The sequence below is a fragment of the Mesoplodon bidens genome (assembly GCF_964165515.1).
Source record: "Mesoplodon bidens genome assembly, chromosome: 11".
Taxonomy (NCBI): domain Eukaryota; kingdom Metazoa; phylum Chordata; class Mammalia; order Artiodactyla; family Ziphiidae; genus Mesoplodon; species Mesoplodon bidens.
The window spans coordinates 81,700,008-81,772,096 of record NC_138167.1 but is presented as its reverse complement, the minus strand read 5'-3'; positions in this window follow the sequence as shown (position 1 = coordinate 81,772,096).

Genomic DNA, 72,089 nt, shown 5'->3' with positions numbered 1-72,089 from the left:
TTATCACCCTGGAGTCAAGCCCTTCACATTCTGTCATTAACTTCTGTCATAAAGCTGGCTCTCACTTCCTCACCCTCTCACCCTAAAGGAAAGCCTGTGAGTCGACAAATTCTGCTCCTAGTCAGCTTTATGTTTCAGAAGGTTCACAACATGGAAGAGAAAGTGAAAGATAATCATAAAAAACTGACCCCTGAAGAAACAGAGAATTCAGGGAAACAAAGATAATTTAAAAGCAATGACAACTCTACTATCCTCAGATTTGAGAAGATGGGGGTTGCTATTGTCTCCATAAAAGGGTAATAAGATGCTTGGAAAATGAAAATGAGGCCATTGGTGATCCTGCCAAAAATAGTTTCAGGGGAGCAATAGAATGAATACAACATAAATATCTAAATAATGTGGTTCTGTTTGGCTTAAGAATATTGGTTCAGTGATTCAAAGTTAGTGGAAAAGAATACTGTTTCTCATCCCAAATATAAGATCCTAACTCATCCATATAGTTCAATGAATAATGACTTCACAGTCCTGAATTCTTACCCCGAAACTACCTTGTACTACATACCACATTATTTGTCAGTTCTGGTTCCAGGTGGGTGGCAGTGACCTCAGGTCAGAAACGAGCTGGGCCAAGGTTGTCCAGATTATTAATTTGTTTTTTCAGGAACCTAGATTGTATAACATTAAGGATCTTAATGGTATTGATAGTATTTGGTTGTAAATTGGTGATCTCTACTAGGAGAAGGACTTGTGAGTCATTTGATTAGCTTATCCATGACCGTATCATAATTTGGTACTTAATTTCTTATATAAGCAATTAGAGAATTTTCTGGGGGGTAAGCATTTTGGTTTTCTGCGCATAAATAATAAAAACTCAGGTAAATATTAGAAGAAACAAATGAAGATGAAGTGTCAGGAAAAATGAAGCTTAAACTACGTTTTTCAAAGATTTCCATGAAGTATTCCTTGACCTGAAAGTAATACATCACCAGTCTCAGCATCCTAAGAGAAGTAGTAGCTTGCTATATGATATTATTAGATGTTAAGAGGGGAAAACGTTGCCTTCTGGGTAAGAACTGTCTTGGAGCTCATTGTTTAACTAGAAACAAAACATTTCCAGCTCTGCATGCTCCTTAACTTTGTACCATTGGCAGGAGGCAAAGTGAAAATGGGGAATTGCTAAAAAAAAGTCACTTTTTATATAGCAAGAGAGCTTGAGACTTCCAGCCCTGTGAATTAAGTTAAAATGAATGGCTTCTAAACAGCACATGGGGTGACAGGAAGTTTATCCATGTTATGTCTCCTGAGGTGTTCCAGTAGTAGTAAGTTTGGGCAGAATAAGCTTTTTCTCTAACAGTCTCCTTGGAAAGACCAGCAGCCTCCAGAGAGATTGGTTAACAAGTCAGTTACCTGAGTGTTGAAAATGAACTAGAAGAGGTAGGGGAATAAAAAAGACTTTGAAGGAGAAAAATGTTAATTTAGCCAGTTCAGTGCTTCTCCTACCAGAATGATCTTCAAGGCTGGCTAACCCACTGTCTGTGGTTTTACCCTGATTTCACTTTGCATGATGGCCTCCATGAACACAGGATCTTTTTTTTTTTTTTTTAACATCTTTATTGGAGTATAATTGCTTTACAATGGTGTGTTAGTTTCTGCTTTATAACAAAGTGAATCGGTTATACATATACATCTGTCCCCATATCTCTTCCCTCTTGTGTCTCCCTCCTCCCACCCTCCCTATCCCACCCCTCCAGGCGGTCACAAAGCACCGAGCTGATCTCCCTGTGCTCTGCGGCTGCTTCCCACTAGCTATCTACCTTACGTTTGGTAGTGTATATATGTCCATGCCTCTCTCTCGCTTTGTCACAGCTTACCCTTCCCCCTCCCCTTATCCTCAAGTCCATTCTCAAGTAGGTCTGTGTCTTTATTCCTGTTTTACCCCTAGGTTCTTCATGACATTTTTTTTTTCTTAAATTCCATATATATGTGAACACAGGATCTTGTGTTTTGGTCATGCAGAGCTGTTACGGAGAAGACGGTGGATGTGAGACTCAGGTTTGGTGCTGGGAGAAGGCTGGAAATGTCCTTAGGAGGACCACTGAGGTGGGGATGCTGTCTGATTGGACACAGCTCAGTGTGTGGGGTGAGTTGTTGTCGGCAGGAACTACCCTTGTTCTGCTGTTGCTTTTGCAGACCTCAGTGGGAATCGAGGTAATGGTAAGTGGTATACCTGTGTGTTGCGATCTGACGGTCATCCCTAAAAAAGCATTTTAACTTTCTCCCGTGAAGGTACTCTCAGAAGAAGCACAATTAATTGCCTTCGGAAATGCCTTGACACTTTGAGATATTGGGCAAATGGTGCTATATAAGTTCGTGAACAGTGTGTGCTTGCATGTGTACAGGAAAGAGCATCTCCTTGAAAGAGGCAGGGTTGTTCGCCTAAAGTTTTATTTTTTTCTTGTCCTTGGGATGCCGGAAAGTTCTGAAGCAATGCTCAGCAAGAGAGGATTGAGGTCTCTTTAAGTTTCACAGGCCACCGACCCAGCAACTCTCATGGTTTCATTTTACACACGTAACCCTACATGTGTTTACACATAGTTTCTGGTAGCCCAGAAGTTAATAGTGTTGTTGTTAAATAAATGAATATATTAATTTTAATGTGAAATGATTTTTGAAAAAGCAGTAATGCTTTCTCAGGAAAGCTTCATGAAGTATTCATTTTTCTATCACCACACTGTAAATCTATTTACCAGTTATAATCATTGTAAGATTTAGTTTGTTTGCTCTTTGGTTATTATTTTGACCGAGAGGGCAGGGAGGAGAACAGGACATCATTTTATCAGCTCTCTCCTACCTTCTGCTGTAATGCCTTTTGCCCTGGGTCAGGCTTGCATTTCTTGCCCCTCCTCTCACCCTTGCCTGGACTCTTGCAGTAGTCTCCTCCTAACTGGGCTTTTTACTCCGGCTTTGCCTCTCTGCAGATTCTCCAAACAAAAGAGATAGGTCTCAGGGTCATATCTGATCATGTCATTTCCTTCCATGATTTCCAGTGCTTAGAAGAAAATATCCAAATCCCATGCAAAACCATCATAAACCATTTTTACCTCTCCAATGTAGTGATTTTCAGCCAGGGTCAATTTATCAGTTTTGCCTCATAGAGGACATTTGACAATGCCTGTAGACATTTTTGATTGTCACTATGGGTGTGTGTGTGTGTGTGTGTGTGTGTGTACTGGCATCTCGTAGGTAGAGGCCAGAGATACTATTAAACACTCTACAATGCACAGGACAGCTTCCACAACAAAGAGATGAACAGTCCAAAATGTCCATAGTGCTGAGTTTAAGAAGCTCTGCTCTTATCTAATCTGCCCATTTCTCCTGTGCTTCCAGGACTCCAATCACAGGGAACTACTTGCCCCTCATGAATATGCCTTGCTGTTTCTCTTGTCCTTGTCTTTGCCCATGCTGTTCCTTCTGATTGGAGCGCCTCCTTCCCCTTTTACCATCTGGACATTCTCGGGCTCTCATAGTACCTTGGGTATCTTTCTCTTTGTGCTTATGTTGCACTGTAATGTTGGTTTAAACATTTTTTCCCCTTGTTCCCTACTGGGCAGAGCTATTCATGTCAGGCATTATATCTAACATCTTTCTGTTCCCACCATCTGGTACAGATCTTGGTGTATAATACGTGTCCGGCATGCTTTTTGGATACTTGGCTAGATGCATGGATGCCTAAAATCTGTATTTAGATCAGATGATAGAGTCCAAATTCGTTTATAACCCAAGGCTACTAATATTCCAGCTTGGAAATTAATTCTTCTTTTAGTACATCCCTTTTAGCGTCAACTTCTTGATAATTTTCTTTTGATTCTTTTGATGCTTTGACTGCTGGTGGCTTCAATGTGGTAGGTGATTAGTAACTATTTATTGAAGGAATGTTGGTCATAAGTCTGAGTTTAAACGAAGTATTGCGTTAGGTAACCTTAGATTCCTTCTCTTTAGAAAGGCAGGAAAGAGATTTTTTTTTTCTTCAAAATTGATCTCCCTGGGCTATCTTGTTCCTACTCTGTTTCTCTCCACCTCGGTGATCCTCCGTACACCCCACTTCACCCACCATGGCTCAGCCCACCCTGGAAGCTTGGGTGCAGAACTGAAGACTGCAGGAGTGAGAAGGCCTAGGGGCCTCCCACGGATAGAGCTGCCTTAATTCAGTTCACTCCACTCAAGTTTAGAACGTTAAACCCCATCCTTACTGTGCTGGGAATGGCAGAGATTTACCTCCCTTTTCTGCCACAACCTCTTCTCTAGGTGCTGTCCCCTTCAATTATGAATGTTGGTTCATTCACCTTGCTTCTACTCTTAAATCCCAAGTGGAGCTGTTTCTATCTTTAGCCTCCCTTTTGTCATCTGGAAGAGAGTGGTCTGTCCAATTGCTTCTGAACGTCCTTTCTTCCTCTGGCTGGAGACATAGATCATTAAGGAGAAGTACCGTATTTCACATTTGTATTTGGGTGATTTTCCATTCACTTGTCCAGCCTCCCCATTCTTACCTTTTTCTTTCAATATAGTCAGTCAGCTGTTGATAGTCCCTGGTTTTAGACCAATTTTCTTGTTCCCTGGCTTTTTCGTTTTCGTTATAGATTCTGGTCCTCCTCTGTCTGCAACATAATTACTTTCTTGCTTGTGAATTCTTTAGTTATTCTCCTGGACTCTTGTTCTTTGCCCGCATTCCCCTGTAGGTACCCATTAGCACTTACATCTCTTCCCTCTGAATTTACCATATTCTTCTTAGGTGTTGGCATTTTCTCACAGGCCTTTAACTTGAGTCTCTATATACTGTACCTCTTGAGTATCAGATGCTTGGTGGTCTTAGCCTTCAAGTTTTATTGTGTCTAGGAAATGGGGTTGGATGGGGGAGAAAGGGAGTATTTAAGGAAGAAAGAGGCAAGAGATCTTCATTTCACTCTTATCAGAAAAGGGCAAGGATCACAGCGAGAAGGATTCTTTTCTATTAACCTCAGTTTGGGGTTTTGTAGAATTTCCTTTTCTTTCTCAGAGCCTTGATCTCTACTTTTACCCATAAGCAAAGTTTCAGTAATTTGTCTGTGGGATTTGAAAAAAGCAAAGCCATCCTCAGATCGCTTGCTATTGGAGTTTGTTCTGTACTGGGGATGGCATGATGAGAAACATACACTTCCCCACAGGGGCAGCCAGAGGGGAGATGCATGTATTCAAGACTCATGGCATTGGATCAGAAACAGGCTAAGGAAGAAACAAGTCAGTTTTCAGCAATCAGGAAGTTGCCCTTCCCACAAATATAAAATAAAACTGAAAATAAAAACAAATAAACCCTTCTCTTACCTTTGCTACAGGCAGATGAAAAATGCAGAACAGCCCATCAAGAGCTCAGAAAGTAGACAGGCAATAAGTCACAACACGTCATAAACTGAGAGACAAACAGTGTATGCCAGAGGTTAATACAGCAGGTCGGCAGCCAGCATGTTATAGAGGCTATTGGCAGGCAGCAGATTATCCTCAGCAAAGTGACTGATAAGGAGAATGCATAAAGTGAACTCTGAAGTGCATTAAGAGAAATTTAACAAAAGGGCATTTATGAGAAATGTAGTTACTCCATCGTGGACCAGGGTGGAGTAAGAATAGGATGGCGAGAATGGAGGAAAAAAAGCAATTCAGATTGTACCAGAAGCACTGTTCCCTCCCCTCATTGGCTAAGGGTTTTCAGCAATTTCTTCCATAAGAAAGAACAAGGTGTTTCTTTTAGAGCCCTACTTTCTTTCCTTTATATTTGTGTGTGAATAAAGTTCGGTTGTTCTCAGTGTGCTAGTTATCTTCATGAAGTTACAAGTTAACCTCACCTACAGACAGCTTTTATTACGTACAGTCGATCCTATTTCAGTCGAGTCTGGCACGCAGAATGGGAAGAGTGGGTAACAGCACCTTTGCAGAAGATCGTCTTTACCAAGCCTCCCCATCCTCTGCTGTAAGTTCATTTATATAAAGTAAACCAACTGTAACCAGAACCCAATTAACCAGTATGTTTGAACAGCCCCAGCTCTCACCGCTACTCACTGTGGTTTTGAATATTTTTAAAAATTTTCTTCAGAAAAAGGTCAAATATCAAGAAAGTAGATGGTAGCAATACTTAGTACATGAAAGATCCTGCAAACTATTTGGGATCAGTGAATAAATATCCTGGGATTAATGTAGATTAAGTGCCATCTCCTTTACATGATTTAAATCAGTAACTCTGGAAACGCGTACTTGAAGTTTATTGTATTAAGCCTGAAGTGATGACCTCAGTCATCAAAGGAAAACTTAACTATGTTCTGGATTGTGAATGTACTTAGGCTGGAAAGGGAACTAATGCATCTTAGAAGGATTTGAAACGAAGGTCGAAGCAAAGGTTCCAAGAACATCCTCAATACCTGGTTTTTAAAACTTTTTAAATGAAAAATTTCAAACATACACAAAAGTAGAGAGGATGATGTAATGAGCTAGAGGTTCAGTTAGATTCAGGTTCAGTTTTTAGCCGAGACTCTTTCCTGGGTGTTGCTCTGTACTTCCTGTCGCTTCATGTCATGAAGCCAGAAGGTCTGGTTTGTCTCACTTGAAGTGATGCTCAGATGGATGCGTGGGGGCAGGTGTGTCAGCCTCGTCCCTCCATTAGCACGTTTTGGTTTCTTGACGACTGTTGTCTAGATCCATGATTTCACTGAAGAGCTTGCAAAATGTGATTGATTAGTTTTATCATATCTTCTTCATTTTCTAATAGAGAGTTTTCCCATAAAGAAGAAATTTCCCTCATTAACTATTTGATTACCCTGAAACACAAGAAGTGTCATCATGAAGCAGGATAAATCCTGATTCATTCCTTTCATTTATCAGTCTTCAGAGTCATGTGTTGGGGCTCCAGCAATCAGATTTGTGGCCACTTAACAAATGTGACCCAGGGAGTTTTTTTTAAACTCTATTTGCTAAGGTCTTTGGTGAAATGCTTTTTCCCCCCTGTAATAGAATTATACTATTTTTCTTGGCTAAATGTAACCCTCTTACCTTCCATATATACCCTGACTTTGTCAATAACTGCTAAAAATTCTCCAACAGAAGTGAAAGAGGCATTGGGTTGAAGGCAGAGTTACGGTTTTCAGGTTCATTCTTCAAGTATTTTATGATTTGTGTTTAATACAAGGACCTCCCAGACCTGCCATTGTGAGGGTAGCTTTAAATGTAAATTCTAGATGTTGAGAGGTGATGTATGGCCTCCTCCTTCCTTTGTGGCAGGCCTATTGTAAGGATGTGCACGTGCACCTGCTTATGATGTATGGACAAGGAACTGCTGGGGCAGGAGCATTTCTCTGTACTGGGCCTCATGCATCCTGGCAAGGGTGCCTTTGGTGTTGTCAGCATGCTCCGTCGGTATTGTAGGAAGTAACAATAGCACGCTTCCATAGGAGATTTCTACAGTACTGTAAACTGTCTGAAATAGGCCTAACTCAAGGAATCATTAGCAATACTGTAAGTGCTTTATTTCGGGGGTGGATTTGTACCAGGGGAAAGGAATTATTAGAAAAAGAAAATAAATTTATTTATTTATTGCTTTCCCTCTTTTCTTTTATACCTTGGCTCTTCTCTGAATTCAGAGTTTGGTGACTACAAAATGGAGGAAGTAAAAAACATAGGGTTTGGGTGAAAAGCTGGTTGAAATTTAATTCTTTGAACCTTTCTGGAAAAGGGCTAAAGGCAATACCAAAGATAACTTGGAGGATTGGGTTGCCAAATAAAATACAGGGTGCCTAGCTAAAGTTGAATTTCAGATAGCAGTTAATTTTTTGGTAGAAGTGTATCTCAAATATTGTTTGGGACATAATTGTACTGAAAAAATTACTCGTTTATCTGAAATTCAACTTTAACTGGATGTTTCATACGTTTATTTGCTAAATCTGGCAACTGTCCTTGGAGGGCGCAGGGAACAATCTGAGAGTTGTTTGTGGTGCTGTGTGCTGAGCCTCCAGCCCTTTTATTATCTCAGGAAAACTCGGGGGAGTCCTAGTAATGACCATGAATATTCCTATCAGAGCAAAGCCTGCTGTTCCCTAATAGGTATACCTTTAATGGCCCTCTTACTGTATAAAAGCGAACATCAGTAGGCATAGAGCTTTCCGATTGAGGGTGGTCTGAAGACCCCCAGCTAATCAGTCTTTCCCACTGAGTGTCTTAGTTGTATGAGGTCATAGCTTGGGAACAGTGATACTCTAGAAGCCACGGCAGTTTTCCTGAGATTTAACCAGGTGAAACAGATGTTAAATAAAATTTTGTTTAACTTGTTCAGACATCCAGTGAAGAGGCCAGTGTGAGACTTGCTTTATTCATAGCCTGGTTACAGAACGGGAGAAATTAAAGGAGGTGTTGAATATCTGTTTTTAATGTCATCTCATGAAATAGATCAATCATAGCCTATATTTTTGGTGGTCTCTGAGAAATTTGTATCCAAGATTTCTCTGTATTCCCAGGATTATTAGCAATGCCTAGAGGTATGCCTTTTTCTCCTTATGGTACATGTTATTCCGTTGATTTTTGTAGTCTGTGTTTACAGCCGAAATAGAAGCAGGTAGATGGCTGCCCAGCTATCTTTATGTGATATTGAATAATTCTCAGAGAGAAGTCTTTCTTGTATGTTGAAGAACTAAGATTTTACATAATTGAGCATGCAAGGCTTTATGGGTTTATCTCTCCTTTTGTAAACCTTATTTCCTTTATTTCAACGTTGTGGGTCTCTAGGAGCTGCCATTTTTGTAAAACATGTCCACGTGCTCAGCTTCTGGTCCAGGGATGGCTACTTAATAAAAGCTGGGCCAATCATTATAGAGCTCTGGCCTTCACTCTTCCTGATCACCTGAGGTATCTCCAGTATTATTCTAAAAAATAAATAAATTCCTTTTTTCCCTTAAGCTAAAAAGTTCAAGTTGGATTTCTAAGGTTTGCAAGTCCCAACTAATAGAACCCAGAACTAAATTTTTACAAAACATAGTGAATAAGCCTTTAGGTTACTTAAAAAAAAAAGCAACAAATTAAAACCCAGCCTCCCTACAGCCTCCCCTTGAAATGTTTCTGTTTATGTGTATTTTAATATTGCCCCCCAATGATGCTTTTTAAAAAAATTTTTTTATTGGAATATAGTTGATTTACAAGGTGGTGGTAGTTTCAGGTGTACAGCAAAGTGAATCAGTTATACATATACATATATCCACTCTTTTTTAGATTTCTTTTTCCCATGTCAGCCATTACGGAGTATTGAGTAGAGTTCACTGTGCTGTAGAGTACGTCCTTATTAGTTATCTATTTTATATATAATACTTTTTTGATTATTCTTTTGAAATTCTTTTTTTCCTTTAATGAACTATCATATTTCATTATTTGTACCACTTTTATTACACGTAATTCATACACTGTTGTATCACAATTATTTTTGCTCACTCCTTTCTCCTATACTTGAGAGCAGGGACCAAACGTTTATTCATTTTAGTAGCTCTTGCAATATCTATCTTGTAAGTCAAAAATAATATTTGTTAAGTTGATGAATAAAAATACTCATGGTTATTTTTAATGGGGTATAATAGAAGTTTAAGTTGTTCTATATCCCAGAGAAGCTATTAACAATAAAAAATTATTTTTGATTATTTAGATATGTACATATATGCATGTGAATGGTGTATTTCACACAAAACAGAAAAACTCAGTTTTGAAACTCTAACTCAAAAGACAGTGGAAAGATGTGGCTGGCTTGCAGAGAAAGGGAATATCCGTCCACTGAGGTTCTCTGTGTGCTCTGAGAAGACCAGTGTCTGTTGGTGACAGACATTGAGGGAGCTTCTTAATTGTCATGGACGATTGGAGACGATGAAAAAGATTCCCAGTTATATTCTTGAGTTGCCTCTGGGAGGAAAGCAGAAGGAGGCCCATCAATAAAGTTAGGCTGTGGAATGGACTGGATTCCTAGAGGAAGACACATATGAAGGACTCGAGTAAACTCACCCCAAAGGAAGACATCTGGGGGTTGACCAGAGTGTGCTGGTGGAGGTGGCAGAGAGAGTATGGCTCCAGGTACAGTGCCTTGATGGGTCATTAACCTGAGCCTCTCAAGCACCTGTGTGTTCTTGTGTCTAAGGAGGAATGGTGTCTCTGGGGGCCCAGGAACTCTGACTGTGCTTCATGCCATTTGGCTCCCCCACCAAGAAAATGCAATTATTTAAGCTTAACTTTTTATTTTTAACTCATGTAATGCTTACCACAGTCCTCTTATACACAACTGCCTGATCTGTAGGCTCCTATTTTTAATTCATCTTTGTTCATGGGAATGTATCTTCTAGCATATTTTTAGAATTCTTACGTATCTGAGAATGTCTTTATCGTTACTTCATATGTGGATAACAAGTTGGTGAAGTAGAAATATTTAGATAGTAAGTTTTTCCCTTCAAACCCTGTAGTTGTTGATCTATTTTTCTGAAGCCTTTACTGTAAAGAGGAGAAGTCTGAGACCAGCCCGATTTTTTCCCTTGTGGATCACATTTTTTTTTTCTACATGGAGTCTAATACGATTTTTTCATCTTTAACCTTGTAATTCAATTTTTTTTAGCATGTAATCTTAGTTCTTAATTTTGCCTAGAACATAATAAGCCCATTCTGTCTACTCAAATCATTTTTTTCTAGCTTTGGAAAGTAATTTTTAATCATGTCTGGTTGTTGCTTCTGTTTCATGTATATGGGTTTCTTTTCCAGAAACATTTATAATTCTTAGATTAAAATCCATGTCAATTATGATTTTTTAAATGTCTGAGGGCTGCTTTTGTACAGAGAAAAAGGCTATGCTGTTATTCAAGGTTTTAATTTGGTATTCACTTTATTAAAGGCACAGTTTTTTAGAAATCCAGTTTCTCTCAAACCTTTAAGTTCACCTTACACACTTTATTATTTGATTTATGAATCTAGTAAATTTTAACAATTGCTTTCAAGGGAGCCTTTGAATAACGTTTGATCAATTTAAGTTGAACACATTCAACTCCCAAGCAGGTCCCTTTACAACTTAGTTAATAAAATCCCCTTAAGTATTTAAAATCCATTTATACATTTAATACATTCAGTTTTCTTTTTCAGCTTTTCAAATGCCTGACCTACCAGCCAAACCTTAACAACGCCAGTAAATCTAATAAGTTAACCTTAAATAACGAATCACATGTTCTCCTGGCCATTCCGATACTTTCAAACTTGATTAAATTCTCTAAATCTTTCCACTTAAAGGTAAAAGTCTCAAATCCATTACTCAGTTACACCTTTTAAATTGGAATCCCAAGGCTAATCTGTCATATTCACTGATATGACATATGCTCTTAAACATTAAACCTCTTTATAAACTACATACATAAATATTGCCCCATGATTTGAAACTGGTTCCTAAATGTACCATAAAAGTGTTAATTCTGTAGGTTTGATTTACTTTATCATTTCTATATTTAATGCAAACTTCCTGGAGGGAAAATACACTTACTTGCTAGATTTTATTATGTAAAATAAATCAAGGTTGCCCTTCTAAACAAGTTGGAGTTACCATTCAGGGAGACCTGGGTGCTGTGTTCCATCAGTTGGCTGAGAATGCATTTTGGCTAGAGATTTTTGACTAGGATGCATAGGGTCTAGGGGGATAGCATAGTACAGTTGTTATGACAACAAGGGACTCCTAATCCACTGCCTTTAGATGAAGTTTTTTCCTTCTGGTTTGAATTATGCAATTCAATTTTTTGGATTTGGGTGGCGGGGGGATCTTGCACCCCCCGTAAGTATTGGAACTAGTTCCAAAAGTGCCTGTTTGGAATTTGTATTTCTTTAGCTTCTTTCAGTTATTTTAATATATTTCTCTTCATCTCTAGGGCCAGGTATATAATTCTGTCCTCTGATTTGAATAATGACAACAACAGCACAACAACAACTGACTTACTGAGCATTTGCTATGTGCCAGATGAAGTGCTTTACATAACATCACTCTTTTCATCTTCACAGCAGTCCCACGAGGAAGGAACTATGATTATTCCCATCTTATAATTTAATTATAAATTTAATTTTTTAGGCAGAAAGAAATAAAGTAACTTGACCAAGGTCACATAGTGATGGATCCAGGATTTCAATCCTGGCAGTGTCTTTGGGCTTCCTCACTATGAAATGCAATTTCTTTCTCTGTTGTAGCTAAAATCAAACAGGCCTTTGAGTCCAAACCCTTTAGAGAGTGGCCTTTCCTAGGTTCAAGTTATGCCTTTAGGTTTACAATACAACTACTAAGATTGTAGTTAACTTCCTTCCCCTTCTTTGCTGCCTGATTGAACTCCACTCATTTACAAGCTCTTCATGCAGATGAAGAGCCACCACTCATACAGTTGCGTTGCTGATCTTCCATGCCTTTGCCTGCATCTCTTACTACAACCGATGTCCTGCAAATCACGTGCCATTATTTGTCCTGCCTTCTTACCTGCCATTCATAAAGAATTCAGTACTCATGTTTTCCCCATCCTCATTTCTGATTTGATTTTATGCAGTGTGAATTCTACTTTTCACCATCTTCAATATGAATTTTCATTCTGTTATGGCAGTTTTAGTTTTCTTGAAAGTGTTTCTTGTTCCACCCAGCTTCTCTTGCACTCAGCTTACTGCCTTCAAAACTCATCCTGTTATCTTTTTTTCTTAATCTTTTCTTTTCTGATGGCTTTTGCTTTGGGTATCATAGAGGGCACAGCCTCTTGGACCGTATTGAATAATATACAATTGACTGGCAAATTAATTTTTTAGAATTTTTTCCTGATTGCTCCAAGTAAAGCATTTTCAGGAGTGTGCTCTTCCTCCAAGATCCTGGATATTTTCGATTCCTCCTTTTCCATACCATTTTTCGAGCACCTTTGGGAAGGGAAGAGGTCTTCCTACAGTGTGCAGCAAGAGAAGAGGACATCATGCACCATCTACTATCTAGTTCTTGCCTTACTTTTTCTGGGATTTTCAGTCTGAAGAAATGGAGAAAGTGGTGAGTTAGAGGAGGTGGGAGGAGAGTGGGGAGAGGGAATACACAGCCTTGGCTGCTTAGGTTGTGGTCCTTCAGCCCAGGATCTCGGTGGCCTGGCGAGCGAACATTTTAATCCACGTTTGTAAACCATATATTTGGCTGAAATACTTCTCAGAGTTTAGTAATACTTGTCTTAACTCTTATTATTTTTTGATGGCAGTGTGGGTTTTGTATTTTTCTATGACTTTGTAAGTATTTCAGCTAGGAATCAAGAAAAGCCATATCAAGGGTTGCCAGCCAGATTCCATTTATTTATTTTAAATTTTATTTATTTTTTGGCTGCGTTGGGTCTTCGTTGCTGCGCATGGGTTTTCTCTAGTTGCAGCGAGCGGGAGCTACTCTTTGTTGCAGCGCGTGGGCTTCTCATTGCGGTGGCTTCTCTTGTTGCAGAGCACAGGTTCTAGGCACGTGGGGTTCAGTAGTTGCATCATATGGGCTCAGTAGTTGTGGTTCACGGGCTCTAGAGTGCAGGCTCAGTAGTTGTGGTGCATGGTCTTTGTTGCTCTGCAGCATGTGCGATCTTCCTGGACCAGGGATCGAACCTGTGTCCCCTGCATTTGCAGGCAGATTCCTAACCACTGTGCCACCTGGGAAGTCCCCAGGTTCCATTTAAATCAGAAGTATTTGGTTATAATTCTTTACAACCTCTATGGGATAGGTTGGATATCCCAAATGACATTTCCTGGATTTTATACTGGACTTGGACTTATCTTTTTTTCTTTTTATCTGAGATAGAATCTTCAAAATCTTATACTTCTAGATAATCAGAACTGTGTTATTATTTATTTATTTTTTGTTACTTATTCACAGAAGCCCAAGCAATGTATGTGACTTAAAAAGGTAATATGAAACCTTTAGCTCAATTACTTTTATAACAGAGAGTAGAATGAGGAATATATTTTATTCTGTAAATGTAACAAACAACAAAAAGGATAGTTGGCCAGAATGAGAGGATAGGGAGGGGAGGATTCTCAAAGGCAAATCTTTAAAACCCCACCAGAAAAACACCGTTGGCTTTCCATGGTGGACAGTGGAGTCTAAATCCCTTACCTGGCATTCAAGTCCACCTACAATTTGCATCCACTCTGCTTCTGCAGCCCTCTGTCTTACCACTCCCTGTGTGAACCCTTCATTTAAGGCAAAGCAGTCTGCTGGGCTGAACTTTGCAGCAAATATTGTCCTCTCTTACCCCTACATCTTTGCTCACAAAATCCCCTGGGTGAATGTTCTTCCTTCCTACTAGGGTCATCTTCCAAGGTCCAGCTCTTGAAACATGTCAGCATTTACGGTCAGAGTCTGCCTTGTTTTGTGACAGTCTGGGCTCCTGTCTTATCTTGCAGCTTGTTTGTACTCTCCAGTCTGACGAGGACCCCACATTGTATTCACGTTTGTCCTGAGGCCCAGCAAATTTACTTGCACAGGGTAGGACCACAATAAGAGGTCATTTGACTGAAAATAGAGTTACAGTGAGAAGAAAAATTAAAGGGTAATAATAATAATAATAAAGGAGAGATAGGGCACACAGACAAAATGGAGCTGACAGAAGAAAAAAACAGGCAGGTAGACGAGGAAGAGTGAGATAGACAGACATCATTTTCTTTAATTCAGAGGGATACATGTATTTTTTTTCATTGAAATGCTTGTTAGCATGCCAGTGCCTTCAGCACTGGGGAGAAGAGCCTGTCTACTTTCATTTACAAATTTGAAAGCTTATATTGGAAATAAACATTTATTTTCCCATGGAATGCCACAGACTTTGTATTGTGTCAGAGAATGTGTTCGGGTTTTTAAAAAGCGTTTTGGAAACTCCAGGGTGTCTATCAATTTTCCAGTTATACCTGTGAGTCTCTGACATTCAATCATTTTTGCCTAATCTTTGTTATTTGAGAGATTAGGGCCGTCTTGTTTCACAACACCTGAAAGATTTTATTTGAGACCAGCATTCATTTCATTCTGTGTACATTATTTTTTCAAATCAAAGCTATCATTTTCTCAAATCCAATCACTTTTTGCATTTGTCCTAATTGTTTCACGGTGGGGATTACATGTAGAAGAAACCAAAAGTAAGAGTGAAAAACTCATTGGGAGGAAATCAGTTTCTCCCTGCTCACAGCTCTTAAGGTGTTGTATTAAACTTCCAGGGCCTTAATTTCGAGCTTAGTCATCTCAAATACCCACTGCAGCCGGGTTAGGCTGCGGTCATCATGTTACTGCTAGTTCAGTGCCACCGCCACCTGATAACAGCTATTCTCAGGCCAAATGAAGTGAAGCCTAAGTATGATTTCTAGGCAATTTCCACTTTTGCTTACTCCTAAGCTTCTAGTCAGTAAGAGATTTAAACTTCCTGAAGCCTTTGTGATGCATGCCCTTGCGTAAGTGGGTTCGAATTGACTTTATGGCTTTTTGAATTTACATCATTTCTTTGTGGGAATGAGTTTCCAAACTTTTCATCTGAGTCTGCTACATAGTGACAAATACTAAGGTGGTGTTTTTTGGAATCTGGCCGGCAGCCACGTTTCTCCCCTCACCACCATCAGAAGGCATTTCTAGTGGAGAGGGAGGTGTACTGGGAAGCTCCTCGGGAAGCTATTTAGAAAGGTGTATTGTGGAAGAAGTTTCCAGAGTTATGGTCAGTTTAGGATGAAAGAATACAGAACCACCTTGCATACTGACAGTTTTGGTGTTCGAAAGTTAAAGAAGAACGCAAGAATACAGCAATGGAGGTGAAGGGTGGGAAGGGAGGAAAGATGTTTCGGGTAGAGGCATCAGCATATGCAGAGACCCAAAGGCAAGAGAGAGCTGTGTTCTGGGAAGTGAGAGTGCAGGTAGAACACGGTGTGGGACTTGGGAACCTGGAGAAAGATGATTCAAGAGAGAGAAGCCAAGGGACCTGTACACCAAGAGAAGACATTTGAGCTTCAGAGACCTGGCTCCTTGAAATGGAAGTAACAATAGTGTGAACCTGAGGATTCAATTCAGTAACCTTAGCCTGGCTCAGCATTTAGAAGGAGCTTAAGTTGGGGCTGCTGCTAGCCTGTACAGAGCCTCTGCATGTGTTAGAAATAGGTCCTGGTGGATGATGTCCCAGTTATCTATTGCTGCAGAACCAACCAATCCAAAGCAGAGTGGCATGAAACAACCCTTTTATTATACTCTCAGACTCTGTGGATCAGGAATTTAGACAGGGCCCAGCAGTGATGGCTTGTATCTGCTCCACAATGTCTGGGGCATTGGTGGAGAGACTAGAAGGGTGGAGGTGATGCAACAGCCCAGTATCACCTGGAGTTGTCTTCACATTCGTGTTTGCTGGTTGATGCTGGCTGTTGACCAAGAACTTAGACATGAGATTGTCAGGCAGAACGCCTGCACGTGGCATCTCCATGTTATCTGGGCTTCCTCAGGGCATGGTGGCCACATTCCAGGAGTGAATGTCCCAAAAGGCAGGAAGAGGAAGCTGCTACTTTGTCACTTCCAGTGTTTTATTGATCGAGCAGTTAAAAGCTTAGGTTCAAAGGGAACAGAGTATAGATCACACTTCTTGACAGGAGGAATATCAAAGAATTTGGAAACCATTTTAAAAAGTCCCCACCTGTAGGTATTATGCTTAGTGAAATAAGTCAAAGAGAGAACGACAAATACTGTATATTTTCACTTATCTGTGGAACCTAAGAAATAAAACAAACGAATAGATAAAACAGAAACAGACTTAGAGATACAGAGAACAGACCGGCAGTTGCCAGGGGGGAGAGGAAAAATGGGTGAGGGGAATTACGAGATACAAACTACTAGGTATAAAATAGATAAGTTACAAGGATGTAATGTATAGCGTAGTGAATATGGACACTACTTTATAATTTTATATGAAGTATAATCTATAAAAATATCAAATTACTATGTTGTACACCTGAAACCAATATAATATTGTAAATCAAGTATATTTCCATGAAAATAAATAAATAAATAAATAAATAAATTAAAAACTAAAATCACCACATGCTATTTAGAAAAAGATGCTCCCTTGGGAGAGACATATCCCTTCAGGCAAGAAAAAACTACCCATTTCTCCAAAGATATGAAACCCCACACCAGGGAACACACTTTGCATCCAGCCTCACTCAGTATCTTTATTGGGAGCCTTTGTGCAGTTCACTACCCGTGCAACCATACACATAGGCCCTGGACCTAGTGAATCTTAAGTGCTTACTTTCTATCACGCCTCAAAATCAAAAGGAAGACTACCTTTCTCCATGCAACTCTCAGCCTTGCTTTCTACCACTATTTTTTTTTTCCATGCAGTTGACTCCATTTAATTAAAGTTATTATTATTATTTTTTTTGCGGTACGCAGGCCTCTCACTGCTGGGGCCCCTCCCGTTGCGGAGCACAGCCTCCCGATGCGCAGGCTCAGCGGCCATGGCTCATGGGCCCAGCCGCTCCGCGGCATGTGGGATCTTCCCGGACTGGGGCACGAACCCGCGTCCCCTGCATCGGCAGGCAGACTCTCAACCACTGGGCCACCAGGGAAGCCCCAGATACTTATTTTATATATTCCAGTATCCAGCCAGTGCCAGGCCTGTAATAAAGCCATTAAAATATGGAGTAAAATTCAATTGTGATTTCTGACCAACGGCGTTTACACCCAAAGTGCCTTTATTCTTTTGTGGATCCGCATTTCTTCTCTTTCCTTTCTAGGGGAGGAGATCTTAAAAAGAGAAGGAAAAAATGACTTTAGGAGTCATAAGTATAAAAACTGGCTTTAGATTGTCTGAAAATCATCTGAAGATTCAAATTCTAAGAATGGAAGTGTTTTGGTCATTGAGAGACTGTAAATGAATACATTCTGTTTATTACATATTAATCATAAGGGACTATTTTTAAAGCAAATGGAAAATTTGTGCAGATTACATTTCATGTTTCTAAATGGTGCCTTTTGGAAAAATCTCAGGTGAAACCAGAAAGACCTACTATTTTAAATGGGCCCACTAAGATTCACACTAAGGATTCTACCTTAGTGAGCCCTATGGCCAAATTTCAGTTTCCTCTGGGTATCAGTTACTCCACATCAGAGAAACACTGCCTTCCTGGCCTTCTGTTCCCTCTAGAGTAGGAGGAAGGGGATTGCAGAGATCAGGGCCTGAGGCTGCCAGTGAGATGACAATTGAGGCTGGAGAAATCCTTTGTTGTCTTGCTCTGGTTTTCTGCCTAAGGGTTGCAGGAGAGACAATGAAATACTCTTAAAACTGTCCTCCAATGTGGATTTCAAGACATGATCTCTCTTCCTTTAATCCACTTACAAGAGTATAACACTGTTAGATTATTTGTCTACTACTGCTTCCCACTAGCTATCTATTTTACATTTGGTAGTGTATATATGTCCATATCATTGTCTCACTTTGTCCCAGCTTACCCTTCCCCCTCCCAGTGTCCTAATGGATCCATTTTCACCCTTTAACGTTTTTTTAATCCACTTAAGAAATGTGAAAAAGATAAGTGATTTTTTAAAGCTCTGCTCTTCAATTGGATGCAGTTTCAATTTGTGTTAAAAGCTCTTTTTGAGGGGTATGATGTTAGTACAGTACCATATCTCATCCACTCAAGGCACCAGTGTTCTATGTACCATTAAGAAAGGAAAAAATTTTGCCAGTTAATTAGGCGATACAAGATGCCATCAATTGGAAAATGCATTTGACTTCAGAGATAATAAAAGGCAAAAAAGAATATCTTAGAGCCAGTGAAATAAGGTGTATATATCTGACTTTTTACCGCTATATAGCACACATATAATTTTACATAAATACATTATTATAGTGCAGTCTATTTATCTCTCCTTTCCCCCACCGTTGCTGCTGTATCTCTCTCTCTCCGTCTCCCTATCTCCCTATCTCCCTATCTATCTATCATCTATCTTTCTATCTCATATAGTTAATTGTCCACACATATCATATAATTAATTTAAATTGTATAATCTAATATATTAAAATGTATATTATGTATAATCCATATTTATCTTCCATTTATCCATATATATGATCATATATAAACCTATATACACAAACACATAAATTAAGATTTTAGGAGGTTTTATCATTGTTCTATAATAATGTGCTCTTTTTTTAACATCTTTATTGGAGTATAATTGCTTCATGTGGTGTGTTAGTTTCTGCTTTATAACAAAGTGAATCAGCTATACATATACATATATCCCCATATCTCCTCACTCTTGTGTCTCCCTCACACTGTCCCTATCCCACCCCTCTAGGTGGTCACAGAGCAGGGAGCTGATCTCCTTGTGCTATGCAGCTGCTTCCCACTAGCTATCTATTTTACATTTGGTAGTGTATATATGTCCATACCATTGTCTCACTTTGTCCCAGCTTACCCTTCCCCCTCCCAGTGTCCTCAAGTTCATTCTCTACCTCTGCATCTTTATTCCTGTCCTGCATCTACGTTCTTCAGAACCACTTTTTTTTTTTAGATTCCATATATGTGTGTTAGCATATGGTATTTGCTTTTCTCTTTCTGACTTACTTCACTCTGTATGACAGACTCTAGGTCCATCCATCTCACTACAAATAACTCAATTTTGTTTCTTTTTATGGCTGAGTAATATTCCATTGTATACATGTACCACATCTTCTTTATCGATTCATCTGTCGATGGACACTTAGGTTGCTTCATGTCCTGGCTTTTGTAAATAGTGCTGCAATGAACATTGTGGTACATGACTCTTTTTGAATTATGGTTTTCTCGGGGTATATGCCCAGTAGTGGGATGCTGGGTCATATGGTAGTTCTATTTTTAGTTTTTTAAGGAACCTCCATACTGTTCTCCATAGTGGCTGTATCAGTTTACATTGCAACAGTGCAAGAGGGTTCCCTTTTCTCCACACCCTCTCCAGCATTTATTGTTTGTAGATGTTTTGATGATGGCCATTCTGACTGGTGTGAGGTGATACCTCATTGTAGTTTTGATTTGCATTTCTCTAAGGATTAGTGATGTTGAGCATCCTTTCACGTGTTTGTTGGCAATCTGTATATCTTCTTTGGAGAAATGGCTATTTAGGTCTTCTGCCCATTTTTGGATTGGGTTGTTTGTTTTTCTGATATTGAGCTGCATGAGCTGCTTATAAATTTTGGAGATTAATCCTTTGTCAGTTGCTTCATTTGCAAATATTTTCTCCCATTCTGAGGGTTGTCTTTTTGTCTTGTTTATATTTTCCTTTGCTGTGCAAAAGCTTTTAAGTTTTATTAGGTCCCATTTGTTTATGTTTGGTTTTTATTTCCATTTCTCTAGCAGGTGGGTCAAAAAGGATCTTGCTGTGATGTATGTCATAGAGTGTTCTGCCTGTGTTTTCCTCTAAGAGTTTTATAGTGTCTGGCCTTACATTTAGGTCTTTAATCCATTTTGAGTTTATTTTTGTGTATGGTGTTAGGGAGTGTTCTAATTTCATTCTTTGATGTAGCTGTCCAGTTTTCCCAGCACCACCTATTGAAGAGTCTGTCTTTCCTCCATTATGTATTCTTGCCTCCTTTATCAAAGATAAAGTGACGATATGTGCGTGGGCTTATCTCTGGGTTTTCTGTCCTGTTCCATTGATGTATATTTCTGTTTTTGTGCCAGTACCATACTGTCTTGATTATGTAGCTTTGTGGTATAGTCTGAAGTCTGGGAGCCTGATTCCTCCAGCTCTGTTTTTCTTTCTCAAGTTTGCTTTGGCTGTTCGGGGTCTTTTGTGTTTCCATACAAATTGTGAAATCTTTTGTTCTAGTTCTGTGAAAAATGCCATTGGTAGTTCCACAGGGCTTTCATGAATCTGTAGATTGCTTTGGGTAGTATAGTCATTTTCACAATGTTGATTCTTCCAATCCAAGAACATGGTATATCTGTCCATCTCTTTGTATCATCTTTAACTTCTTTCATCAGTGTCTTAGAGTTTTCTGCATACTGGTCTTTTGTCTCCTTAGGTAGGTTTATTCCTAGGTATTTTATTCTTTTTGTTGCAATGGTAAATGGGAGCGTTTCCTTAATTTCTCTTTCAAATTTTTCATCATTAGTGTATAGGAATGCAAGAGATTTCTGTGTATTAATCTTTTGTCCTGCTACTTTACCAAATTCATTGATTAGCTCTAGTAGTTTTCTGGTAGCATCTTTAGGTTACTCTATGTATAGTATCATGTCATCTGCAAACAGTGAATAATATACTTCTTATAAGAATTTTTCTACATTTAGATTTTGTCACTCAGAACACTTTATGGAAACCCCTTTTATCCCAAATGGCAGAGCTATAATTCATTCTTTTTTAGGGCTGTGTAATATTCCACCATGGGTCCAGTTGATGAGCATTAACTTTGTTTCTATTTTGTTGTTGTTGTTAGCTTTTAAAAACAGTGATATAATAAATATTCTGTATTTCAACTTCTATTTGCCTAAACTCCCAAGAGGGGGTAGTTTTGGGTCAAAGATATGTGTGTTTTTAATGAATGTGGACAGATTGCTTATCAAAAGCCTTTTACAATTCACACTTCCTTTTAACATTTTTGCCCTCATGCACATTTTTGTCTTCTTTAAGAAATGTGAAATGGACATGTTTTTCAAGCTCAGCATCAGCAATAGTAATTATTAGTCTTTCATACTTTGCCAATCTGAGGAGCATAAAGGATATCTCATTTATTGTCATTTACTTTTCCTGCACCACTAGTGAAATCAAACATCTTTGAATATTTTCATGCCACTTATATCAACACTTCTGTGAGTTTTCTCCTCCTGTTCTTTTTCTATAGAGAAAAACTGTTCGTCTTCCTGTTAATTTGTAGGAGCTTTCTGTATACACATCATATATTAACTGTCTGTTTTTCCTCTATTTTGTAGTATATTTTTCCAAATACATTGTTTGTCTGTTGAATTTGTTTAGGGTAACTTTCATCATCAAAAGCATCTTGTTTTTACTTAGCCAAATATGTCTATTTTTTCTTTTATAGTATGTGAGTTTTCACTTTGAAATTAGGAAGTTATCCCCTGCCCCCTCAACAAACACATAAACTCCTAGACTTTCTTGAAATATTTTTGTTCAGTATTTTCACGTTTATGTCTTCAATGCATATAAAATTTGTTTTGGTATATAGTGTAAGATGTTAGTCCAAATGGTTTTTTTCCAGATGGATAACCAGAATAATTTATTGAGTAATCCATTTTTTATCCAGTGAAATGAAATTCTACCCTTGTCATATATTAAATCCTCATATGCTGGCATCTGATTCTTGATTTTCTATTATGTTTCAGTGATTTAATTTTCTGTTTCTAAGTTAATACCATATTCTCTTTATAGTATGTTCTGATAGCTGGTAAAGCAAATCTTCTTTTTTCTTCCTTTTTATCCTTTTCTCAACTGTTCTTAGAGATTTGTCCTTTCATATAAAATGTATGAATCATTAGAGACAAAATTTTAAAAATATTGGAACTCTAATTGAAGTTGGTAAAATTATATAGGTGTATAGATAGGTGTTTATATAGACATTTTCATGGTATTAAGTCTTCTTATCTGATAACATGGACCGATTTTTAAGTGACATTGTATCAGTGGGGTTTTTCTTCTACTGTCTTATTACAATTTAGTATTATAGTAAAGCTAGATTTAACTAATGAGATTGCCTCCATTTTCTATGCCCTAGAGTGGTTTAAATAACACTGGAATTATCTGTTTATCAGATCACAGTACAGGTTTTGTTTCTTTTGAGACCCCTCTCTGTGGCTTGTAGGTGGCCACCTTCTTACTGTGAATTCACATGGTCTTTCCTCTGTGCACATGGATCACTCATATCTCTTTTTGTGTCCAAATTTCCTTACTCTCAGAAAGACCTTACTCTCTCTGGCTTTATTATAATTTTAAAAGAATATATTTTATGCATTCATTCATTTGTTTACTTTTTGGCATCCTCACTGAGACTCAGGTCTGGGTGTTGGAGATCGGAAGTGGGAGCAGCTCAGGAAGTGAGTGGTAGAGGCAACGGGCTCTGCGTTCTGGACAGCTGGCAGAGCTCCAGCCTCCCACAGAGGCACCAGGAGGAATCAACATGTCCCAGTGTTTCTTAGACTCTGCAAGCCTGGGGACAGGGAGGACCAGGCCCACCTTTTTAGTTCCTTTTTATCCACTTATCTACTCCTTCTTATCTAAGGATCCTAGGCATGCTCAGGACACTTAGAACCCACTGAGTTCTGTGGACCAAGCTCTCTCCAGCATCTCAGGAGGTGTGATCCTCATGCTAGGCCTCTCTGAGGTTGGTCTCCCATAGTCTCTTGCTCATTTAGCTCCTAGGTGAAAAACATGAACTATCTCCTCCTTTGGGGTCTCACTCTGAGGGGAGGCCTCATTTCCATGCAGCGGTTGTTGGACCCAAAGAAGCAGATAGACTACAGCTGGGAGTACAGCTGTAACAAACCTTAGCCAGGTGGCCGTATTTTCAGAGTCCCTAGAGGCGTGTCTTAAAACGGTGACATTATAAATCAGCAAAATCTTAGCAAAATCCAGAGAGTTTCTTAGCCTTTTAAATCAGTAGAAGTAATCAATCTAGGCTGATTCTTTGCCTTAATGCACACTGGCAATGAGGGCTTAAATGCCAAATGATGTTTTTTTTTTTTTTTTTCTTTCACATGTGTAAGATGGAGGAACATTTATTGTAAAAGTTAAACAGAGTGACATCTTGCTTTAGCTGATGTGTAAGAGTTCTTGACTGGGCTGCTTTCCTTTCTTCCATAATAAGTAGTTAATAGAAATTCACTGACCTGCAGTGCAGACTTAATTTATCACGTATATCAAGTTGATTTAACAGGAATGGAATGTGGTGGAACAATAGCTTCCCTCTCTCCTCACCTCTTGGTGATCCTCCGACATTTCATCTGGAAAGAAAATCAGATTTAGCACCATGTAGAACCTTTGTGGTTTTAAATAATTGGACTATGTTTGAAAAAAGTATTTAATCAGTGACAATCATCTGTTTATTTGAAAAACTGTTGGGTTGGGGAGGTGGTATTGTCTTTAAAATTTTCACTTGTAGGAAAAGCTGAAGTGGCTGAGTACACTATGTACTTTGCACTGTACAAAAGAAAAACTGAAAATCCTGAATTGCTTCTTTCTCTCATGGCATGTTCTCTATTTAGAAAATCCTCAATTAATTTTGTGTGAAAGCAGACAGTCAAAGGATTTAAAGAGGCAGAAAAACATCTTGAATTCCCCACTGCTTGCAAAGTGGGGAAGGTGAAAATTGTAGCCTGATTAAAAGAAGTCATCTTGAAGTCTCCCATTATAATGAGATGTAAATAACAACAGCAACAAATCCAAGACATTTAAGAAAGTTTGCACAGGGTTTTTCCATTTGAAATGCCTTTTTTCTCCTCAACTTTGTTCTCTTGAGGCATCAGCCATTTAAAAGCATGATATTGGAACTAACCCAGCATCACTTCTAATTAGCACAGAAATGCTAATTATACTTTTTCTGTGTGATGTCTAATGCGACCTGTCAGGGCACTGCATTTTTCACATCAGTTGCAGTGAGGTACACACGATCACCAGACCCATTTTAAAATTGTAAAGGCCAGTACTTCCAAACTGATTATTATTTTTAAACTACAGGAATCTGCTAGAAGATGCATGAAAACAATGGCATCAAAGTGAAAAAAGTGAGCTTTTTATTTTCTCCAGACACAAGCATATTTCATTTTATTCAATATTTGTGGTCTGTGCAAATCAAATTTCTTACCATTGAATCATTTCAGATACCACATAAAGTCTGATGTTGAAAGAAAGCTACTTTTTCATGAAACAGAGTCTCTTTTGAAAAGCAAATAGCTGCCCTCTCTCCATTTTATGGGTTCAGAGCTTTTCATTTTAGATTTTCTTAAAGGAAGGCCTACCTGTGTTCTTGACGTGATTTTTTTAAGCCCTAGTCATGCAGTGGATACTGTTCTTCAATAAAGTCTTTTGTATAAATTTAAGCACAAATTTAATTAAGTTTATTTTGGTCACTGAAGACAATTAGACTTAATTCTTCCCAATACTCAACACATAACCGTCCCCCCTAACCGAACCTCAAACAGAAAACAAAAACATATCCAACTATAAACTCTAAGCCTTACATTTTATCACCATTTATCAGAATCAGGGTGAGAATCACGGCTTTTAAGGTCTATACTCATCATATACTTCTGGGATTCTTTATAACAAAATGGACTAATTCTACATTAAATCCGTTAAAAAAATATTGATGTAATGAGCACTAGAGTTAGCCAGAAACCAGGGGGAAGTAACTCAGCAAAACTTTGTACTTTGTGGTGCATAATTTTTCCCTCAGCTAAAGTAAATCCTCTGTAATTTAAACTCAGAGAAAATTCTGAATTAATTTTTTAAAGTCTGAATGCAAAATATTATAAAAGAAATTGAATTTGATGGCTTTTGGTACAGTTGGCCTACTGTATAATAATAGTAACAACACAACAGTGATCACTGTTGTATTTGTTGACTGCCTGTATGGTCCTGGCACCGTGCTATGTGCTTTATGTAATAATCATCCCAAGTAAGAGCCATTATTATCTTCATTTTATAACAGAGGACAATATCGCTCTGGACATTATGGGGCTTGCTTGAGGCTACACAGCTAGCAGGTGGGAAGGGTGAGTCACACCCAGGCCTGTCTGCTACTAAAAGCCTCTGTTAACCATTGCACTGTTCGATGAAATTTATATGTTTTTAGTGATATAATGTCCTAAAGGTGTTTTTCTCTCCTGAAATCAGGTTTAATATGACCCCATGATCATGTGTTCTCTGTTTTCATGAAACCATTTCTTCTTGTCTATGGCAAAAGCAAATCTCTGTCCAATATGCTTTGTATGCTGACTGCTTTGGACTGAATTGCAGCCCCACCAAATTCATATGCTGAAGCCCTAACATTCAATGTGATGGTATTTGGAGGTGGGGCCTTTGGGGGATAATTAGGTTTAGATGAAGCTGTGGAATTAGGGTCCCCATGATGGGATTAGTGCCCTTATAAGAAGAGGATGAGATACCAGGGCTCCCTCTCTCTCTCGACCATGTGAGGACCCAGCAAGAAGTTGGCTGTTCTGCAAGCCAAGAAGAGAGCCTTTATCAGGGAATCAATTCAGCCAGCACCTTGATCTTGGCCTTTCCAGCTTCCAGAACTGTGAGAAACAGATTCCCGTTGTTTAAGCCACATTGTATTTTGTTATGGCCGCCCCAGCTGACTAAGACACTGACAAAGTGCAAATGAATAGAATACAGAGGAATAGTCAGTGCAGGAAGTTAAATGACAAGAACATAAGTATAACAATAACAAACACTTATGAGTCCTACTATGTACCAGGCACTGATCTGTGTGCCTTAAGTATATAACTTACTTTACCAATCCTCACAATAATCCTCTGTGGTAGCTACTATTATTATCATTTTACAGAAGAAAATACTGAGGGACAGAGAAGTTGAGCAGCTTGCCCAAGGGCATAGCTCTAGGTAGAACCAAAATAGAACCAGAATTCCAAACTCAGGCAGTCTAGCTCCTGAAAATATAGTCTTTCCTTCTTTTTCTCCCAGAGTCTGTCAGTTTTCTTATCTGTAAAATGGGGATAATGGCTGCTCTCTTTATGGCATGAGGAGAAATAGATGAAATCATGAATGTGAAACTACTATAAAAAAGAGAAGCAAAATATAAGGTATTAATATTTATTAGCACAAATTTTCAAAATTGATATTTGTTTGGTGAATTTATTTCTACCCCAACTTCTTCAAAAAATAAGTTGAGACAAACTACCAAAACAGTTTGGGCATAAAAATAAGGTGATTAGGAAAATCAGATTTAGCAAAGGAGGAAGACAGAGCAGCAAATAATGGTAAGCCTTCGAATATCCAAGACAAAAAAGTGAAACATGAGCTACATTGTTTTATCAATAAAAAAGAAAATAGAGTATTTTCTCGGGAGAGAGAAAGTTTTAAAAAGAAATTTCTCATGTTGGAGCTTCCAAAGGGAGCATAATGATCAGTGGCTCCACAGAGAAAGCAATTTGATTGATTACAATATCATCACTTTTGCTTCTCTCTTCTTGTCATGGTAGAGATATTAAGGAGCCATGAAACCTTCACATTTGGTCAGCAGGAGGGAAGTGTTGTAGAATATAAGGATATAGATAATTTAAGACTAGATAGTCTACCCTTAAATTGTTAAAAATTGACTATTTTCCAAAAAAGACCTCCCAAGTGTGCCAGATAGATCTACCATGGCTGTGACAATGCTAACCACTAGGTCATTTCACACTGATGCATGTAGGGTGGGATGTGGGATGCATAATTAGATGATTAGATGTGGTTTCTGCTCTTGGAGCCCAAATTTTAAATTAGACACGGCATATTAGTGCAGAGAATGGATAAGAATATAAATAAGGGAAACACATATGCCTTGTAGAATATTTGGAAAATATAGAAGAATATAAAGAAGAAAGTCAGCATCAATCAAATTACCATCATTATTACCTTATGGTATTTAGTTCCTTCCAGTCTCTTTTTCTCATTCTCATTCTCTCTATAGGTAGAGATACAGATACAGAACAATATAGATATGATATAGATATAAATAGAGATAGATATAGATGCATGTATGTGTTCACCCACACATATTCAGAGGTTCAGAGATTCAAACAAGTTATGGACCTTTTCCAAGGGTTCAGAGCTAGTAAGTGGCAAAGATGGAGCTCAGATCCATTTCTGTCTGATACTAAAGCCCCATTCTCTTAACCACTGTTCTGTATTTTGAGTGTGTCAATTTTATGAAGGTAGAAGCATGCATTATTCTGTACTTTACTCCTCTTTCCCCTCTGCAGTATCCTTGTATTGGGAGCAGTGTTTCAAGTTATTAATGTTTTTCTAAAACATGATTTTTGGTATTGTTTAATATTCTACCATAGACCATCATTTGTTTAATTATTTTATTATCTTAAATCTTTAGGTTTTCAATATTCACGAGTGGTTATGTGTCACTCATAAAGGGAAGGTTTTCAACTCTGCTTGTATGTCAGGAAAGGCTTCATCAAAAAGGAGGCACTTAGGCTAAATCTTGAAGTTGCCCAGGGGGTTGACCAGCCAGACATGTAAGATGAGAACATACCCAGTGGAGGAAGAAAACATGGCAAGTCTGTAGAACTGCAGGTAGTTTAGTGTGGCAATATAGTGTAATAGTTAAGACCTGTCTGAGTTCCAGAACTGGCTTTAGCTCTTCTTAGCTGTGTGACTTTGGGCAACTTGTTTAGTCTCACAAAGGCTGGGTTTTCTCATCTGTAAAATGAGGATTGTGATCAGGTTGTCATGAGGGCACAAGGGACTCTTTGTATAGAACCTGATGCCTAGTAAGAACTCAAGAAATATTATTATTTTTTATTAGTGTTAGTGTGATATCAGCCACCTTAAGGTGTGTGATAGGAAGTGTTGACAAAGCAGGACAAATTCTAGAGGGCCTTAAATGTCCTGCTAAGGAGCTTGGTCTTTATATTATAAGTAGTCAGGCCTTGATAGATTTTTAAGCTAGGAAACACCCTGATCAGATTTGAACTATATGACTATTTGAACTATTTGACTGTAAGTAGGGACATTACAATTGCAGGTGAGACACAATGAGGGCTTGAGGTAAGTCAATAATAGTGGTATCTGAGAGGAGGCAAATTAGAGACATTTTAAGGAATTCTTTGGATTAAGGGGTGAGGGGGGAGTCCAGGATGATATAGAAGATATCTGATTTTCTACCTACACAGTGTTCCTCCTCCTCCTTCTTTTTTTTTTGAAATAGCATCTCAGTTTTCTTCTGGGTAATTACTCCTCCCCCATACTCAGTCCGTTCACCAATCCCATTCACCCAGGATGTGTGCAGATGACCCAACAGTTCCATATCCCTGTCCACAGTAACTAGGCAGGAGTGGGTCCATGAACTAAGTTGGTCTGATGAGACCAGGACTCTTGCTGAAATTATTGGGAAGGAGAATGTCTTTTCTTAGGGATTAAAGCTTAGATGGATGTAAACCTGACATACCCAATCGAGAATGGAGCCAACAATGGAGAAGAGTTGAGAAAGAGAGCAGGAGAGTAATTTTATAATATCACCTAGCTGGGGCTGGTCACACAGATAGTTTCCTTTTGGACTTTCCAATCAAGTGGTTCAATAAATTATGTTTTCTAGTCAAGCCAGCTTCAGTTGAGTTTTCTTTTACTTGAAACTGAATTTGAAATTCTAGCAAATACAGGTGAAACTCAGATTTTTGCCTTGAGTGATTGGGTGGATTAACCAATATGTGAAACATAGAGGAGGTACAGGTTTGGGGAAAAAAGATGACTTTGGTTTGGAGCATGTTGAGTTTGTGTTACTCATAGGGAAAGAGGATGGACATGTCTGGTAGACACATGGATAAATGAGTCTGAAACTTAAGAGAAAGATTAGAGCTGGAGAAACAGATTTGAATCCATCAGATTTTGTGGTTAGGAAAGAGTTATTTCTTTCTCACGTTCTCCTTTAGTGGTGCAAGGCTGATCCCACGGCAGGCACTCAGGATATGTAAGTAGACTAAAGGGAGAATGGTGGACAAATAAATACCACGTATAGGATTGTTTTGGGGTGACTACACTTTTCATCCATTTGATGTTCATTGGTATCACACGGCTAATATCAGAAGCACTATCAGGTAATTAAGACATTGATTTTTCATTTTAGGAAAAACAAAATGTGTATTTTGCAAAGCATCCTGTGAGTTTCTTTGTAGGGACACAGTAATGCATACTATGCTTTTTTTTTTTTTTTTTTTTTTGCCGTACGTGGGCCTCTCACTGTTGTGGCTTCTCCCGTAGCGGAGCACAGGCTCCGGACGTGCAGGTTCAGCGGCCATGGCTCACGGGCCCAGCCGCTCTGTGGCATGTGGGATCCTCCCAGACCAGGACACGAACCCGTGTCCCCTGCATCGGCAGGCGGACTCTCAACCACTGTGCCACCAGGGAAGCCCCCATACTATGCTTTTATAAACCAGAAAAGATCTATAGTAAACCTGAGTGCTTTTAGGGTGGATGTAGAGTAAATAGATGGGTTGGTAGAAGATGACATTTTACTATTTGGTATCTTGTAATCACCAGCTATTTAAACTAAATAACATAGCTATTTAAATATAAACAGGTTATGTCTGCCCCTAGTCCCAAGTTGAATGTCCAGCCTATAGTCACAGACAGCGTAGCTCAGTACTTCATAAACATTGGTCACTGGATGTTCTGCATTTGAATCCTTTGGGGAGTTTTTAAATCCACAGGATTTTGGATTCCACTCCCCAAAGAGTCTGATTCTGCAAGTGTGTGTGTCCAGGAACCTGTATGTTTGCTCCCAGGTGACTGATGTTTGGCCAGGCTTGGGAATTACTTAGTGGTAGGAAGAGATATAGATGCCATCCTCAGTCACATGTATCCTTGGGCTGGCTATTTTGATTTTTTGGGTCTTTTTTTTCTGATTTTTAAACTGAGGCAGTTGAAATGGTGACCTTTCAGGTCCCTTCCTGGTCTAAATACACCTTCATTTCATTCACTAAAACCAGGTTGTTTTCTCCATTTGTATGTGACTCTTATAAAGTGCTTCTCCTACTTCATAAAGGAGATAAAAGAGATAAAATTCAAACCAGAGTTTCAGCTGTCTTTTGACTGCCAACAAGATGACAGTTTTAGGAGTATCTTGGTTTAGTGATGTGTAGCAGTAATGATAGTGAACTGTGTTGTATATAATTTAATCCTTAAGCACGCATCCACCCCTTAAAGTTTTTTTCTGTACACTTAAAATGATAAAATAGTAAGCGGAATTTTCTTTAACTTTCTCTGTTTTGTTATTGTATATGTGCTATTCCCACAGGAGAAAGCATAGTGATTTTTTTCTTCTTTTCTTTGAAAATCAGCCTCATGCAAAGTGACAGGTTTAGAACATATTTCCAAATCAAAGAATGACCATTATAGGACTTGATCATACAAGTTACTTCCCTAACTACCATTTATTTGTGCTAAAGTTGGCTACGTTCCTGATGATAATTCTGCAAGACAGCAGTAGGATATGACTTGCCTTCCCACTGTTTGATATAAATCTCCACTGATATGAATTGAATTCAGCTGCAGTGAACTTAAATGCTAATGTTGAAAACATAAGGCAGCCTGCTGTTTCATTTACACCAGAAAGTTTTAACTTCTACAGTCTCCTGTGTACCCCCCTCTCATCTAAAGTTAGATCAAATTAGAACCACTCCATTTCTGTCTGAAGGGTGAAATGTGCAAGCTTGATTTACATAACTCAACATGAAAATGGAAGAAGGAATTAATCATAAGGATGGGTGCACCACTCTTGTCCTTGAATAATACACCATAACAACCATGGGAGAACGGTCGGTGCAATAGCATTATCAGGTAGCTGATCAGTATTTGTTAAGTACTGGTTCTGCCCAGTACTGTGGAAAGCATTCTAAGATCAAGAAAATAATATAGTGAAAACGAATAATGGAATTTGTTGAGTGCTCTCTCAATGTGCCAGGCATGGTAGTAAGCACTTTACAGTTGTTATATCATGGAACCCTCAAAATAGCCCTATTATTATATAAATTTTACTGATGGAGAAACTGAATCCCAGAGGGACTTAAAACATGGCCCAACGGGCTTCCCTGGTGGGGCAGTGGTTGAGAATCTGCCTGCTAATGCAGGGGACACGGGTTCGAGCCCTGGTCTGGGAGGATCCCACATGCCGCGGAGCAACTAGGCCCATGAGCCACAACTACTGAGCCTGCACGTCTGGAGCCTGTGCTCCGCAACAAGAGAGGCCGCAACAGTGAGAGGCCTGCGTATCACGATGAAGAGTGGCCCCCGCTTGCCACAGCTAGAGAAAGCCCTCGCCCAGAAACGAAGACCCAACTGAGCCAAAATAAAAAAAATTAATTAATAAAGCCTACTTGGAAAAAAAAAAAAAAAGGCCCAAGGACTCCAGAAACCAGGATTCAAACACAGCTGTCTGTACTCTTGGCCTCTTGATGTTCCCTAACTTTAAAGAGTTTACAATCTTAGTTGGGAACACAAGGAACGTAACTCCTCTGGAAAAGGTCCGGCGTTACAAGGTAGGCATAAAACAAGCAGCATCAGGCTTCCTCTCTGATCATGGGAGATGTCAACAGAGGTGAAAGTACGGTTCTCAAGTGGGAGAATGACCCAGGCTAAAGAAAGAACGCAAGATCAGTTCACTTGTACAACACTTACCTGGTTCACACTTAGGCTATTTCCCTCAAGCTTCCGTACACGCACTTTTCTCATTTCACTTTGCTGTGCCTCACAATCAATCCTGTGATGCCTTCATATCAGGTGTGCCTGGAATCTTCGATGTTCAATGGGACTGATGCTCTGAACTTGAAAGGGAGAGTGGAGTGAGATGAGATGGAAGCAGCAGGCAGGGGACCAGACTCTGGGGACCATTGACAGTATCATGAGGAATTTGGTCTGATCCTAAGTGGGGCAGGGAAGTGACATGCTTAGAATTGTCGTTGCTGTTGTTTCGGCAAAATTATTCTGGATGTGGGGCGGGGAGTAAGGTGCAGGAGATGTAAGAATGATACATGTGAGCCAGGATAGTAGTTTCAACTTGAGTTAGGATGGAATGAATGAGGCATATCTGGGAAATATTTAGAACGTGGAACTATAGGATTTCTGATCTATGCCTTCATCATTCCCCAAATACCACCTCTGTCATAGTCGCCATCCCTTAATGTTGCTGAGCCTATGAACACTTCTCTGTTCCCTTTTTATTTGACAGTGTTGTAGATAGTTGACCTCTTGACTTTTGGATCACATTTTTTCTTTTAGCTACTTTTCTCCTTCTCAGTTTATTTTCACCAAATTCTCTTCTTTCTAACCGACTCTTCTAGCCTCTTTTTAATGATTTTTCTCCCTTTTATCCACCTGTGATGAAGTTCAGCAGGGTTGATCCTGGGATTGCTTTCCTTCTCTCTCTACAATGTAGTGTCCCTGCTGTTTTTCTAGTTGATTTTACTGTCTGTATGCTGCTGACTCACAAGTTTATGTCTCAGGCCTAGACTTCTTCTTGAAGTTCTAGGCTCATAATTCCCCAACTGTTACTTGACAAGCCCATGGGGAAGTCTAATAGACATTTCAAGCTCAACACATCTAAATTTACTTGTTGATTCCCTACCCTTCCACCACCTCAGTTAATAGCACTACCATCCACCCAGATACTCAATTGAGAAGCTGGAAATATTCCTTGGTTTCTCCTTTTCTAATGCCTACATCCAATGAATCAGGAAAACTTTCAATTCCACCTCTCAGGGCTATATGCCTCTTTCTTTCTTCACTGCCCCAACTCTAGTCCAGAGAGTTATTTTTCAACCTGTCTAATTTTTCCTTGTATTTCCTGCTTTCTTATTTGTTTGTTTACTTGTTTATTGACTACTGTTTTCCCCACTAAACTGCAAGTTTCATGAGGACAGGGAATTTGGTTGCTTTGTTCTCCACAGCCCCTAACACAGTTGATAGACTCAATAAATATTTGTGGAATGAATGAATGAGTGAATGAATGAATAGACTTATGGTTGACTTAATGTGAGTGGTGAGAGACAGAGAAAGGAGAAAAAGGTGCCCAAAATCCTTCGCAGCTTTCTGATTTGAGTAAGTGGTTATTTAGTTATGCCGTTTACTAAGATAGGAGTAAGTTTGGAGGGAAGAAGTTAAGTTCTTTTTTAAGTAGTTTAAGATTTTTGCAAGACCCCCCAGAGATGTCCAGTTGGCCTTTGGATATATCGGACTGGAGCTAAGAAATCAGTTTTGATCTGGAGATACTGACTGCAAACTCATCAGCCTAAGGATGGTGCTTGAGATATGGGAGTGTCCAGGCTCCTTTAAGTGAGAGGAGTGAGCCCAGAGAAACATTAAAATTATGAAATCAATAGAAGATGAGAAGTGGCCAAAGTGGTAGGAAGAAAACTTAAGAGTATGTGCTGTCAAGAAAAAATGAGAATTTCAAGAAGGAGGGACTGGTCAATTGTGTCCCATGATGCTGAGAGGTCAGGAAATTGTACCTAAAACGTGCTATAGCAACATGGGGGACAGTGATGATCTTGCAAAGCCGTTTCAGTGGAGTGCAAAGTAGAGGTCCAGATTTAAGGAAATGAGGAGTGAGGGAGATGAGAAAGATGGGCAGAATTTAGGACAGAAAAGGAAAAAGAAAGAAACATTGTCGACTGGAGATTGGATGGAAGGTTTTTTTTTTTTTTTTTTTTAATGTGGAAGAGACTTGAGCATGAGGAATGCTGTCTAGGAAAAGAGAAAAGGAAAGAGATGAAGAGGGGGAGAGAGGGGAGGAGACAGAGAGGGGGTGGGGGGAGAGGAAGAGAGAAAGAGAGAGAAAGGATGACGGACAGTGATACATTGAGTAGAGAGAGGTAATCGCTAGGAGAACCAGAATGTAGGAGGAGATAGAAACCAAAGGACGATCAGGAGTAGCTTTCCACTGGAGGAAGGCACAACCTATGTTCTCATAGGAAGGAGGAGGGACCATGTGCACTGTGACTGACTTGTGGACTTGGTCAAAATTGCCAGAGCCCCATCTGATGGCTTGCATTTTCTCTGTGCAGGAGGAAGACAAGTCTGTGCTAGGACCACCCCTTTTAGGGGCTACCTCTCCTCAGTAAGGACTACTCTAAAATGTTCTGAATTGCCAAGTCCTCTTGAAATACTTCCTTTTGGTGTTAGTTTAGAAATAAGCCATCTCCCTTTCTTAATGACATTACCACTTTGTGGACAGGCCTTCAGAGCATTGTGGGCAGTGTAGTATATTTGTACATGGGTATTCATCATTCCCATGACTAACATAAAGTTGTCTATGTATTATTCTTTTGTCCCCTCTTCTTTTGTATGGCTACTTTGCATTTCACCTTCCTATTTGTTGCCAGGCATGATGAGCTGGAGTGGAGATACTTGGAATAATGGTTTCAAATTATAATATCAGTACACTTTTGATGCCTCTAGATAACTAATGCTGAAATTCACAGCCAGTGGTGGTAACAGGAATCAGAAAACAACTCTAAGAATAATGCAATATGCTTAATAATTGGTTCATTTTTTTCCCTTCTGCCTAACTTTATTTTTACCTGCTATGACAAAGACTGGTTGGGGAAAAACTTATGTTAACAGTCTCCTCCTTGATCCCATACAAGTCTAAAAGGCTTATTACCTGTTCAGTGTGTGATTGGGAATCCCAGGCAGTATTGTAGTCCTGGCTTTTCTATTTCCACCTTGGAAATAACAGTAACTATACAACATTACTCAACTCTTTGGAGACCTGAGCTACAGCATCAACAGTCCTCTCACGTTGGTTTATTACATGACCATTAAACAACTTCGGAAATCAGATTTTCACTGTTAATAATTAAGTAATTAGGGAGTTACAAGCTTTGACAAGAGTTTGTCATCTTTTGATCCCTACAGGGAGAATAAAAACAACAAAGTGAAAGTTAATATACTGAATTCACTAACTAGTTTTCAAGTACTGCAAATGCCCTGCCATTGAAATTTCAGGGAGAGCTGGACCAGGCATCTCCGAAATGGATTATTCCCCCCGCCCCCCCACCGCCTCTTCCATCTGTGTGTTTTATTGGAGATCTTCTCTCTCTTATTCCAGAGATAAATATGCATGACATTGGCTAGGTGACCCTTTGGGAGGTTCCCATATTCAATCAGAGGTTTACAGAGCCCTGAGAATCCATTTGAATGTCAATAGAGTCTGAGGAATGGTGAACAGGGTAAGAATCATGAACTAGGAAAGAAGAAAGACCTTAGAGGGGTATTTTTGTCTTGAAGTAAAACAAGCTGATCTTGAAGTCAGATCTTGGCTCCATAACTTATTATCTTGCTCTTTGGCAAGTTACTTAATTTCTCTGAACCTTAGTTTCTCACTTGTATAAAAAGTGTAATAGTACGCATTTCAAGGATTCCTGGGAATTAAATAAAGCCGTTCATGAGAGCTCCTAACATAGGGTCTAGCAGATACAATTCTCAATAGATATTAGTTTCTCTCTCAAGGTAAAATTTCTTTACAGCTCCTGGACATGTAACACTTCCTTTAAAGATTCATCTTGTTATAGCTCTGCTTCTGTGACTATCTCTTGCACCTGTATCTGCTTTTTCATTCCTGCTGCCAGGAATGGCAGATTGGTATCCCAAGTTCAGACTGATACCCTTACAACATGATTCCAAATGTATGATAGGCCTGGTCTGAAGCCTTCAGTGGTTTTCCATTACATGCCTAGAAAAATCCCAAACCTCTCAGCCCAGGTAGGTGAGGGCCTCCATGTTTGACTCTCCTTTCTTTTTCATCCTCGTCACTGAATTCCCTGCATACACTTAACTAACTCGTGCTGTGTTTTTCTCCCTGAGCACTGCTGAGCCTGGCCTGCCTCTTTACCGTCTCTGGCTTAGACTCTCCCCTCACCAGCCCTTAGCTAGTGCTAGTGCTCAGTCTACTCCAGGATGTACCCTCTCTCCCTCCCCCCCCCCTCCTGAAAGGGTTTCTCCCTCTGAAAGCTCCCATGGCAGTTTTCTTTATTTGGCCATGTCTGGAATGTTCTTCTCTAGCCTCTCAGCCTTGTCACCTCCTATCCGTCCTAAGGTCTCAGCCCAAACTTCCGCCTCCAGCTGTTGGGTCTACATGAGTCCCCTTTGGTATATGCTGCCTTCACAACCCTTATCTCAGTCTGACCATTCCATTAATGTTTGTCACCCACTTGCAAGCCTAGAAGCTCCTTCAGGGGAGGAAGGGTACCTGTTTTTCTCTTTGTTGTATCCTTAGTCCCTGGCAGAGAAAGCACTCAGTAAATGCTTGCGGAATCAATACATGAAGTATATTACTTGCCACATACTGCCTTGCTTTACAGCTGTTTGTATCCATGCCTCTCACATTTGTGTCACTGAGAACAGGGGCTGAATCGTATTAATCCTAATTGGCTTCATAACACCTAGATTAATGCCTTGCTGATCATAAGTGCTCACTAAGTAGACACTTAGTAAAAAATTAGTGAGCATAGAAACAGAGAACCCTAGCAGGAAAGCCTACTGCAGACATTTAAAGTGGTATAGTAGTTATTTATATATGGGGGTCTGGGGGAGACTGAGCCCACTTCAGCTTTAGTAGGAGGCTTCTCGTTTTAATAAACACAACACTTGCAGTGGGTTATCAAAACCTTGATTTTCAGATCTCATTCATAAATGGCAAGATTGTTTTTTCAAGAAAAAGCATTCTCAAAGCAGAGATTAAAACATAAACCCTTTCAATAACAAAAAAAAGCTTCCCCTCCACCCCCATGTTTCTGATGAAATGGCCTTTCTCTGGAGATATAATTTCTTCTGTTCACCCTCTTTCTTTTAAATTGCCCAATCAATCAGGAGGGGGGATTTGTGCCCCATCCGTGACGAGACATTTTAAAGAGACGAGACATTTGATTGCTATGTTTAGATTTACGGGGATTGAGATGACCCTGAAGATTAAATGAAGAAGCAACTGTGAAAAAGAAACTGAAACAGGAGAGAAAATTGATTCTTAAGTTGAAGATGTATTGGCGTTGAGAGGTTTAAATGAGGAGATAGGTCAGAACGATAAGGTCCAGGTGGGGGTGGAGGGGGGAAGGGACACCCTTCGGGGCAGCCACATTGTTTAATTGTCACTGGTGTAATCCCTGTTGACCTTCAGGGGGCTCCAAGAATGGTGATATCATGAGACTTGAGTTTTAAAATCACATTTAGTGAACACCTAGTCACAGCTACAGATGGGCTTTAGATTTGATCCTCCTGATGAAACTGAATTAAGACAGGGTAGAAGACAGATAATAAGGAGTGACTATGAGATGAAATTCCTGAGTTAGTTTTCAAGATGCGAGAGGCAGCAAAAATATATTGCTGGCTAAAACAAAAGAAATTTAATCAGTGAAGATAAAAATATGATTTTTTTTCCAAAGGGAAAACAATGTCTTGGAAACTTTCCCAAAGTGTATGAAAAGTTTCTTTAGAGATCTATTCCTGCATACTGGAAATTGATTTATTTCTACTTCCTTCTGGGTCACTGGTCTCTCATCTGTTCTTCTACATTTTGTACTATGACATCATTCCTTTTTGCCTTTTCCCCATCACCTTTTGGTGACTTCAGAAACACCTCTCCAGGACTGATTATGAAATTTCAGTGGCATTCAGTGGATATATTTTGGGTGCTTGCTCTTCACTTAACAATATTGTAGGATTTAAACTACAGGCCCTGTCCTCAAGAATTTAAAGGACTTTTGAGGATACAAAACACGTACATGAAATAATGAATAAACAATTAGCCACAGACATCAGTCTAATAGGAGTTCAGGAGAAGACAGAGAGAGCCCTCTGGGCTGGCCCATCAGGGTGCATCCCATGAAGGAGATAGAACTTAGATACAGCACTGGGGAATGGAGAAGCTATGGGTAGTAGAGTGTGGGGGAAAGTAGATTAGAATAATCTTGAGCCCAGTTGAACATGGGGGTGTTGGGTGGCCAGTGAGGAGACTGACCTGATGAGACTAGGAATTGATTGTTAAGGAAAAGTGAAGATCAACTGAATTATAATCTGTGGACTTTGGATAACTGAGGTGAAAAAGAACAATATATTCTAAGAACATAATTGCATAGCATTTACTTGTTGCATTTATGTATTTAGGCATAAATAAATAATGGAAACACTAGGTCCTACAATTCTGTGTCTTTGTTTTTTTATCTTTGAAGCCATTCTGTTTGCATATACACACACACACACGTATACACACACACACACAGAGTATGCAAAGCACTTTGCTAAACATAAAGCTCCGTGTAGTGTGTAATTAATATGATGGATTTTTCTGGAGTGGGGAGAAATAGCAAACTTTGTTCTGAGCACATTCTTCTTACTCAATAAATTGGCTAAAGAGACTGATATATGGCCTTCATTATGGGAAATAGAAATTACTAGTTACAAAAATTCCATTAATGCATGAAGATGGGAACAAAATTATGGTAGGTAAATGGTTTAAATACCAGATTGTTCTTTAGAAATGTACATTTAAAAAATATGAAGTAAAGACATTTGGACAATTAAAAAGATATCAGGAGTGATATAAGAATATCTCCTGATGTATAGGTGAGAGAGATGAGTAGAGAGAATGGATTTGCATTTTGTAATATTATAAAAGCATAATGAAGCTTATTCAAGCATTGAATTCTAAATTATAGGAAACTTGAGTGGTAAAGAATGAGGGGATAAAATGTTATGTATTTGGAGGCATCATGAATTGTTGAATAAGTGAAGCACCAGATTGCGTATCTATAAAAATTTCAAATTTCTTGTGCAAACTCAGTTTCTCCATTTTGAAGGAATGCTATTAAAAAAAAAAAAATCACTGCCACCATCACCATCACCTTTCCTAGATAGTCCTTGGCTTATTTGTTCTTGGACCCCTTTCTTGCCTTTTTCCTGTTCTAGTCTGAGGAACAGAGGCCTGCCTGTTTCCAAAGGTCACATGCCAGCTAGCATTTTGCTGGGTTCAGTTGTGGGAAGCACTTGCAGATGATTGGAGGACAGGAAAGGCAGGATATTTCTTCCCCACTCTCTCTGCCTTGGCTGCTGCTTCTCCTTGATTGTAGTCATTCCAGATGAGCCCCTGTTGCTCTGGCTTGAGTTGGGTGACCCTGCCCCTGGGTTCTGGAAACACACACTTAACCTCCTTCATTGGTTTAGAGGAAGAAACTTCCTGTGTTGCTAATCTGTCAGTTGCTTTACTGTCCCCTTTGGTTATTCATCTCTTTCATCACCTGTTCAACAAAATCCCTTCAGTATTAAATTCCCTCTATTTTAAATACTGTTTTCTTGGTTGGACCTTGACTGATACGTTGGTTTTACATGGATAATACAAGGAATGAAATAATACAGTAGACCAGTCTGAGATGTTTGGAGAAAGGCAGTTATACATGTTCAAATAATAATTTTTATTTGATACTTCATAAATCTAGAGTAATCATATTTAACACTACAGGCTTTCACAGAAGTATTGCAAGGCTTACCCATGAGATAAAAATCTCCTGGTGACTCTGAAATTATCTTTTAAGTATTGCTTTCTGGATTGTCACTAAAAATTGATAAATTCCCAAGTTCTGGATTGTATCCAGTGTATATAATGTGAAAGCAATCCAGATAAATGCTTCTCAATGTTAAGTTTATTTTAGCTCCTTTGATAGGGATACATGCTTATTTTTGCATGGGTAGGTGATTGTAGTGTTTCCTCCATTGCTTAGTTGGTTTGGTCAAAGAGCAGAAGAACATGGTGAATGAAAATGTCTACCTTTGTAAATCAAGTATATTTCAGAACAATTCTATCACTGCTAATCTGCTAATACAGGTGATACTGTAAGAACTCTGTTAGTCTGTTATCCTTAAGTCCTAATTCTACTGGGAAGTCCTTTTGTACGCTATTGACCTATAATGGCTAAACTCTATTCTGGTCCTCTTGATACTTTGACTAGCCATATCAGTTTTTTTCAAGTGTAGTTTAAAATATGCTTATGTTGGAATCACCTGGGTGGTGGTGGCTGCTTGTTAAAAACACAAATGCTGAATCAGAACCTCTAGAAATAAGGTATGAAAACTTGAATTTTAACAATAAGATTTTTTTTTTTTTTTTTACCTACTGGGGTTTGTAAAACACTGGGTATCAATGGATGCAGAATTCCCATTAGTCTGTATTTTATCTCCTCAGTGAGATCAGCGGTTTCCAGAGGAAAGTGTCCTTCTAATCTGTCTTCCCTACGTTGCCTGGCAGAGTAATAAGCAATTAGTAAATGTGCAATAAGTATTTGTAGAATTGATTTGAATCCCTTTATCAACCCAAATTTGAGGAGTAATTTCTTGAACATTATCCTAATGATAATGATTATTCTTCGAAAAAATGAACAACACTGACATAATTATCTAGCGAAATCAAGGTAAATCTATATTAGAATAGAATGAACATTAATGGAAAATATACAAGCATTGATGAAACATATAAGGATAATTATAATGGACATTATGAAATAGGAATTTAAAAAGAGCACATCATGCCAGAAAAACTTGATTGCTTTTTTTGATAGAGCTGCAAGATCAGTAGATAACAGTAATGTGAAATGGTAGATGCAATCTATTTCAATTTTGGTAAAGTGTTTGATAGTGTCACATTAAATTTTCCATCTTGAATTAATTGAAATTGGCTTTGGTGTGAACCTATTGATGTCTGCTAGATGCTACAAAAGGCTACTAACATAAAATAATGATGCATCTGATGATATTTCAAAAATGAATTGCCATCTTAGTGTTTGATTTGGATGCTGTATTAAATAAGTAAGTTGGTGACATTTTATATTTGCGTTGCATTAAAACTTGCTGGAATCACCAGGGAAAGAGAAATTATGCTAAGATGTGCTCAGATATCATAAATATTCATATTTTATACCATTGACAACCTTCAGGCTTTTAAATATTCTACCAACTTGCATAGCTTACATATAGTCTTCTCTAGACTTTGGAAATATATAAGCATATACCTCTTTCAAACATATTAAGGGTTGCCAGATTTATCAAATTAAAATACAGACAACCCTAAGTATACTTAGAATTCATTTTCAAACACAGATGCTTTAGGAGATCCTAAGAAAAAGTTATGAAAATAATGATAGTAATTATACTTAGTCATCTAAGCATGCTGGGTCAATTCTTTTAGGCCTAACCTGCTTTCACGGATTGATATAAATGTCTAGTGTGATGTATGACATGGTTGTCCAAGTAGGTATGTTTGGGTGTGAATTAGAAATAGCATATTGAAAAAGGACATTGGAATTTTTCTTATGATTCTGAGGGAAGCATTATTCTGAATTACTATATTTTAAAAATTGTATTTGTGGAAAGTGATAGGAATGGTTAGTGCTGAAAGATTTGATTCATGTAAGTTAGAAAGATGAAAAGAAAGAAAGGAAATAAATATTTGTAGTTGATTGAGATGGTAACTAAGGGAATGTAGTGTGTTGAGGTGATTACCTAATAATATCCAAAGGATACGAACACTGCAGAATTAATTACCGTGGTACATAAGTATTGATGAATGACATTCAGTAAATGAAGATTTAAAGAGAGTGATACCAGGGTGAAATATTTTAAGTATAAAACTCTTCTAAGAAATTGCTGGGTATTCCAACTTTTAATATATTTAAAATTAGACTAAAACCCAGCATATGCCTCAAAAGACTTTTAACTAGAGATGACAACTTATTTCTCATTTTCTCTGATTGTATTAATTTTACATTTTTCTATATAAGAGAGCTAATGATAGTTAACTTTTATTTAGTGCTAAGAAACAGACTTTCACTAAGCACATTTACAGGGATTAGCTCACCAAATCCTCCCAACAACCCAGTGCCTACCAAGAGGTAGGTATTCTTATCATCCTCATTTTATGGGAGAAGAATCTGGGGCTTTGATGAGTTAAATGACTTGGCCAAGGTCACATAGCTAGGAAGCGGGGATTTAAACTCAGACCCGCCAGCTTCCTAAACCTGTACCCTTAACCTCTATGCTACTCAGCATCTAAGGGGGCTTTGATTCAATTCATAAAAGAGTTTATTATTGTTTTAAACGGTAATTCTTCACTGGTACATTTGAAATCATTCAACTGACTCAAATTTGACTTAAGCACAACTCTTTAGGGACAGATGTGTTGAGTAAAGTGAGACATGTCTGCAGTGCTCAGATTTCCTTTGATGGTCAGAGATCAGTAAACCCCACCTCAGTCATGCTCTGTGTGGGTAATGATGTGAGATTCATGAAGGACATAAAGGATGCTTCATGCAATTTTCCTAAAATTTCTATGGATGATCTCCCAGGACTAATGTTCCCAGAAAATGTGAGCATTCCCTCAGAGGAAAATGTGATCGTTGAGCTTAGTGGAAAATATTTAACCCACAAAGGATCCAAATCTATTTCTTTTACCCCTTTCTAATATCACTGTACAAATAATGGTATTTTAGAGAAAAAAACCCTGAATTATAAGGAAGGAGATTCTGTTTTTTATGGTATATTCTTTAGTTCTTTAATTAACCTCTTTGGTCCCAACTGATTGCTTTATAAAAAATTAGGGTAGCAGTTTGGGTCTCAGGTTCTGAAACCTGGCTGCTTAGCTTCAAATCTGAGCTTGCGGACATCTGGCCAAGATGGAATGATAGGGACTATATTTACCTTCCTTCCTGAAACAACTAGAAAACCAGACAACATGTGTGTCATTAGACAGTTTTTAAGACATTGGACATCATGCCGCGAAGGACAGTGATCCCTGAGATACGGGATACAAATGAGGTGAGTGCTACAGTTGCCCCTGCTGACTGCCCAGAGAGAGTTTCCAGGCTGAGGTGCAGGGAAGGGGAACCCAGATAGAACAGGGCAGTCTCCCTAAGTTGAGAAGACAGAGCTAAGAGTCCAGAATTTACAGGGCAGAGTATAGGAGAGAAGAGAGTAGAGAGAACTCTGGGTATATGCAGAGGGTCCCCCTTGAGTCTGACTGAGTGCTGATTGGCAAATTAATGTGAGGAAACTGCAAGAGTGGGGGAAGAATCACCTGAAAAGTTTACAGGGATAATCTGAGCAGCTCCTGCAGACCTGGGACCAGTTCCTCTTCCCACCAGCCAGAGTATAAAACCTCGTAATTCACGTGGCATCAGATAATGTATTCTGTAGCATTTTGCCTCAGTAGTGGAGAACACTTAGCCCTTGACTGAACACTGCTCTGGTCCTGCCTAGCAAAGCTTAAAAGCAAGAGCTGAAACAATTTCTCCCAAGTATCTTAACTACATTCCAGAACACAGCTCAAGAAAATAATACAAAAATATCAAACTTCCAACAATGTAAAATTCACAATGTCTATCTTCAGTAAAAACTTACCTAATCTAAAATTGAACACTGACCACCTTGAGTAAGTATTCAGATTCTCTAATCCTTTGTTTCTTCATTTTCAAAATAAGGATAATAATAGTACATTTCATAGAATTGTAAAGAGCAAATAACTTCATATATGTGAAGTACATAGTATAGTGCACAGTGCATAGCAAGTGCTCAATAGATAATAGTCATATATTACTGCTGTGGTTATTTGTGAAGAACCACATTTCTTATGCAGACTTTCAGACATCTGTTGAAGATCCTTCTACCTCTAACATCTGAATGTTCATAAGGTACACTTTGGTTTTTAGCAGCACCTCCCTCCCCCAGTTTTATGATGATAAATAGTTGGGGATATACTTAAGGTAACAAGAATGTAAATATTCTATCTTGACAGACAAAAATCTGAGTTTTGTCAATTGCAGATTTTTATTTGGTGGAAAAAAACAGCAAAAATAAAATAATGCCATAAAATATCATTATTTGGGAGCCTCTTCTGACAGGAAAGAGGGAGACCAGGACTGGCCAGAAGCTTCTCTTGATTGCTACCATCTGCCAAAATCTCAGTTCTGTCATAACTGCCTCTTGGGACCCCTTACTCACAAAGCATCATCCTATGGTCTCTGTCCATTTCTCTCTGTCACCAATCTTATTCTAATCCCACCAGGATCATGGGGACCAAGGCTACAAAAGGTACATGATGGAGCAGGTGCCTCCTCAGCTGATGAGCCTGTCTCTGACTCTGGCCACTATTATTTTGAACATCTGTGGCTGGCTGTATTAATTGTCTTCCTAGGGTAACTATATTTTTAGCAAAATAGAATAGAATCCATTATATTTAATTTGGTGCTGTGGAACCTAACATAAGAAAGTAAACTAATTGAAGTGATTTTAATTTAGAATGATTTGTTTCTGTTTCCTTCCACTTTAGTGTATGACTGTGTTATTTCTAACATTAGGAAGATTTAAGCAGGTTCCCAGTACTTTTTTCTGTGTGTGTTTAAGGGTCCCTACCCTATTATTTCCTTTCATGACCTTTCTTTGGTTACTGGATTCTTCATTTTATTTTATTTGTTTTTTAGATGCTTGCACACTGCGCCTCCAAAGGTTGTTAGCATTTGTCAGCTCTCAGAATGACAGTTCTATTCACTATATGAGACAAGTCATTTTCTTCCTGAAGAAAGGGGAAGCTAATCTCCTCCCACAGTAACATGTTTTGAGAAACATAATGCAGTGGGAAAATGTACCAATTATTTCACTGCAAATTGTCTCCCTTCTGCTAGATAGACAATCATATCAACATTTTCCGATTTTTGGACTCTTTTTTTTTTTTTTTTTGCAGTTTTATAACACAACTCACCTCTTGCAAAGTTAAACTTGATGTTAAAGAAAATGAATGAATGTTCCATGAACTATATGAGTGCTAACGTATTGTTGTGTGGTTCTGGGCAGCTATCATTTGAGATTTCATTCATATCTACTTCCCTCTGACTTCTTTAATGAGTAGAGGGCAGTGGGAAGAAAGGGATAACTTCTTGTTTGAGTCCATGTGCAAGCCAGTTTGTGCATTGCTTTAAACGTAGAGTCTGAGTTCAAGTCCTGACTCCTACACATGCTGGCTGGGTGGCCTTGGGCAAGTTGCCCAGCCTCTCTGAGGCTTACTTTGTGCATCTGTAAAATGGAGATAATCCTAGTGCCTTCTCTGTAGCATGCTTCTGAGGGTTAAGGGCCCAATGTACTCAATGCAGTAGCTAGTCGTCAGAAGGAGGCCTTAGAATGATGCCTGCTGTGATCATGACCATGATCTTAGACACATATTTAAGTTAAATGGCTTTAAATGATTATAATCTCTTTTAATGTAAAATTAGCCCTGCAGAAACTCCATTTGGTAATTTTTTTCCCCAATAGAGCATACCCATGTGGCCAACATATTCAGTATATGTGAAAGTGGCTCTCACATTTCCTGATATGTTGAAGGTGTCTGGCCCATGTTATTCACCTATCATATCTGAGTGTAGATAAACTTGAATGAAAAGTTTAGGTATTTAAAAATAAATTTGTCTTGCAGGGCCTGCTTCAAGAGTATGAACTCAGATTTCTTTCAGCCTAGTTGAGCACTTTTTCAGTGATATCTTCCTGTCATTCATTGACGTTTTTGTAGTTTTAGCCTCATTTTTATGCAAACTATGTCTATATCAGAGGTCTCATAAATGTAAAAGTAGGTTACCTGACCTCTTGCATACTGTTTACAGTATTATTTGCCTTAGATTTTGTTGGTTTTTTTTGTTGTTCAGTAAAGCTCTAGTCAAAGAGTTACAAATTTGGATTGTACAAATTAGTACTATCCGAATGACTATTACTTTATTTTAATAGCATCTGTAATTTCATTGCACTTTGTATTGTTCTTAACAGGAAACATTTCGTTTGCATACCTGTGCATTTTCCCATCTTGAAAAGAAAGAAACTAAGCTTTTTAGAGATAATAACTCAAGGAGAAACCCAGCCAGGTTTTAATTTGACGTGAGTCACATGCATGCTAGACGCACAGCTTGCATTTTCCCCCTTACCATGCAATTATCTGTAAATATTGTATGTGCTTGGCTAAAATGCTAGGAAGTCTACAGTTATATTAATGTAGCTCCTTAATTGCATATAATGGGATTTTCAGGCTACTGCAACCTATCCATTTATCATATTCCTAATAAAATTACTCAGTTTTTGTCTAAGGCCCTTTTATTTACTCTTCATTTAATTTAGAAGAACTCTAAAAAATAATTTAATTCTTGAGAAATTAAATCATTTGTAATGAAGGAGGAAAATGTGAAATCCAGGTTAAGAGCTGAATCCACTTAAGAGGCAGTTACTCGAAACCTCAAGTCCTGTTGATGAGACATTTTTTGCCCCGGTTGGCAAACGCTAACAAGTAAGTCGTGCTAAGACTCTGCTTATAACATTCCCAGCTGTCCTTTGGGGAGGAATAGGGATGTTTGTAACCCCTTTGATGTTGAAAACAGGTATCCCTTGGTATATAGAATAGATGTATTCCCCTCCAAAAGTTAGCTGCCTTTAAGGCAAATTTCTTCACATTTCAGTCCCATTTGCCAGGATGGCCATTAAGAAATCCAACTGGCATTTCAAGACCAAAGACTCTCCAGCATATATAGTGTTGAGTTCCTAGGAAGAAAGAAGACAGTGGTTTATAAGAGAAGGTTAATAGTATTCAAAAATCCCTGAAAAATACCCATGCTGACCCTCAAAATACCAAACTCGGTTTAAACCTGTAGTGGAGAGAGGGGAGGGAGCAACTGCTGAGGAGCCAGTGAACAGGGAAGGCTAGCCAGGCCCTTGCTGAGTTCACCGTGTGGGCCCAGAGCCTGGGAAGAGCAGGCGCCCAGGGGCCTCGTTATGGACTGACTTGCTCACTTGCTCTCCTTTGCTCTTATTTATTCGCTTTGAATTCTTCTAATCTCACTGCACTTGTTATTTGTGAGCTCGAAGCTTTCCATTCTGGTTTATCCAACCCTGGGGTTGAATCACCCTCTCCCTACAGTCTGACCGAAGTCCCTGACTGCATGTGTGGGAGTGGCCAATCCTCTCTTTCTTACTGCTTCTGGGGAAACCATGGCATCAAAACAGAAAGTGTAGACGTGCTGCTTTGCGTCTTCCTGGTCTCACCACTCCTGTCCGTGTCATCCTTCCAGGATGACGGTAGCCTCTGGCTGCTCCCCTGGGCTCGGTGAAAACTTCCTCTGGCATGTGGTCTCTGTCTCATGAGAGTTTCAGCTCTGTTCTGGACCACAGAGTTGGTAGAGGAGTCATGTCTTGTCCCAGCAGCGCTAACGCCCCAGAGAACATCTGGCCACTGATGCTCTCATCTAGCAGCACTGGGAGATGGAGGGAGAGAGAGACAGGGAGGGGGGATGTGCGTTGAGAGGTGGAAGATAGATAGTGATATAGAGGCATTTGAAGGTAGAAAATCTCCAGTCAAGATTTGGTTTGTCCAAGTGCACTGGGGACCCTCGGGGACTGTAGAGCATGGGTGTAGCAAGCCCAGACAGTTGAGCTGAGATAAACCCCAGTACCAATTCTTCTTGGCTGTGTGACTCTTGGCAAGTTATTTATACCTCTGTGCCTCAGTTTCATCATCTAGAAAATGGGGGTAATAACCTTAATAGGATTGTGGTGAGGCATTACTGAGGGACAGAGACTAAGTGTTCATAGTGTGAGCTGCTATTACTAGCAGCTCCAGAGTAGAACGCCCAAATCGTCCTTTCTTATTGGGCGTCTTGTATTAGTTTTGAGGTCAAACTGTTGTTCATCTCGGGGTAAAATTAATAGACTTGGATTTTTAGGGAATGCAGGTAGCATTTCTTTGTCTCCTGTTACATATATACTGTCACTGTGAAATGCTGCTTGTCTGGCTGGCTGCTCTATCTTGAGAAATATTTGCACCATATGCAATACGTATTTAACATATATGGAGGGGAGGGTGCCCAAACTCTAGAGGCTTTAAACGATAGTATCTCCAATGACAAAAAGGCTTAAGCCTTTTTCTCCAGAATTATGTCTGCATATTTTCTATGAATCAACTGCTTTCTTTCAAAAAATTTTTTGGTAATACCTCAGTCTTCCCCACAACCATCTCCCCAGTGCCTAATTCTAAGTACTAAACAACATATCTACTAGTGCTATACGGAGGTCAGACAGTGAGAGTGCTTGGATTTCTCTTTATTCCACTGAGAACTCTCATTCAGATCTCACTGGTGAACATAAGAGTGATGAAGTGGATGTTAGGAGAATTTCTTACTTTTAGCTCCTTATTTTTCGCCTTTTGCAGGGGTTCCTCTCGTTGGTTAGACAAATAAAAGAAGTACCAAAGCATAGAATATTTTTTTCTCAATCGAATGGAATTATAGCTTTGAAAACGTTGAAATAGGGAGGGATATGTGGAGGAAGAGCTCTTTGTGGCTGCCTGGAGAGTGAGAATGTTTAGGGCCAGGGCATTATTTGCTAGCCTGCCTGCTTGACCTGATGCATTGGCATCTGAGAGAAATGAATCTCAGGAGAGAATTTATTTGGGTTACCATAGCAACAGAAGGGGGGTACAAAGATGGGTTTGGAAGCCTGTAAAGAATGCACACAAGTCGGTATGACAACTGCAATACCTACTTCTCTGAGTTTAAATGTTTCAGGGAAAGTCTAATATTTAACTTTTCCAGTGGCATTCGGACTTTTCTTTGGCCATTGGTGGTTAATGTGGCATGACTCAGACTTTGATGTCTGATGTCTTTTTAAGAAAGATTCCTGCAGGAATTCAGTGACTGTTACACTTTGAGTCATAATACTCCTGTGGCAGTCTAGCAGGGATAAGCTTTTTCTTTTTTAATTATCTTGTTCTATCTTTTTGGTTTCTGACTAATAAACAAATGTGCTTTTTACTGATGTGTACTAACACCGGGCGCCCTTCTTTACCATTCCATTACTGAGCTGAACACTTCAAATGTCATTTAGAAGAACATTATATTGAGCTGCTCACAAAGAAATGCCTTTCATGTTGGGATTCAATATGGGAATTTAATTCAGCCTTGCACCGAGATACTGGAAAGATTAACAGATTATAGGATGAGAATGGAAATTTAAATGACAGATCAAAAAGAGCTGAGTAGGCTGTCTTCTTGATTTCCCCAACCAAGAGATGAGTAAAATGAAGCACGTGTATTTGAAAAAAAAGCAGGTAGAAAAGCAAGTTATACACATTTGTTTGAAATCTCTACGCTAGAACCTGGGTGTTGGAATCTGCAGATACATGGAAATCTGAGGAGTGTAGGGTTTCCAAGACAACGACCTTCCTCCCAACCATCATGTGTTTTTATCTTCACTGTGTCCCAATCTCAGTCTTTATCCTACTCCATCTCCTGCTTCAGCTTCTTTAGTTCTTGTGTGGAATCTTCTCTTAGCTCCTCCTAGGCGCTGAGTAGGTTGACCAGTGGTTCCAGTTTGCTGGGACTGTCATATTTTGGGCATTGAAAGTCCCGTGAAACTCCATGGTCCTAGTCAAACTGGGCAGGTGGTCACCCCAGCACCGAGTGTTCTTTGCATATTCTTTCCTGCTTTCCACATCCTATTTCCCTTCACTGCTCTGTGCTCTGCCGCTTTATGGTTTGTCAGTGGTCCAGACACGCACAGTACAATATGTGAGCCACTAGCTACATGTGATTATTTAAATTTAAAATAATTAAAGTAAAACAAAAAAATCAGGGCTTCCCTGGTGGCGCAGTGGTTGAGAGTCCGCCTGCCGATGCAGGGGACGGGTTCGTGCCCCGGTCCGGGAGGATCCCACGTGCCGCGGAGCGGCTGGGCCCGTGAGCCATGGCCACTGGGCCTGCGCGTCCGGAGCCTGTGCCCCGCGACGGGAGAGGCCACGGCAGTGAGAGTCCCGCGTACCGCAAAAAAAAAAAAAAAAAAAAAATTCAGTTTCTCAGACTCTCTAGCCAAGCGATTGACGGGCACATGGCCACCCTCTGGACAGTGCAGATATAGAGCATTTCTAGGCTCTCAGAACATCCTCTTGGACAGTACTGATCTATGTAACAGAGCTACTGAGAATGGGGTAGGGACACGCATGCAAGTTTTGCCTGCAGTTTATGGCTTAGGTATAATGTTTGCTGGACACATTAAATACTAAAAGAACCAAGTAATCCTTAGGTTCCAGTTTCTTTGAATTTCTTCTTATACCAACTATGGAACATATAATAAGGCTATCTGTCATCCTTACTGGGTCATTTGTCAAATAGGTATTGAGCACCTGTGTTAGGATACCATGATGAATTATGGTGTCTGCCTTCTAGTAATTTATGGTCTAAAATGAGAAGAAGAGTTGTGGTAGTTATCATATAATAAGTCTCTTCATGCAGTACATAGGAGGGATTGGTGAGCAATTGAGGTTCTCAGAGAAAGCTTTGCAGAGGAGATGACACAGAATGAGGGATTGAAGAAGCAGAAAGAGGCAGTGCAATGTATGGATAAGGAGCTGGAATGTCTGAGTTTGAATCATGCTTCCTTGCTTCTCCCACCAATTTACTGGCTGTGTGACTCTGGACAAGTTTCCTAACTGATCTGTACTTAGGTGTCCTCCTCTATAAAATGAGGGCAATAATAGTATCTTTCTCACAAGGATATAATGATTAAATGAGTTAATACTCATAAAGCATTAAATAAGACGTGGCACATGATAAGAGCTCTATAACTATTTGTTATAGAAGGAAGGGTAAGGAGACCTTCAAGGTGATGGAGGAGTAAGACATGGAGATCACCTTCCTCCCCACAGATACATCAAAAATACATCTACATGTGGAACAGCTCCTACAGAACACCTACTGAATGCTGGCAGAAGACCTCAGACTTCCCAAAAGGCAAGAAACTCCCCAAGTACTTGGGTAGAGCAAAAGAAAAGAGAAAAAACAGGACAAAAGAATAGGGACGGGACCTGCACCTCTGGGAAGGAGCTGGGAAGGAGGAAAGGTTTCCACACATTAGGAAGCCCCTTCACTAGTGGAAATGGGGAGTGGGCGGGGGCAAAGCTTCGGAGCCACGGAGGAGAGCACAGCAACAGGGGTGCAGAGGGCAAAGCGGAGAGATTCCTGCACAGAGGATCAGTGCCTACCGGCACTCACCAGCCTGAGTGGCTTGTCTGCTCACCCACCGGGGTGGGTGTGGGCTGGGAGCTGAGGCTTGGGCTTCGGAGTCCAGATCCCAGGGAGAGGACTGGGGTTGACTGTGTGAACACCGCCTGAAGGGGGCTAGTGCACCACAGCTAGCCAGGAGGGAGTCCGGGAAAAAGTTTGGAACTGTCTAAGAGGCAGGAGACCATTGTTTTGGGGTACGCGAGGAGAGGGGATTCAGAGCACTGCCTAAACGAGCTCCAGAGATGGATGCAAGCCATGGCTATCAGCGTGGACACCATGAAATGCTAAGACTGCTGTTGCAGCCACCAAGGATCCTCTGTGCAAGCACAGGTCACTGTCCACACCTCCCCTCGTGGGAGCCTGTGCAGCCTGCCGCTGCCAGGGTCCCATGATCCAGGGACAGCTTCCCTGGGAGAACACATGGCGCAACTCAGGCTGTTACAACGTCATGTTGGCCTCTGCCACTGCAGGGTCGCCCCACATTCCATACCCCTCCCTCCCCACCGGGCCTGAGTGAGCCAGAACCCCCTAATCAACTGCTCCTTTAACTCCCTCCTGTCTGGGCGAAGAACAGATGCCAGAGGGCGACCTACATGCAGAGGCGGGGCCACATACCAAGCTGAACCCCAGGAGCTGTGCAAACAAATAAGAGAAAGGGAAATCTCTCCCAGCAGCTTCAGGAGCAGCGGATTAAATCTCCACCATCAACTTGATGTACCCTGCATCTGTGGAATACCTGAATAGAAAACGAAACATCTGAAAATTGAGGCAGTGAATTTTGGAACAACTGTAGACATGGGGTTTGCTGTATGCGACTGACCAGTTTCTGATTTTTATGTTTATCTTAGTGTAGTTTTCAGTGCTTGTTATCATTGGTGGATTTGTTTATTGGTTTGGTTGCTCTCTTTTTTTATTAGTTTTTGAATTTTTTTATTTTAATAATATTTTTTATTTTAATAACTTTATTTTATTATTATTTTTCTTTCTTTTTCATTTTTCTCCCTTTTCTTCTGAGCTGTATGGCTGACAGGGTCTTGGTGCTCTGGCTGGGTTTTAGGCCTGATCCTCTGAGGTGAGAGAGCTGAGTTCAGGATATAGGACCACCAGAGACCTCCAGGCCCCACGTAATATCAATTAGTGAGAGCTCTCCCAGAGATGTCCATCTCAATGCTAAGACCCAGCTCCACTCTATGACCAGCAAGCTCCAGTGCTGGACACCCCATGCCAAACAGCTAGCAAGACAGGAACACAACCCCACCCATTAGCAGAGAGGGTGCCTAAAATCATAATAAGGCCACAGACACCCCAAAACACACCACAGGACACAGTCCTGCCCACCAGTAAGACAAGATCCAGCTTCATCCACCAGAACACAGGCACCAGTCTCCTCCACCAGGAAGCCTACACAACCCACTGAACCAATCTGACCCACTGGGGGCAGACAAAAAAAAACAGCCTACGAAACTGCAGCCTGTGAAAAGGAGACCCCAAACACAGAAAGTTAAGCAAAATGAGAAGACAGAGAAATATACAGCAGATGAAGGAGCAAAGTAAAAACCCACCAGACCAAACAAATGAAGAGGAAATAGGCAGTCTGTCTACCAGAAAAAGAATTCAGAATAATGATAGTAAAGATGATCCAAAATCTTGGAAATAGAATGGAGAAAATACAAGAAATGTTTAACAAGGACCTAGAGGAACTAAAGAACAAACAATCATGAACAACATGATAAATGAAATTAAAAATTCTCTAGAAGGAATCAATAGCAGAATAACTGAGGCAGAAGAACGGATAAGTGACCTGGAAGATAAAATAGGGGAAATAACTACTGCAGAGCAGAAAAAAGAAAAAAGAATGAAAAGAACTGAGGACAGTCTCAGAGACCTCTGGGACAACATTAAATGCACCAACATTCGAATTACAGGGGTCCCAGGAGAAGAAGAGGAAAAGGGACTGAGAAAATATTTGAAGAGATTATAGTTGAAAACTTCCCTAATATGGGAAAGGATATAGTCAATCGAGTCCAGGAAGTGCATAGAGTCCCATACAGGATAAATCCAAGGAGAAACATGCCAACGCACATATTAATCAAACTATCAAAAATTAAATACAAAAAGCAAATATTAAAAGCAGCAAGGGAAAAACAACAAGTAACACATAAGGGAATCCCCATAAGGTTAACAGATGATCTTTCAGCAGAAACTCTGCAAGCCAGAGGGAGTGGCAGGACATATTCAAAGTGATGAAAGAGAAAAACCTACAACCAAGATTACTCTACCCAGCAAGGATCTCATTCAGATTTGACGGAGAAATTAAAACCTTTACAGACAAGCAAAAGCTCAGAGAATTCAGCACCGCCAAACCAGCTTTACAACAAATGCTACAGGAACTTCTCTAGGCAGGAAACACAAGAGAAGGAAAAGACCTACAATAACAAACCCAAAACAATTAAGAAAATGGTAATAGGAACATACATATCGATAATTACCTTAGATGTAAATGGATTAAATGCTCTAACCAAAAGACATAGACTGGCTGAATGGATACAAAAGAAGACCCGTATATATGCTGTCTACAAGAGACCCACTTCAGATCTAGGGACATATACAGGCAGAAAGTGAGGGAATGGAAAAAGATATTCAATGCAAATGGAAATCAAAAGAAAGCTGGAGTAGCAATTTTCATATCAGACCAAACAGTCTTTAAAATAAAGGCTATTACAAGAGACAAAGAAGGACACTACATAATGATCAAGGGATCAATCCAAGAAGAAGATATAACAACTGTAAATATTTATGCACCCAACATAGGAGCACCTCAGTCCTTAAGGCAAATGCTAACAGCCATAAAAGGGGAAATTGACAGTAATGCAATCATAGTAGGGGATTTTAACACACCACTTTCATGAATGGACAGATCATCCAAAATGAAAATAAGGAAACACAAGCTTTAAATGATACATTAAACAAGATGGACTTAATTGATATTTATAGGACACTCAACCCAAAAACAACAGAATACACTTTCTTCTCAAGTGTTCAGGGAACATTCTCCAGGATAGATCATATCTTGGGTCACAAATCAAGCCTTGGTAAATTTAAGAACATTGAAATCGTATCAACTATCTTTTCAGACCACAATGCTATGAGACTAGATATCAGTCAGAGGAAGAAATCTGTAAAAAATAAAAACACATGGAGGCTAAACAATATACTACTAAATAACCAAGAGATCACTGAAGAAATCAAAGAGGAAATCAAAAAATACCTAGAAACAAATGACAATGAAAACACGACGACCCAAAACCTATGGGATGCAGCAAAAGCAGTTCTAAGAGGAAAGTTTATAACAATACAATCTTACCTCAAGAAACAAGAAACATCTCAAATAAACAAAGTAACCTTACACCTAAAGCAATTAGAGAATGAAGAACAAAGAAACAAACCAAAGTTGGCAGAATGAAAGAAATCATAAAAATCAGATCAGAAATAAATGAAAAAGAAATGAAGGAAGCAGTAGCAATGATCAATAAAATTAAAAGCTGGTCCTTTGAGAAGATAAAGAAAATTGATAAACCATTAGCCAGACTCATCAAGAAAAAAAGGGAAAAGACTCAAATCAACAATTAGAAATGAAGATGGCGGAAGAGTAAGACGCGGAGATCACCTTCCTCCCCACGGATACACCAGAAATACAGCTACACGTGGAACAACTCCTACAGAACACCTACTGAATGCTGGCAGAAGACCCCAGACCTCCCAAAAGGCAAGAAACTCCCCACATACCTGGGTAGGGCAAAGCGGAGAGATTCCCGCACAGAGGATCGGTGCCGAGCAGCACTCACCAGCCTGAGAGGCTTGTCTGCTCGCCCACCAGGGCGGGCGGCGCTGGAAGCTGAGGCTCGGGCTTCGGTCAGAGCGCAGGGAGAGGACTGGGGCTGGCGGCGAGAACTCAGCCTGAAGGGGGCTAATGTGCCACAGCTAGCCGGCAGGGAGTCCAGGAAAACTCTGGAGCTGCCGAAGAGGCAAGAGACTTTTTCTTCCCTCTTGGTTTCCTGGTGCGCGAGGAGAGGGGATTAAGAGCGCTGCTTAAAGGGGCTCCACAGACGGGCGCGAGTCACGACTGAAAGCGCGGAGCCCAGTGACGGGCGTGGGACGCTGGGGCTGCTGCTGCCGCCGCCAAGAAGCCTGTGTGCGAGCACAGGTCACTGTCCACACCGCCCTTCCGGGAGCCTGTGCAGCCCGCCACTGCCGGGGTCCCGGGATCCAGGGGCGGCTTCCCTGGGAGAATGCACGGCGCGCCTCGGGCTGGTACAACGTCACGCCGACCTCTGCCGCTGCAGGCTCGCCCCGCACTCCGTGCCTCTCCCTCCCGCCTGGCCTGAGTGAGCCAGAGTCCCCGAAGAGGCTGCTCCTTTAACCCTGTCCTGTCTGAGCGAAGAACAGACGCCCTCCGGCGACCTACACGCAGAGGCAGGGCCAAATCCAAAGCTGAGACCCAGGAGCTGTGAGAACAAAGAAGAGAAAGGGAAACCTCTCCCAGCAGCCTCAGAAGCAGCGGATTAAAGCTCCATAATCAACTTGATGTACCCTGCATCTGTGGAATACATGAATAGACAACAAATCATTCCAAATTGAGGAGCCAGGAGTCAGTGCTGTGCCTCTGAGGTGGGAGAGCCAACTTCAGGACACTGGTCCACAAGAGACCTCCCAGCTCCACATAATATCAAACGGCGAAAATCTTCCAGAGATCTCCATCTCAACACCAGCACCCAGCTTCACTCAACGACCAGCAAGCTACAGTGCTGGACACCCTATGCCAAACAACTAGCAAGACAGGAACACAACGCCACCCATTAGCAGAGAGGCGGCCTAAAATCATAAAAAGTCCGCAGACACCCCAAAACACACCACCAGTCGTGGACCTGCCCACCAGAAAGACAAGATCCAGCCTCATCCACCAGAACACAGGCACTAGTCCCCTCCACCAGGAAGCCTACACAACCCACTAAACCAACCTTAGCCACTGGGGACAGACACCAAAAACAACGGGAACTACGAACCTGCAGCCTGCAAAAAGGAGACCCCAAACACAGTGACATAAGCAAAATGAGAAGACAGAAAAACACACAGCAGGAGAAGGAGCAAGATAAAAACCCACCAGACCTAACAAATGAAGAGGTAATAGGCAGTCTACCTGAAAAAGAATTCAGAATAATGATGGTAAAGATGATCCAAGATTCTATTTCCCAGATCCAAAATCTTGGAAATAGAATAGACAAAATGCAAGAAACAGTTAACAAGGACCTAGAAGAACTAAAGATGAATCAAGCATCGATTAAAAACACAATAAATGAAATGAAAAATACTCTAGATGGGATCAATAGCAGAATAACTGAGGCAGAAGAACGGATAAGTGAGGTGGAAGATAAAATAGTGGAAATAACTGCTGCAGAGCAAAATAAAGAAAAAAGAATGAAAAGAACAGAGGACAGTCTCAGAGACCTCTGGGACAACATTAAACGCACCAACATTCGAATTATAGGGGTTCCAGAAGAAGAAGAGAAAAAGAAAGGGTCTGAGAAAATATTTGAAGAGATTATAGTTGAAAACTTCCCTAATATGGGAAAGGAAATAGTTAATCAAGTCCAGGAGGCACAGAGAGTCCCATACAGAATAAATCCAAGGAGAAATACGCCAAGACACATATTAATCAAACTGTCAAAAATTAAACACAAAGAATTCATATTAAAAGCAGCAAGGCAAAAACAACAAATAACACACAAGGGAATCCCCATCAGGATAACAGCTGATCTCTCAGCAGAAACTCTCCAAGCCAGAAGGGAGTGGCAGGACATAATTAAAGTGATGAAAGAGAAAAACCTGCAACCAAGATTACTCTACCCAGCAAGGATCTCATTCAGATTTGATGGAGAAATTAAAACGTTTACAGACAAGCAAAAGCTGAGAGAGTTCAGCACCACCAAACCAGCTTTACAACAAATGCTAAAGGAACTTCTCTAGGCAAGAAATACAACGAAGGAAAAGACCTACAATAATGAACCCAAAACAATTAAGAAAATGGGAATAGGAACATACATATCGATAATTACCTTAAATGTAAATGGACTAAATTCTCCCACCAAAAGACACAGATTGGCTGAATGGATACAAAAACAAGACCCATATGTATGCTGTCTACAAGAGACCCACTTCAGACCTAGAGACACATACAGACTGAAAGTAAGGGGATGGAAAAAGATATTCCATGCAAATGGAAACCAAAAGAAAGCTGGAGTAGCAATTCTCATATCAGACAAAATAGACTTTAAAATAAAGACTACTAGAAGAGACAAAGAAGGACACTACATAATGATCAAGGGATCGATCCAGGAAGAAGATATAACAATTGTAAATATTTATGCACCCAACATAGGAGCACCTCAATACATAAGGCAAATACTAACAGCCATAAAAGGAGAAATCGACAGTAACACAATCATAGTAGGAGACTTTAACACCCCACTTTCACCAATGGACAGATCTTCCAAAATGAAAATAAATAAGGAAACACAAGCTTTAAATGATACATTAAACAAGATGGACTTAATTGATATTTATAGGACATTCCATCCAAAAACAACAGAATACACATTTTTCTCAAGTGCTCATGGAACATTCTCCAGGATAGATCATATCTTGGGTCACAAAACAAGCCTTCGTAAATTTAAGAAAATTGAAATTGTATCAAGTATCTTTTCTGACCACAATGCTATGAGACTAGATATCAGTTACAGGAAAAGAGCTGTAAAAAATACAAACACATGGAGGCTAAACAATACACTACTTAATAACGAAGTAATCACTGAAGAAATCAAAGAGGAAATTAAAAAATACCTAGAAACAAATGACAATGGAGACACAACGACACAAAACCTATGGGATGCAGCAAAAGCAGTTCTAAGAGGGAAGTTTATAGCAATACAATCCCACCTTAAGAAACAGGAAACATCTCGAATAAACAACCTAACCTTGCACCTAAAGCAATTAGAGAAAGAAGAACAAAAACATCCCAAAGTTAGCAGAAGGAAAGAAATCATAAAAATCAGATCAGAAATAAATGAAAAAGAAATGAAGGAAACGATAGCAAAGATCAATAAAACTAAAAGCTGGTTCTTTGAGAAGATAAACAAAATTGATAAACCATTAGCCAGACTCATCAAGAAAAGAAGGGAGAAGACTCAAATCAATAGAATTAGAAATGAAAAAGGAGAAGTAACAACTGACACTGCAGAAATACAGAAGATCATGAGAGATTACTATAAGCAACTCTATGCCCATAAAATGGACAACCTGGAAGAGATGGACAAATTCTTAGAAATGCACAACCTGCCAAGACTGACTCAGGAAGAAATAGAAAATATGAATAGACCAATCACAAGCACTGAAATTGAAACTGTGATTAAAAATCTTCCATCAAACAAAAGCCCAGGACCAGATGGCTTCACAGGCGAATTCTATCAAACATTTAGAGAAGAGCTAACACCCATCCTTCTCAAACTCTTCCAAACAATATCAGAGGAAGGAACACTCCCAAACTCATTCTACGAGGCCACCATCACCTTGATACCAAAACCAGGCAAGGATGTCACAAAGAAAGAAAACTACAGGCCAATATCACTGATGAACATAGATGCAAAAATCCTCAACAAAATACTAGCAAACAGAATCCAACAGCACATTAAAAGGATCATACACCATGATCAAGTGGGGTTTATTCCAGGAATGCAAGGATTCTTCAATATACGCAAATCAATCAATGTGATACACCATATTAACAAGTTGAAGGAGAAAAACCATATGATCATCTCAATAGATGCAGAGAAAGCTTTCGACAAAATTCAACACCCATTTATGATAAAAACCCTGCAGAAAGTAGGCATAGAGGGAACTTTCCTCAACATAATAAAGGCCATATATGACAAACCCACAGCCAACATTGTCCTCAATGGTGAAAAACTGAAACCATTTCCACTAAGATCAGGAACAAGACAAGGCTGCCCACTCTCACCACTCTTATTCAACATAGTTTTGGAAGTTTTAGCCACAGCAATCAGAGAAGAAAAGGAAATAAAAGGAATCCAAATTGGAAAAGAAGAAGTAAAGCTGTCACTGTTTGCAGATGACATGAGAGAATCCTAAAGATGCTACCGAAAAACTACTAGAGCTAATCAATGAATTTGGTAAAGTAGCAGGATACAAAATTAATGTACAGAAATCTCTGGCATTCCTGTACACTAATGATGAAAAATCTGAAAATGAAATCAAGAAAACACTCCCATTTACCATTGCAACAAAAAGAATAAAATATCTAGGAATAAACCTACCTAAGGAGACAAAAGACCTGTATGCAGAAAATTATAAGACACTGATTAAAGAAATTAAAGATGATACAAATAGATGGAGAGATATACCATGCTCCTGGATTGGAAGAATCAATATTGTGAAAATGACTCTACTACCCAAAGCAATCTACAGATTCAATGCAATCCCTATCAAACTACCACTGGCATTTTTCACAGAACTAGAACAAAAAATTTCAAAATTTGTTTGGAATAACAAAAGACCCCGAATAGCGAAAGCAATCTTGAGAACGAAAAACGGGGCTGGAGGAATCAGGCTCCCTGACTTCAGACTGTACTACAAAGCTACAGTAATCAAGACAGTGTGGTACTGGCATAAAAACAGAAAGATAGATCAGTGGATCAGGATAGAAAGCCCAGAGATAAACCCACGCACATATGGCCAACTTGTCTTTGACAAAGGAGGCAGGAATGTACAGTGGAGAAAGGACAGCCTCTTCAATAAGTGGTGCTGGAAAAACTGGACAGGGACTTGTAAAAGTTTGAGATTAGATCATTCCCTAACACCATACACAAAAATAAGCTCAAAATGGATTAAAGACTTAAATGTAAGGCCAGAAACTATCAAACTCTTAGAGGAAAACATAGGTAGAACACTCTATGACATAAATCACAGCAAGATCCTTTTGGACCCACCTCCTAGAGAAATGGAAATAAAAACAAAGATAAACAAATGGGACCTAATGAAACTTCAAAGCTTTTGCACAGCAAAGGAAACCATAAAGAAGACCAAAAGACAACCCTCAGAATGGGAGAAAATATTTGCAAATGAAGCAACTGGCAAAGGATTAATCTCCAAAATTTATAAGCAGCTCATGCAGCTCAATAGCAAAAAAACAAACAACCCAATCCAAAAATGGGCAGAAGACTTAAATAGGCATTTCTCCAAAGAAGATATACAGACTGCCAACAAACACATGAAAGAATGCTCAACATCATTAATCATTAGAGAAATGCAAATCAAAACTACAATGAGATATCATCTCACACCAGTCAGAATGGCCATCATCAAGAAATCTAGAAACAATAAATGCTGGAGAGGGTGTGGAGAAAAGGGAACACTCTTGCACTGCTGGTGGGAATGTGAATTGGTACAGCCACTATGGAGAACAGTATGGAGGTTTCTTAAAAAACTACAAATAGAACTACCATATGACCCAGCAATCCCACTACTAGGCATATACCCTGAGAAAACCATAATTCAAAAAGAGACATGTACCAAAATGTTCATTGCAGCTCTATTCACAATAGCCCGAAGCTGGAAACAACCTAAGTGTCCATCATCGGATGAATGGATAAAGAAGATGTGGCACATATATACAATGGAATATTACTCAGCCATAAAAAGAAACGAAACTGAGCTATTTGTAATGAGGTGGATAGACCTAGAGTCTGTCATACAGAGTGAAGTAAGTCAGAAAGAGAAAGACAAATACCGTATGCTAACACATATATACGGAATTTAAAAAAAAAAAATGTCATGAAGAACCTAGGGGTAAAACGGGAATAAAGACACAGACCTACTTGAGAATGGACTTGTGGATATGGGGAGGGGGAAGGGTAAGCTGTGACAAAGCGAAAGAGAGGCATGGACATATATACACTACCAAACGTAAGGTAGATAGCTAGTGGGAAGCAGCCGCAGAGCACAGGGAGATCAGCTCGGTGCTTTGTGACCGCCTGGAGGGGTGGGATGGGGAGGGTGGGAGGGAGGGAGATGCATGAGGGAAGGGATGTGGGAACAGATGTATATGTATGACTGATTCACTTTGTTATAAAGCAGAAACTAATAAAAAAAATAAAAATAAATAAAAAAAAACAATTAGAAATGAAAAAGGAGAAGTAACAACTGACAATGCAGAAATACAAAGGATCATGACAGATTACTACAAGCAACTATATGCTGATAAAATGGACAACCTGGAAGAAATGGACAAGTTCTTAGAAATGCACAACTTTCAGAGACTGAACCAGGAAGACATAGAAAATATAAACTTACCAATCACAAGCACTGAAATTGAAACTGTGATTAAAAATCTTCCAGCAAACAAAAGCCCAGGACTGGATGACTTGACAGGCGAATTCTATCAAACATTTAGAGAAGAGCTAACACCTATCCTTCTCAAACTCTTCCAAAATATAGCAGAGGGAGGAATACTCCCAAACTCATTCTACGAGGCCACCATCACCCTCATACCAAAACCAGACAAAGATGTCACATAAAAGGAAAACTACAGGCCAATATCACTGATGAACATAGATGTAAAAATCCTCAACAAAATACTAGCAAACAGAATCCAACAGCACATTAAAAGGATCATACACCATGATCAAATGGGGCTTATCCGAGGAATGCATGGATTCTTCAATATATGCAAATCAATCAATGTGATACACCATATTAACAAACTGAAGGAGAAAAACCACGTGATAATCTCAGTAGATGCAGAAAAAGCTTTCGACAAAAGTCAGCACCCATTGATGATAAAAACCCTCCAGAAAGTAGGCATAGAGGGAACTTACATCAACCTATTAAAGGCCATATATGACAAACCCACAGCCAACATTGTTCTCAGTGGTGAAAAATTGAAAGCATTTCCTCTAAGATTAGGAACAAGACAAGGTTGCCCACTGTCACCACTATTATCCAACATAGTTTTGGAAGTTTTAGACACAGCAATCAGAGAAGAAAAAGAAAGAAGAGGAATCCAAATCGGAAAAGAAGAAATAAAAGTGTCACTGTTTGCAGATGACATGATACTATACGTAGAGAATCCTAAAGATGTTACCAGAAAACTACTAGAGCTAATCAATGAATTTGGTAAAGTAGCAGGATACAAAATTAATGCACAGAAATCTCTTGCATTGCTATACACTAACGATGAAAAATCTGAAAGAGAAATTAAAGAAACACTGCCACTTACCATTGCAACAAAAAGAATAAAATACCTAGGAATAAACCTACCTAAGGAGACAAAAGACCTGTATGCAGAAAAGTGTAAGATACTGGTGAAAGAATTAAAGATGATACAAACAGATGGAGAGATATGCCATGTTCTTGGATTGGAAGAATCAACATTGTGAAAATGACTATACTTCCCAAAGCAATGCACAGATTCATGCAATCCCTATCAAACTACCAATGCGCTTTTCACAGAACTAGAACAAAAATATCTCAATTTGCATGGAAACACAAAAGACATTGAATAGCCAAAGCAATCTGGTAAAGAAAAACAGAGCTGGAGGAATCAGGCTCCCTGACTTCAGACTATACTACAAAGCTGCAGTAATCAAGGCAGTATGGTACTGGCCCAAAAACAGAAATATAGATCAATGAAATAGGATAGTAAGCTCAGAGATAAACGCACTCACATATGGTCACCTTATCTTTGATAAAGGAGGCAAGAATATACAGTAGAGAAAAGACAGCCTCTTCAATAAGTGGTGCTTGGAAAACTGGACAGCTACATGTCAAAGAATGAAATTAGAAAACTGTCTACCACCATACACAAAAATAAACTCAAAATGGATTAGAGACCTAAATGTAAGACCAGACACTATAAAACTCTTAGAGGAAGACATTGGCAGAACACTCTATGACATAAATCACAGCAAGATCCTTTTTGACCCACCTCCTAGAGAAATGGAAATAAAAATAAACAAATGGGACCTAAGGAAACTTAAAAGCTTTTGCACAGCAAAAGATGAAAAGACAACCCTCATAATGGGAGAAAATGTTTGCAAACGAAGCAACTGACAAAGGATTAATCTCCAAAGTATAGAAGCAGCTCATGCAGCTCAATATCAAAAAAACAACCCAATCCAAAAATGGGCAGAAGACCTAAATAGATATTTCTCCAAAGAAGATAAACAGATTGCCAACAAACACATGAAAGGATGCTCAACATCACTAATCCTTAGAGAAATGCAAATCAAAACTACAATGAGGTATCACCTCACACTGGTCACAATGGCCATCATCAAAACATCTACAAACAATAAATGCTAGAGGGGGTGTGGAGAAAAGGGAACCCTCTTGCACTGTTGGTGGGAATGTAAATTGATATAGCCACTATGGAGAACAGTATGGAGGTTCCTTAAAAAACTAAAAATAGAACTACCATACGACCCAGCAATCCCACTATTGGACATACAGCCCGAGAAAACCATAATTAAAAAAGAGTCACGTACCACAATGTTCATTGCAGCTCTATTTACAATAGCCAGGACATGGAAGCAACCTAAGTGTCCATCGACAGATCAATGGATAAAGAAGATGTGGCACATATGTACAATAGAATATTACTCAGCCATAAAAAGAAATGAAGTTGAGTTATTTGTAGTGAGGTGGATGGACCTAGAGTCTGTCATACAGGGTGAAGTAAGTCAGAAAGAGGAAAACAAATACCGTATGCTAACACATATATACGGAACCTTAAAATAAAAAATGGTTCTGAAGAACCTAGGGGCAGGACAAGAATAAAGATGCAGACATAGAGAATGGACTTGAGGACACGGGGAGGGGGAAGGGTAAGCTGGGACGAAGTGAGAGAGTGGCATGGACATATATACACTACCAAATGTAAAATAGCTAGTGGGAAGCAGCTGCATAGCACAGGGAGATCAGCTCGGTGCTTTGTGACCACCTAGAGGGGTGGGATAGGGAGGGTGGGAGGGAGACGCAAGAGGGAGGGGATATGGGGATATATGTATACGTATAGCTTATTCACTTTGTTGTACAGCAGAAATTAACACACCATTGTAAAGCAATCATACTCCAATAAAGATTTTAAAAAAAGCAATAGGCATAGGACTAGTAGTTGCAAACTATTACATTTAGAATGGATAAACAACAGGGTCCTACTGTATAGCACAAGGAACTATATTCAATATCCTGTGATAAACCAAAATGGAAAAGAATATTAAAAATGTATGTGTATAACTGAGTCATTTGATGTACAACAGAGATTGACACAACATTGTAAATCAACTATAGTTCAATTAAAAATTGAAAAAATAAAAGCAATAGCAGAAAAAAAAAAGAAGAAGGTAGGGTAATTGAGACACAGGTTGTAAAAATGCAGGGATTACAACAGCGTGATGGGTTAGAGACCCACAGACTCTCCAGAGCTGTAGTGGTTGAGACGGTGGTGTTGGGTGGTGGCCATGCTATGGGTGTGGTGGTGTTGGACAGGTGGGAGGGGCAGGGAGGATCCAGGACAAAGTAGATGCACATGTAAGTGGGGCATACCCAAGAGTGATGCCACGATTCTGTAAGTGACAGGAAGTTCATGTTTTAAGCAGGGAAGGAGGAAATGAGATGTTCCCTTGACACAGGTCCTGATCTGATGGCTAGGAGGATGTATTTGAGAAGATTGACAGCATCTGAAATATGAGGAGGCCTGAAAGGAGACAACAGATTTGAGAGATATTTAGGAGGTTAAAGAAAAAAAGAACGGTGGGGCATGAGCAAAAGGGGGAAGTACTGTGTAACAGTATGTTAACCCAGTGTACTTAAAAGTAAGAAACATAGGGTTAAATTTGGGGGCTAATTTCAAAGACAGTTTTCCCTGCCTCTAGATGATGTTGTCACAAAGAATACGGTGTTATTCTTACTTATTGATCTATTGTAAACTTGTAAATGGAGTCTTAATTTTTTTTAAAGAAAATTTCCCTGTTATATGGAGAAAGAAAAAGGAAAAATGTGAGGGTGGAAAGTGGTAGAAAGTTTAACATCATTCTGTTATTCTAAGTTATTGTTTTGTCTTTGGAAAAGTAATAAAAGCTTATTTCTTTTATAACTTCATCTGTGTACTCGGGGCTGTCACATTAACCCCACATTAGTATTAGATTTTAATAAAGGGCAACACTGCAGGAAGAAAGATGTTTGCGAAATCTAGAGAGTGGGGCATATAATTTCATTTTTGGAAGGTTTTTAATATTGTTTTTACTTTTTCATTGTCTTGAAAATTATATTTGACTTTGTCAAATAACTGTAACAGGAAACAAAGTTGTTTTGAATAGAACTTGGGAGGTGTGGACTTCTGTTTCTTTACCATTTTACCTTTTGGTAGCATTTTGGAGCCAAAGGGGAGTTGGATCCCTTGATTGGAAAGAGTCCCTGGAGTTTATTTCTGGGCTGTCTGAGACATGTTTCCTTTTTTCCCATATTACATGCTCAGTGAGTCTGATGATTACTTTATATGACCTCATGTATCTCTGGGCCTCCGATGGCTAATGAGCTTTGGTCCTCAATTCAGAGCTGGTCCCTGCTGCTCACACACCTGGAGATGTCCTTGACATGCTCCCCTGGAACCTCTTCCCTTATAGCTCCTTTTCAGGGCCTCAGATTTCCTATCTTAGGTGATTCAAGCCCAGGTGTTTCCATTAGATGTTTCTCCATCTAATCCCCAACCTCTGGGTGTAGATATGCTCCTGCCCAGACCATTAGTATTTTTCATTTCCCCTCTTCTTTCTCCAGAAAAAAAAATTTTTTTTTTTTAGCTACACCACCCAGCTTGTGGGATTTTAGTTCCCTGACCAAGGATCAAACCTGGGCCCTCGGCCTTGAGAGTGTGGAGCCCTAACCACTGGACTGCCAGGGAGTTCCCTCTCCAGAAATATCATTATTGACTCCCTGATTCCAAGTGAGGTCAGTCCCTCTGTAACCTCCTTCCCATGGCAGGTTCCTTGAGCCTTCATTAGTATCAAAATATAATTGTATGAATAGCTAACATTTTGGGTTGCTTCCTGTGTTCCAGGCACTGTGCTGAGTACTTTACATTCATTATTTCTTTTACTCTTTAATAGAACCTACTGAAGTATGTACAGTTATCTACACTTTACAGGTGAGGGAACTGAAGGTCAGAGAGGATTGTGGATTTGTAACAAGTCACACAGTAGAGGGTGATGGAGCTGGGTGGTCTGTCTCTAGAATCCACTCTCTTAACCAGTATCCTGTAAGTATTACTTTCCCTGCAGCCATCAGCCTTTCTCACATACACCTTGCTTTGCTAGGAAGTGCCCCATGTAATTGGAAAATCTGCTGAGATGTCACTCTGCAGGATCTTGCAGAATCCAGACTTCCTTTACCTTTACTGTTAGGCACGACAAGCATCTAAATCTCACTTCTCAGTGGTTCCCAAAGTGTTCCTTAGAGAAAATTGCCAAACCTCAGCACATAAGTGTTGAGTTTCTACAGAAGCAACTTTCTCTTTGTAAGACATTTTGATAGCAGTAACTCAGACTCCTTGAGGAGGAAGGCACAATTTTAATCACCTTCATTATTACCGGTGGAAAAAGGGACCCAAGAAGGTTAAGTGGCTTCCTCAAGTTTGAGTTGCAGGTCTTCAGAGGTGACAAAAATGGTGGCTGGAAAATAAAGAAATCTAACTTTCAGAGTCCCATAAGTTTGGGACGTATAAGATTCTCTTCGCTTCTTCAGCGTATCTAGCATGACTCCCAGGGGCTGACTTGACCCCCCTCCCCTGGGAGAGCTGGGGCAGCTGGGGCAGCTGCAGCAGCAGGTTCTCGCAGGGGCCCAAGTGGGTTGATTGTTGAGTAACTGCCTTTTGTGGCTCTCGTCCACTCAGGAAGGGCTCTCCCTTTTTCTTCTGTGCTTACTCAGTCACACTGCCTGTTTGCTGCTGAGAAAGGCTGCAGAGTATTTTTATTCTGGTCATCCTCTCATTACCCTTGGATAAAGTAGCCACAGGCACAGTGTAGGTAACATTTATAGTGGTTTGCAGTAGAATTGGCATTTCTTTCTGTTTTTCCAAAACACAGCTAAGAAAAATCTTCTGGTAGTCAGAGAGAATGGAGGCCGCTCACCCACAGGTCAAATTCCGTTACAAAGAATGCTGCCACGCCCACCATCTCTGTATGATGAAAAGGGTTTTTGGCTATAGCACCCATCTTTCAGAAAGCAACATGAGACCCATTTATGCCTTCCAGCTATCGTTTCATCTCCTTCCTTTCATCTTAATCACTTCTGGAGCACTGTTCCATCTCACTATTTGAAATTCCCAGAGACCCCTTTCAGAACAGCTGTTATTCCTCCAAATTACACAGAGTCCACCTCTCTTTACTAAGATCGCTGAAGGTTCCCTCAGCTGTCAGATTCAAAGGCTGCTTCTTAACCACTCCACTGATTTAGAGCTATGGGCTACACCTTATCCTTCTCTAGTCTGCAAACTCTCTGAGGACCCAACTCAGTGCCTAGTGCATAATAGGAACACATTGAAAAATCATCGCCCACAATGACTTGGCCCTTGAGGTATGGTCTCCAATGGGCTGCCTATTATTTCTCTGACTACCCATCTGTACCTCCTCTTTCTCACTTAAATACCTCTGGAGCTGTAGCCTGAGTTTCTAAACTTTCCACCTCTATTTGCATTCTCTCTCCGGATTTATCATCTACATCCTCTGGTTACAGTTTTATTTCTTTCAACCTCTTCAATTCCTTACTCACTTCAGCACCTCTGATGTTCCTCATTCCCAGCCCCCCAGCCCCCCCCCCCCCCCCGCACAAGGACACCTGCAGACTGAATAGTCCTGGAGACTGCTTCCACCAAAGGGGGTTAAAAGTCTTCTCCTCTTCAGGAAGCAATCTTGGTCCCTGTATCTGTCCACATAGTCCCTTTTCTGTTGACAGATATAAAAAACTGACTTATCAATTCCAAATGACTTGGCCCTCCCAACCTCCTAGACCAAGAGTCAGCAAATTTTTCCGTAAAGGGCCGGATAAATATTTTAGGCTTTGTGGGTTATGTGGTCTCTGTGACAACTGCTCAACCCTATGATGTGAAAAAGCATCCATAGGCAAGTTGTAAGTGAATGAGTGTGTCTGTGTTCCAATAAAGCTTTATTTACAAAAAAGCCAGCAGACAGGATTTTGTTTGTGAGCCAGAGTTTATTAACCCTTGACCTAGGCTGTATGATTTTTAGCCTGCAATCTTTGAAACAGTTAATGGGATTCCCAGTGTGATTTTTGTGACCAGGCCCAGGTCAAACTGCTGTGTTTTGTCCACAGCATTGTTACCCCTGAACTCTTCTGGAATGTGTGTCCAGATACTTTTGAACTGCTCTCTCACCCTAGCTGACACTTCTGCTTTCCCCTTTCAGCTGCTTTTTCAGATCTTTGTTGATTTAATCTTTCCTGGAGTCCTTGCCTTAAGCAAGTCCTTTTATTTAACTTTTTTGGTTCTTAACTCTTTTCAGTCACAGCTACATTGCCTTAAAGTCATCTCTTTGGTCTTAGGAATCCCAGATCCAGGTTTGTTTGTTTTTTCCTTTTTGCCATTTCTATTAAAAAAAAGACAGTTTCTAATAGTTGGAAAAAGCATAGACAAGGTGGGAAAAGCACGGAGTATAGAAGATCCATTGGTTAGCCTCAATTCTTTAGTTGAACACAACAGAATTCACTCTAAGTAGTTTAAATGGAAATGACTTTATTACAGAGTATTGGATAACTTGCAGACTTTCCAGGCCTGGGAAACATGTTTGCATGCTGTAAAAACAGAATTAATGCAGCCAGCAGAAACACTCCAAAATTGCAAGGGACTTCTTTATATAAGCCCTCACTACTGACTCTACTGCTCATCAGTCCTATACATTGAACACATAGCCTCCTTGACCACTGGACTTGAAGAACCAAAGACTGCCCTTGGCAAAGAATCCTGTCTCTTCATTTGGTGCTCACATCTATCTTCCTTGTCTTGCATGGGTGTATCTGCCTTGGCTGAACCAGAGCTGCAAGGGAGTCTGAAAACTAGCCTCCATAGTATGGGAAAGTATAATGGGAGAGAGTAGAGTGAATTCATGGTGGTACCAGACACAACCATTTACTGGCCACAGCCTTCGGAAAATTACTTTGGTTGAATTTCCCTGTAGATAAAATGGGAATAAAAATACATTTCTTATAGTGTTGGTAAGATTGTTTGCAAAACACCTGACACATAAGTGCTCAATAATGGCCATTATGTTATTATAAACAGACAATAAATGAACATTTTAAACTACAGATGACCCTAAACAATATGGGGGTTGGGGCATTGACCCTCTGCACAGTCAAAAATCTTTATATAACTTTATAGTCGGCCCTCCATATCTACAGTTCCACATCCGTGGATTCAACCAACCACAGATCGTGTAGTACTGTAGTAGGTATTTACTGAAAAAATTCGTTTGTAAGTGGATCTGTGCAGTTCAAACTCATGTTGTTCAAGGGTCAGCTATATATAAGTATACAATGAGCTCATTAAGGAAGGTTTTTCTCATACAGAAATAATAAGAATGGAGCAAGCTTCTCACTTCAATCATTTTAGTGTTCTGACTTGCTGACATTCTGTCCTTTGGTCAGTTCGAACAGTTATCAAAATGCTCTTAACTCACGTGTGTTCACTGAATCCAATGCCTTCAGTCTAACTCCAGCCTCTAAAATTCACCCACATCTTTTTAGTCATAAAACGTATAAAATTTATACATGATCACTGTAGGAAAACTGGAAAATACAGAAAAGTATAAAGAAGAAAGTAAAGATCACAGGTAATCCACGGTCATTCCTGATTTATGCATGGTAAAGTAAAAAGGCATTCACGGCAGCCAATTCAGATGTTCATTGCTTGATGCTAATGGAATTCAGGCTGGGGTTCAGCAAACACTGGAGCACAGGCCACTGTGTTTGGTGTGTGAACATATGTTATTGATTTGTTTCTCATTAACAGTTGGGGAGGCAGCTATAGTTGTCATCCTCATTTTATAATGAAAGAAACTGTAACAGGAGGTGACCAGTGTGTGGTTTCACAGCTTGTGTCTTGAGAGGCCAGAATTGGGTATTCAGATCCCAAGTCCAGCTGTCTTTCCATGATCATATACGTCTCCTCTTTTCATGAGTTGTATTGCCCTGTGGTCAGTCCATAATGCACAGGGAACAATTCCATTGCATTTTTAGCCATTATACTGTCCAGGTGGACTGTTCTTATGCACTTGATCATAAAGAGAGAATTAGTATCACATTTTTAGTTTAGGAAAGACAATGTCTTGCCCAAGATTTCGCCAATTCGTTGCTCAAAACTAGCTTTGGAATGATGACATAATGACCTGAGAGCACGGCACGAGAGGTGGCTTATTGTATTATGACCGTGAAAGTGTGCATTTTAGTTCTTTGACTGCATATGCTTAGCACATCTTAGAGTCTCAGTTAAATATCTTTTGAATTCATGTTTATAACAAAAATATTTGACCCATGGGAAGACATGTTTCTAAATGGTTTCCTAGTGATTGGCCTATTCTCAGAAGGAGTTATTTCTGCTTATACTGATAAATGAAAATAAAAGACAACAAATGAATACCATCTAATTTAAATTTATTTGGCTTTAAAAAATGTTTTAAAATGCATTCTTACATGATATTTGAATTTAGAAGCGGATAGAATTTTTTAAAAAAAGGACACCCTGAACACGTGCCAGACACACCAGTATTCCCCTCACTCTCCTTTCCCGTGTTCCTTGGGAGCGGAACCCCATTCCCTTTCTTTCTGCATTCAACTGCAGTACATTCCATAAAGCGCCTAAGCTCTGTTGTTCAACTTGTGCAGTGCTTCACTGTACGTAAATCTATTCTCAAATGGACTCAATCTCATCAGGGCTAAAAACGAAAATGGAAAAAAAAAAAAAAACCCATCACCTTGTGTAGCTGATAGAAGAGGATGGACCCAATTGATTTCGAGGGACACCGGGTCCCACCCAAGGCTGTGGGAAGCAGAGCTGATTCTACAGGTGCAGCGTCACTCCACGAAGGCTGGCAGAGCTC